This window comes from Chrysemys picta, chromosome 12 (genome assembly GCF_011386835.1).
Source record: "Chrysemys picta bellii isolate R12L10 chromosome 12, ASM1138683v2, whole genome shotgun sequence".
Lineage (NCBI taxonomy): Eukaryota > Metazoa > Chordata > Testudines > Emydidae > Chrysemys > Chrysemys picta.
Window position 1 is genome coordinate 38,847,346 of NC_088802.1, and position 71,644 is coordinate 38,918,989.

The 71,644-nt window shown below is 46.0% G+C and overlaps 2 protein-coding genes across 4 annotated transcripts in view; one reads left to right on the forward strand and one right to left on the reverse strand.

Moving 5' to 3' along the window:
• Nucleotides 1-4,685, forward strand: part of OGFOD3 (2-oxoglutarate and iron dependent oxygenase domain containing 3) — a 103,001-nt gene extending 98,316 nt beyond the window's left edge. For all 3 annotated transcript variants that reach the window (XM_065562708.1, XM_065562707.1, XM_065562705.1), the window contains one exon: nt 2,170-4,685. In XM_065562708.1, the coding sequence (XP_065418780.1) occupies nt 2,170-2,306 (137 nt within the window). In that variant the 3' untranslated portion in view covers nt 2,307-4,685. The remainder of the gene's footprint in view (nt 1-2,169) is intronic.
• Nucleotides 4,686-22,227: 17,542 nt separating this feature from the next.
• LOC101934140 (urotensin-2 receptor-like) lies at nt 22,228-44,731 on the reverse strand. The gene is made up of 2 exons (XM_042841186.2): nt 43,295-44,731; nt 22,228-24,875 (listed from the first exon to the last, which is right to left on the reverse strand). The coding sequence occupies exon 1, from the start codon at nt 44,435-44,437 to the stop codon at nt 43,346-43,348; it is 1,092 nt and encodes a 363-aa protein (XP_042697120.2). The 5' UTR covers nt 44,438-44,731; the 3' UTR covers nt 22,228-24,875; nt 43,295-43,345.
• Nucleotides 44,732-71,644: the final 26,913 nt, after the last annotated feature.

The window sequence follows — 71,644 nt, forward strand, 5'->3', positions numbered from 1 at the left end:
TGAGTAGGAAAACATAGGATTCGGATAGGACAGGTGTGCAAAGAAAAATACTACATGCTGCGTCAGCTTGAGTTAGGGCTGGTCTACACTACCATGGTAAATCGATCTAACTTACGCAACTTCAGTTACATGATTAACATAACTGAAGTCGACGTAGTTAGATCCACTTACCGCGGTGGCTACATCTCCCGTCGACTTCCCTTACACTTCTCGGGGAGGTGGAGGACACAAATCAATGGGAGAGTGCTCTCCCATCGATTTAGCGTGTCTTCACCAGACCCGCTCACTCAACACTTGCTGGATTGATTGCAGCAGTGTCAATCTATTGGTAAGTGTAGACATGCCTTTAGTTACTTAACAAGCAAAATCAGTACTTGGTCCTTCTAGTGAAGGCAGGGGGCTGGACTCGATGACCTTTCAAGGTCCCTTCCAGTTCTAGGAGATAGGATTTTGTTTTTAATGGAGATATCCTGTTAAATAAATAAATTCCTACGTTGTTCATTGGCAATTTGGAGCAGTGAAAGATTGTGCAAGTGTTAGTGTTCCCTTCTTCTTGATGCTTCACTTTGAGCATTTCACCTTATTTTGATAGCATTTTAAGTCTATGTAAGCAGGTCATTCATCTGATTTTAAACTGGATAGTCCTCTTTTTGGGTGGTTTGTCCCCTAGCCAGTACTGAGACAAAAACGGACATGCCACTTTGAAAAGTGTGCCTCTCTGCCCCTCAGTGTGTGAGGTCATGTGGGCAGGCCAGCACACTCTTCAAAATGGTGATCTCTATGTGGCGTGACCTCATACGCATCCTACGTGCGAGGTCACAGCAGTGGGGGTTAGCCCATGCCACTCCTGGAAGTACCAGAATGTTCGGTATTCTGGGAATGCATGAATGGCCATACTAAGTCTATGGTACTTTAAAAAACATGCTGAAACCCTCTGGAACGGTCCTACTGGAAAAGTCGTCGGTGGTAAAGCACTTACCTACAGGACTAGAGCCATTTGCTCATCACGAAGCAACCACCAAACCCATTCCTTTGTGGAATTGCTTTCTTTCTAAGGAAAGAGCAATTGGAACTGCATTGGGATATAGAACTTTCTGATCTAGCTGAAAAATGAATGTTCTGACAGTGCACAAAGCGATTGCAAATACCTGAACAATGGCTTGTGCCCTTTCACAGCTGCTTATAAAGTCTACTCTGGCTTTTTCCAGGTTGGGAAATTACCTTATGAGATGGATTTGTGATGTTTGATAGTGAGAAATTTTGGTAAGTTACTGGCTTTTTTAAGAGCCTCCGTTGCAAGCCAGTGATAGCATTTGAGAACTTAGATAATCAGCAGTGAGAAAAAGAATCAAGCTAAAAACTTCTGCTTTTCACTGTCTTTTATAGTTATATGACTTTAGTCCTTGTAAAAACACCCAACAAATGAGAGCTAGGTTCTTGCAATTAGGTGCAGCCCATAGTGGGAAATATGGAGCCACTTGCCCTAGTGGAGCAATGAGAGAGAAACTGCCTCAGGAAGGCAGTTACTTACCCCATTTTGTGGAGTGCAACTTACTTATCCCCACCATGTGTGGCAGGTGAAGTTTGCTGGCCTGTGCTTGAGGGATGGAGCCATGACATACACACTCTATCCCCTTAGGGCACCATGTGGAACAATCCGAATTTGCCCCGAAGATGCAGACACTGTAATACTGTCTGGCCCTGATGAGCCAAGCACTTTTCCAAAGGAGGTTGCTCATGCTCTTCCCCTTTCCTCCGTAGAATTAGAGACCAGCGTGAAAAATCAAACCTGAGTCCCATTCCTGGCAGTTCAGTACACAAGTGCTATATCTTTATCAGGGCAAATTAGAAGTGGCTTCATACTTTCCTTGGCCTCTACTCACTCTTTATCAAGCTCTAGGGCTCAGCTGAACCCCGTGTCTTCATCATTTTAGCAGAAAGGATTGATGCACCTTTTAATCAGCTTCGTAAACTGTCTCAATGTAGCCCATGGTTGTAATACCCATTTGTCTTCCTGGTGATAAAGTCCTGAGTTTTCTGATAACTAGAGAGCAATTAAGCCTAAAGAAATAGCAGCTGGGCCAAGACACAGCAACATCACACAGAGAGCCACTAGTCAACGGTGTGGTATAGGCCCTGTCACCAATCTCCTACTTTTGTCTCTTACAGGTCGGGTTTCCTTTTTCACCTCTGGGTCGGAGAACCTTCATCGAGTGGAAAAGGTTCACTGGGGCACTCGTTATGCCATTACCATCTCCTTCACTTGCAATCCCGACCACGGCATTGAGGATCCAGTCTTAACGTAATCCGTCCTGGGAGAGAATGTGAGGTCGAATGGAATGATAGGAGAAGCCCTGTGAGGGGAGAAAATGGAGATAATTTCCTGTGTAAATTCCCAATCAATTAAAATTTCCCTACCTGTATTTAATATAATGTAACATCATTTTCACACATCTTCCTCCATAAGTGTTGCAAACAGTGCCTTAAGGACCATATTTAATTCAACATTCTGTTAAAAAAGGGTTTTGTTTTTTTATTCATCCAATTGAGGAAACAAGACCTTTTTTATTTTAGGTTACTTTGCTTTGAGGAATGCAGAGAAAACATATTGAACCAAGTTCTGCTGGGCCCTATGCCATTGTTAGCTGGTGTAATAGACCAGAATTTGGCCCTTTAAATCTTGTCATCTCCATCCTGTCACAACACCTAAGATAGAACAAGAAGGACATTATCCTCCTGTTGGCCAGCCTTTGTTCTTCTTGCAACCGATTCTCTTAGTCATGGGCATTATTTGCAAACACACACGTGGTTTTGTCTACTGGAACTTACTTGAACTGTTCTTTAGATTACTACAGGTATTTAAAGCTAAACATGGGGGGCAGGGAAGGGGTGCAGGTGAGGAGTATTTAGTATCAAATAAAATTAGGAAACTAAATTGTCTGTTTGGTGAGTCAATAGCCTAGGGCTTCAAAAGAGCAATCTCAGTAGTGCAACAGGGATGGCCAAAGTGCTAACAGGATGTGTCATATTGGTCTTGGCTCTGATCAGGAAGAAGCATTTGATGTACTTGGCCCTGGGGTAGTTCTTTTTTTCCCAGCTGCATCTCCATAGTGACCATGAAGGTAGTTGCACTCAGCTCTTTGTGTGAATTGTTTTGTTTGAGCATTTTAAATGTTTAATTCTTTAAATATAATTAAAGGAAATTTCAAAATGAAAAATAGTTTAAACTTCCAAAATGTTTAGATTTTTTAAATTTGAAACAAAACATTTTGATTTTTTTCTTCAGATTTTTTTTTTAGGATATTCCACCCAAGACAATTCTGTGACATTAATAAATTCACAAAATGTTTTGAGACCCCAAAGCTGCATTTTTCACTGAACATGTTTGTCTAAAAGTTTTGTTCAGCTCTATTTTTATTGGCTTTAATTGGCAATAAAGCACTTCAGGCATTTGATATTTGGTTGAAGGGCGCTCTGATTTTGTTGTCATGCTTCACAACACTCAACTGCAGTCATGGAACAGCTCTTAACTTTCTGGCTCAAATAATGAATCAAGTTGTTCAGAAGTTTCTGAACAATTTGCTTTGGCCTAGTGTGAAGATTTTCCCTTAACCATGGATGCTCATCTATGGTATGTCTACTGGAATAATGTATTTCAAGGACTTCAGAAAACCGTGGGTTGTGCCATAAATATAGAACTAGTAGCAAAACAAATGACTAATCTTGTAAATTACTTTGCTTTATTGTGGTAATTAAGGGATTTGCAGATTAGCATTTTGATCATTTAATTGTAGGAGAAACAAGAAGTTTCCTTAGATACTGAGTTCTGATGAAAGTCTTCTATTGACAGTATAGTGTGAATTTGCGTCACTTCTGTAGAAGTCTGTTGTAATTGGCTTATAGGAAACTGCGTTGTGATTGCCTGCATTTCACATGCCTTTTTCCCTTTTTTTCTTTTTTAATCCACTTATGACATTAGATATATTTAAATATTGGAGGATTCAACTGCAGCTCAGTAATAAAAGGTGGCTTTTCTCATTGGTTCCATTGGTAGAGTTATCAGCTGACATGCCTGCAAGGCGAGTCTGCAATGAGTTTTTCAGTTATCAGCACACCAAGACAGACTCTTTCCATGTGAAAGAGGAAAACTTGTCATAGTGGCTGGATCTAAAGAAATAAAAATATTAAAGTTAGTTGGATAGCATGTCTAAAGGCCTGATCGAAAACCGGTTGATGTCCATGGAAAGGCTCCTAGTGACTTCAGGGACCTTTAGATCAGGCCTTAATTGTACACATATGCAAGAACAGGATTAACAGCAGCAGATTCCTTGAGTTAGTTTTGTTATTAAAGCTATCGTGTCATTTCAACTTAATTCTTCAGGTTTTTTAGTGAGTTACAAAAGAATCTTCACTGCAATTTGCCACCTTAAAGTGTTTATTGGTTATTTCTGTGTTTCACACAGGCTGAATTGTTTTGAAAATAGCACATCTTTCAGAACCATCTTCTAAAAAGCACTTGTTTTAATGCACCAGAGATTAACATAAATTTGTTATACAGTTGCGGGGGAGGAATCTTAAGCAGTTCCCCGTTCAGGTTTTTCATACTTCAAAGACTGCCTACAGGACACTTTGCATCTCCTTCATACTGTGAATTCTGACTGACATTAAAACATATCTAAGAACAAGTTGTGTATGTGTTTACATTTATAATGAGATTTCAACCTTAATATTGATGTTCTCAGCAAGATGATCAAGTCTGTCAAATACCAGTCTACTTACGTGCTGTAGTTTGAAAGAGAATCAATATATTTTAAAAAGAAGAAAGAGGCATAGTGATTTAAACCTCTCTTTTAGAGTCCCAGTACCAATCAAGATTGTTTATACTGAAGCTCTTACATTTTGTCTACTAAAAGTAATATCCATAGAGAAGAAATTAGAACTGGAAATGCAGTATAAGCTAGAAGATTCTGATTACTGCCTCTAGGTACGAAAAATAAAAGAATAACCAGAGAAAGGTTTCAATGTATAGACCCATAGACTGTAAGGCCAGGAGGGACCATCATGATCATCTAGTCTGACCTCCTGCACATCACAGGCCACAGAACCTCACCTCTCACCCCACTTCTGTAATAGACCCCTAACCTCTGGCTGAGTTACTGACATCCTCAAATCATGAGTTAAAGATTCTAAAATTTTCTCTTGTTCAAACTAGCAAGCAACCTGTGCCCCGTGCTGCAGAGGAAGGCCAAAAAACTCCAGGGTCTCTGCCAATCTGACCTGGGGGAAAATTCTTTCCTGACCCCAAATAAAGCGATCAGTTAGACTCTGAGCATCTCAGCGAGACCTACCAGCCAAACATCAGGGAAAGAATTCACTGTAGTAACACAGAGCCCTGCCCAATCTAGTGTTCCATCTCCAGTCGTTGGTGATATTTGCTACTAGGAGTCGCAGAGCTAATTACATGTGGAGCTCAGATGTCTCAGGCAGTATTGGCATTAGTACTTAAACATACTGTCAAGGAAACTAACATACTGTAGCTTACTGTGTCTCCACTCCTTCTTTGTTTATAGTTTTCAGTATCTTAGTTTCTTTCCCCAATAACTTTGCCTTTTTCCAGGAGATAAAAATGACTTTGTTTTCATTGGAACTGAAGTTATGGTGCCATATTTGCAGTCACCCACAAACACAGTTATTCTTAAATACCTAATTATGTGATCTTTTTAAAAGTGTGGATGGGAAGACTTCTCTCAACAGTCCCATTCTTCCTTTCCTCTCGCAGACTCTGGGAATAGCAGTGGAAATGGTTGCTGGAAATTAGGATCTAACTGAGGCATTACTAAGGTTTGCCTGGTACTCAAACACTCAGGTGTCAGAGATATAATTGTGAGTGCATCCAAAGTACATTTATTTATACTCAGCTATCAAAACTTCTTTAGAAAGCTTTAGAGCAAATAATAGCCATTACATTTTCTAAACAAAATGACCATTTAATATAATATCTTGTATATTTACTGCTTTCATCCAGAGAGATGAGTGATTTGCTCTATGAACCACAGATACATCTGACAGCTGCTGTTCATCGTAGTCTGATTCCGAGACAGGCTCATCTGTGCATGCTGAAGCTAATTATCTGAAAATAATGACAACAGGGAGGAAATCCAGCTAATTGATTCACATCATGAAGTGGTATGGGAGCTTCAGGTAAGTGCCTATATGCTCCTGCCAAATATCTATGAACACTTATAAATTGCCTTATCTTCCATTTCCTAAACTCTCCTATTGATCTGACAATTAATTTCCCTGTCTTTCTACTTCTTGTTAAACCTGTAACAAGATACCCAGAACTGTAAGATTCTTTGTGCGACCAGCTCCCTATTAACTGACAGCCGTTCAGTCCTGAAGTGCCTACCCCCATGTGATGTTAGTGCATGGGCACACTCACTTGTGTCCATCACAGCTGGCCATCTTCCATGTGGTGATGCTAGAGGTCTGTCTTTAAGGTTCCAGGACTGGCCCAAGAACGATGACAAGATTAGTTTCTTTTCCCTGGCCTATACTTAGGGCCCTACCAAATTCATGGTCAATTTTGGTCAGTTTCACAGTCATAGGATTTTAAAAATCATAAATTTCATGATTTCAGCTACACCTCTACCCCGATATATCGTGACCCGATATAACACGAATTCGGATATAACATGGTAAAGCAGTGCTCTGGGGGGGCGGGGCTGCGCACTCCGGCGGATCAAAGCAAGTTCGATATAACGCGGTTTCACCTATAACGCAGTAAGATTTTTTGGCTCCCGAGGACAGCGTTATATCAGGGTAGAGGTGTATTTAAATCTAAAATTTCATGGTGTAATTGTAGGGGTCCTGACCCAAAAAGGAGTTTGGGTGGGGGGGGTCAGAAGGCTATAGTAAGGGGTGTTGCGGTACTGCTATCCTGTGCTGCTGCTGGTGGCGGTGCTGCCTTTGGAGCTGGGCAGCTGGAGAGCGGCAGCTGCTGGCTGGGATCCCAGCTCTGAAGGCAGAGCCGCCACTAGCAGCAGCGCAGAAGTAAGGGTGGCATGGTATGGTATTGCCACCCTTACTTCTGCACTGCTGCTGGTAGGCACTGCCTTCAGAGCTGGGCACCCAGCCAACAGCTGCTGCTGTGTGGCTGCCCAGCTCTGAAGGCAGCACAAAAATAAGAGTGAGCCCCCTAAAATAACCTTCCACCCCCTTCCAACTCCCTTTTGGGTCAGGACCCCCAATTTGAGAAACGCTGGTCTCCCCCATGAAATCTGTATAGTATAGGATAAAAGCACACAAAAGACCAGATTTCACAGGAGGAGATCAGATTTCACGGTCCGTGATGCATTTTTCATGGCCATGAATTTGGTAGGGCCCTACCTATACTCCTAAATGTCTCTTCATTAAATCCTGCTTACTGAATCTCCACTAGTCGTTTGCTTGCTCCTCCAAAAAGTGCCTAAATTATGACACCCCTCAAACATTAGTCAAGCAGCACATATTACAACCTACCTCTTACTTATTTGCATACACAGTATGAATATACATTAACTGAAATGTTTTATGATAATTTTGTATAACTTTCATACAGAAATAAGTCCCAGTTCCACTGTGGGACCACTCGTACTGAAAATGTTTGCAGGATCAAGTCCTTAAATTTACACACATTCGTAATGAAAATGTAGGAACATTATGACAAATAAGAGTTTGACTCTTGCGCAGCTGATTGAGACCACATGAGCAGCTTCCTGACACATCGAAGACCTTAATTAGCATCTTGACTCATCACCATAACTCTTATTGACACCACTGGACATTCCGTGGGCAGAGTGAAGGCCATATATATGCCGCTAAGTTTGTAATTTAGGGCCCAATATGGCTTCCATTGACTTCAGTGCGATCAAGATTGATCCTTTTAATATGGAACCCCCAAAACTAAATGGGGCTAGTTGTGAGTGATGGTGCCTACTTGTGAAATTAATTCCCATTTTAAGACAGTACCATTCATTTACTAAATGTACATGGTCTGTGAAACAACTGGAGGGAGGGACAGCTTTTTAAAAAGTTATCTAGTTTATTTTTATAGATTTTATTCTGATCCTGTGTCATTGTGAGGTCTTAGTTGGCTCTGCACCTACCTTTAAAAAGGGAATTCTGGTCTAACTATGCCATTACTGCATTTCCTTCGCCAGTCTCCAGCATCTAAGGACATCAAGCTGTGCTCTTCCTCCACAGGACTCTCTCTCACTCCATCCTTTGTATCAATTATTGAACTGTGCAATCATTGCAATCTCGTTGCACACCACTTATTTTCCCAATCATACTCAAAGAAGTTTGCGTTTTTAATATACTAGCAATATTGTCTGAACCCACTCAGCCAATGTAACCCATTAATCCTCTTTGAAAGGGTTTTATACTAGTTGAGGGAAAGATTACTGAGTGTCGCGCCACTTTTTTATTTTAACACGGTTTTTCATTCTTCACCATGGTGTGCTTTTTAGCTAGCTTCCTTCAGTTTTCCAGCTACCTCATTATTTTCCTTCCATTACGAGTATTGACCGTCCCTCAACGAACATCCTTTGTTTCAGACCTAAGTTCACTTCCATCTTGCACTGGCCTGTTATTTCATGTTTTGTCATGGAGATAGTGATAAAGGGGAGATCATTTTTACCTGCTGTTACATTATCTTACATCTTTTAACTGTAATTTATGGGCATCAAATACTGAGTCGAAACAAATTATGGTCATGTTCACAACTTTCTGGGCTCTCTGGGCATAGTCAGCTTCACAGTTAAGTGTTACTAATGCACTTCTGAATTAAATAGACTTCACACTCTGCATTTCAAGCAGAGGACCCTTTGGTATCAGTGTAGTAAGAGCCTGTGCCCCAAATCACAGCATGCCTTTGTGACAGAGATACTCTGTTACTAGACCAAAAGGAAAAATAATAGTGTTGGATGTGATGGTGGAAATTATTAAATGCAGGAAGCATCTGGTTTGCCTTTTTCTGTTCTCTTATTGCTCATGCAAAGAAGTTGGAGAGGCATGATTTGGCCCTGTCACATGTTCATCCAGGTGTTGTATGTAGTTTTTTTTTTTTTAATTATTTTAACCAGTTTCCCTAGGTGCCGGGATGCCACACCTAGATACCTTTTCATGTTCTCTGTATGTATAAATATCTTCTGTCTGTGTGTTCCACTCTATGCATCTGGAGAAGTGGGCTGTAGCCCATGAAAGCTTATGCTGAAATAAATTTGTTAGTCTCTAAGGTGCCACAAGTACTCCTGTTCTTTTTGCGGATACAGACTAACACGGCTGCTACTTTGACATCTAGATAGTTTCCTCTCCCTCTGTCCACAGACTCTCCAGTGTGGATTCACACCCTCATAGGAGCCTTTCCCAGCATATTCCTTTGGCTGCTGGCCCTTTAAATGGGGGTGAGGGGGGAGAACAGCACACAAATAACAGAAGCCCTAAAATGGCCATTTTGCATCTCATTGCTGCAGCTTCTTCCTTAGTAGCAGATGAGTAATTTTTTAGCTCCTATTTGTTTCCCAAGACAATCATTCCTCAGAAGGTGGCACATCCTAAGAGTCCCCATTGTGTATTATTGCTCTAGATATGAATCACTGAGTAGGAGTATGAAAAGTTAAACAGCATTCCACAAAGGATCCAGCATTTGCAGACACTGCAAAGAAAGGAGATCACCTTTCAGTTTGTTTAGTGAAGTCCCTGCAGTTCTCAATTCAAAGGAGATGAAAAAAAGCTACTGTATTCAGAGTATTTCTAGTCTGTTTCTGTTGCTTTGTATACTACAGTGAGATCCATCAAAAATCTAGAGCATAACTGCCAACTATGAATTTCTTGGATTTTCTGCTTACTTTTCAGTGGAGCAATAAGAAGAAAAATTCCCTGGGATGCCTGACTCCCAGAAAAGAATTATAACAGAGAATCTTGTCTGTTGCCTATTAGAGAGAGATGACAGCAACCAATAATGCGAGCAAGAGTAATAAATTACTAGGCAGAAAGCAGCAAAAGGAAACTCACCCAGTCTCAAGGTTCCATATCATTGTCTAACTCTACAAGTCCATTTTTGTCATCAGCTTTACTGTTAGTAAAAGAGAAAACTAATGCAAGTAATCAGAAATAGCTGTATCCCAGGCAGCTAGGTTCTCTTCTTTCAAATCCTTTCACAAAACTTCTTCCACAAGACCCACAACTCAATATCATCTATCTAATCTATCCATCCCACACTCAAATAGGTGTGGTAGGTGAGCACTTTAACTTGTTACAGTGAACATGCCAAGCTCAATGCTAAGCTACCTGGGGAAAATGCTGGTGTGTGTCTATTAGTTTTTGTTGTTTTATTTTTAAATTAAACTTTCCTCTGGATCTGCTGCTGCATCTTATATCTCAGTTGTGTTGTCTTAGGTGTTAAGCTCCTAGGGGGGAGAGTCTAAAAACAGACTACAAGAGCGAAACACGAGCATGTAATATATACACGCTGACTGCCCCACTAAACTCTTTTAGGTGCTCACAGGATAAACATTTTCTGATTGAGGGTTCGGTGGGTATTTTTGGTGTGATAGAAAAAAGTCTACAAGAATAATCTTGTTCCTTAGTATAACATTTTACAGTCTTTGGACACTATGGATAAATAATTTCATGGGTCCTAGTCCTCAGTGTTCTTCACGGAGGTATTTGTCCCAAACACCTTTATCTACTTGCTCATGCCCTCACAATAACCTGAGCTCTGGCCCTCTCCCCAGTCCTCTTCCCTTCCTAACTGCCCATATAGCCTGTCTGAATGGCAGAGGAGTCTAGCTACAGACAGGAAGCCTCAAGCTCCCCACTTGCCATGCCTCTGTCGAAGCCATAGGATAACGTATGGGAATTCAGAGTAACAGCCGTGTTAGTCTGTATCCGCAAAAAGAAGAACAGGAATACTTGGGAATTGCTCCTCAGTGCTTCACTTGCATCAAACTGAAGACCGTACAACCTTCTTATAAGCATGTGGTGCTCAATCTGTGATGAACGCACCCAGAGGTATTACATTTATTAGTGCCAAGAGCTTCACAGTCTAATATCTTCCTTGTAGCTAAATGCTGCCCTTGAACTTGATATTTTTATCTCAAGAACTGGAACTTGGGGCCTCTCAGCTTTGTTTTCTAAATGCATTTTGGCTCCTGTAAATGGTTTGTGATCCAATGAATCCCTGTGTGCTGCAGACATTATCACTTTCAAGGCAAGTTAAACATGTTTCGGAGCCTTTGCTGGGATATTTATCTAGGCCTCAAAGTCAGCAATTAAAACTTCTTCCTCTGCTAATCTTCCCTGAATTAGACACTCCTTACCATTAAGCACGCACAGAGGGGCTATAATCAAAAAGCATTTCCCATGTCTGAATCCTGCAGGGAGGTAACTTAATGACACACAGTTCTAAGCTAATTTTTAACTTGAGTCAGGCCAGCCTTGCGATTTGCAGGGGCCTGAGCAAAGGCAGATGCGAAGATGCCAGTGGGGGACTGGGCTCAGACCCCGAGTTGCTTTTTGACTTTGTGCTCTATTCCCTTTGCCAGAATGGGCAAAAAGGGCTAGGAGTGTGGACCAACTTCTGAATAGGGTCACTGAGCCTTATTTCCTCCAACCTCACTCTCAGAAGTCGGGGAATGGGCCGCAGCTGCAGTTGTGAGCAAGTGGGAAGAGTCACCTGGCCTTGGACATGTACCTGTGTAGGGAATCTGCCTTCCTCCCAGCTCCACACAGTTGAAATCAGTAGGCTGCTCATGCTGAAGTCTTGTTGAGAAGACCTATAAAGCGGCTGCCAGCCCAAATTAGCCCAAGTCTGATGTCCTTAAGGGCATGCTGCAAAGCACATCTTTCTTTCCCAGGGATTTGACAGTGGGACAGAATTGGGAGGAATGCTTAAGGTTTGTACTGTCCCTGGGTTGCTAGTTAGGAGTACAGTGCATTGAGCTCTGGAGTATTTTTCAGTTATGTCAGGATCTTAGAACATGAGGTAGATACCCTTTTTGGCTGTATAAATCTAAGATAACTTTGCTCATGTAGCTTTCTTTGTGGGGTTATGAGTTTCTGAAATACAATATAAGTTCTAGCAGGCCTGGCTCGTGTAACGTGAGCGTCACCAAGCTACTGCCATAGAGGCAGGCAATGTTATTTTCTCTGGACAGAGAGAAAAGTGGGGCAGGACCACAAGCTTGCCTAATCTTATCCTACCTCAGCCTATGCCTCTTCCAAACCCATTGGGCTGACGTTTGCCAATACAAATGAGAATTGTTCTGAGGTGATGTGCAGGGAAAGTGATGATTTTGAGTGGCAAAAAAAAAAAAAGTTAAATTTTCTAGTGTGAGACTTTAGTACTTAAAACAAAGCAAAACTGAAGTTGGTCTTAAATGAAAAAAGGCAATTAGGTCAACATGTCCAACTTGAAGTTAAGCACCCTATTTAGGCACTCAAATAAGTGGCAAGTAACTTCCACGGGAATTGTGGGTCCTCAGTATCTCTCCTAAAAAAACCCCCAAAACAGTGGCCTGATTTTTTTTTTGTATCTAATTTGAGGGCTCCCTCAACTTGGTGGCTAACTTAGTCCTTCATCTAGACAAGGGGTGGCCAACCTGAGCCTGAAAGAGAGCCAGAAGTTACCCATGTACCTTGCCAAAGAGCCACACTAATATGTCAGCAGCCCCACATCAACTCCCCCCACTCCAACCTGCAGCGCCTCCTGCCCACCAGCAGCACCACCAATCAGTGCATCCCACTCCCTCCCCATGCCTCCCGCCCGCCAAGATCAGCTGTTACACGGTGCACAGGAGGCTCTGGTGTGTGTGTGGGGGAGAGCGAGGGCATGGCAGGCTTGGGGAAAGGGGTGGAGTGGGGGCAGGGCCTGGGACAGAGCAGGGGGTTGAGCACTGAGCACTTCCCGGCACATTGGAAAGTTAGCATCTATAGCTCCAGCCATGGAGTCAGAGCCTATGCAAGGAGCCGCATATTAACTTACGAAGAGCCGCAGGTTGGCCACCCCTGATCTAGACTAATCCTTTTAACATTTCGGAGGGGGGGGGAGGTTTCATACTTCCAAGATTACTAGAGAGGGAAGCCATCTAGTGCACTTCTATCAGATTATGTACCCATCCCGGGCAAGTGCAGAATATGATGTCTCCCCCACCCTCCTTACAGGGGACTTGCTAGATCTTGATCTTTTCATTAGATAGTTAATGTAAGCAGAGCACTCAATGTTTATACATGGGGCCAGGGCTCTGCCAGTTTGTTTGCTCCCTCCTTGTGAGCAGGCAGTATATTGACACAAGAATTACAACTACACATTCCATTTAGGAAACAAAGCAATGCTTATGTTTTTAAACTGGCTGGTCACCACATAGAGAACACCCAGAGGGAGGAAGTTTAGGTTTTAGCAGATGGCTTTGATAGGGGGCTCTAATTTGTTGAACTTGGGAACATGTTTAGCAGGTGGAAGTTTGATTGCCAGGTTCTCCACAGATCTGCAGTCCTACAGAAAACAGGATCACGTGATAGAGGGGAAATGAATGGGGATGTTTCTTAGGAAGAAGGAGAGGGTGTTGTGTTGGGCCTTTTGTACAGGAGGGGCAGATAGAAGGAGATGCAGGATTGTTAGGAAGCTGACAAAAAGTTGTACTCCTTGTGGGGAGGCAGGAGGAAGGTTTCAAGGGAGGTCGGAAGCTGCGGGGGTGTCAAAAGAGGAAGAATTAGCTGTTGAAGGAGGCTTGTGGTGCTTTGGGGGCCAGGGAAATAGAAGAACATGAATACCACCATCAGTGATATTTACATAGGATATGTATTACTCCATAGTGCTGTAAGGTCTAAACCTTTCAGTACCTGTTCATGCCCTGTTCGGCTTTACAGATCAGCAGTTAGTGCTAATGTCTGAAATGGTGTCAACGGCAGGTGAGGAGGAAGGTGAGATTTGCTATTGGCCCGGAAACAGAGCAAGATGCAGGATCCCTTTGCCTGAAGGGCCTGAGTAAGGTGTTCAGTGAATGACTCAGTCAGTTTAGAGGAAGTTCAAATCAATTTGCAGAGCTCCTTTGGCCACTTTGCTTATTACAGCGAAGCCCCTCAGGCAAACTCTGTGCAGCTTCCCAGCCAAGTAGCAGCAAGACAGTAACGAAGCAAGCACAGGAGAGCCAGAGACTTCATGCTGCCTTCATGCATTGAAGAGCTTTGGCAGGGACACAACTGGATCTAGACAATTGTAGGAGCAGGGTGCTAACCACCACCTTGAAAATCCAGCATCCAAGGGATTCTGATCAATGCTTAGGTGCCACAGAGGCGGGAGCACTATAAAAACCATCAGGAAAGCCTGAAAAGAGCAAGTCCAAGTTGTTCTCTTTGTATTGATTAAAAAGGAATCCAGGGTAGTATCTAAATTGAAGTGATTAAAAAATCCCTCAACTAGCCTTTTGTATAAACCAAATAGCAAACTGAGCCTTACAAGGTAGCCTGCAAGGCTGTTTTTCAAAAGAGTTTTATGCACCAAAAATAAAAAAGGAAAGTTTAAAAAGCCATGCTTTCAAAAACATTTCCTGTAAGGAGCTGGTCTCATTAACTGCTCTCAGCAGGATTCAGAGAAGGATTGGCCATTGATTTGAATGGGAATAACACCCAGAGTTACAGTAGTAATGATTAAATCAAACCAAGAAAGCCAGGGCTAGATCATCAGCAGGTGTAAATTGGCATAGTTCCATTGAAGTCAGCCAACCTCTATGAAAATCTGCATAGAGTACCAGGACTTGAGACAACATCACTCAGCATACAAGATCTATATAGGATTATAGCATAAAGTTATTTGACTAGCTTACTGCAGCTATATTATATATCGTGTATACTACATGCAAAGTACAGAATAAGTTCCATTTATGTATTCCAGGAAATACGCTTATTGCTAGCCCATATGCAGTTTGAAACTTTAGAGTGATGTATTTAATATTCCCCTTTAAGGGGTTTCATGTTGTTTCTCTTCCTGAAGTCATGGTTCTCTTGAAGAGATGTTTTGCGTAGTTCTTCTTCGAGTGGTTCTATTTTTATTCAAGTAGATTACTCATGGAGCTCCTTCTTCTCCTCAGCAGCCCGGACACAGATTGGATGAGGCACATTAATTTGCAGCACTTTGGTGAAACATTCAATTAAGAACTGCAGTGGAGTATTTTACTATTTCTCTTTCCAGATTGTTTCCTCTGCCTGTTTCAATGTTACAATCCTCAAGAGGGTTGAATTCTATTCCATTCAGAAATTTTGTAACCACGGGTAACTGTTGAGCTGACATGACTGTGCTTTGCTATAGGGATGCTGTCAAGGTTGTCATGTTTTCAAATCAACTTGCTTTGGCAGTTCTTTCATTTCACAGCATTTATCTTAAGATTTTTGTTCTTGGAGAAGTTGGAGTTTAAAGCGAAAAACACCCAATATATTGTGAATCTACATAAATAGTGCACGTGGGCTTTCCCTTCACACGTGTGTCCCGATTTCTTTAGACACACGCACTCTCCAGTTTAAAAGAGGAACATCAGAAGAAGTCTAAAATAAACAAGTCACCCTCTCTTGGTCAGGAGTATGGCTTAGTGTGGACTGATCCACCTTTGTATTTCAGACGTCCAAGATCAGAAGATCGGAGTAGTTTGAGATCAGCCCCAGTCTCTTGTCAATTGCAGGATCCATTTTGATCTTTTCTCTTGGAAGTTCAAAACAGTCTTTCACCCTCAAAATACAAAGGTGATGAATCTGCAGATGGAGGGTGAAGGACTTTGGTGGCATTGGTTCTATTTTTTTTTTTTTTTTTTTGCTCCTAGACATCTCCAATTGACCTCCACCTCAGAGTGAGAATAGCTGTATTAATCTGACTAGAAATAAACTGGCTGGCAGCCATTACTAAGAGTTGTAAACAAGCACCTCCTTCTAAAGGGTTTTACTCATAAGGAAGTTTTCAGAGGAGGGCACAGTCTGCATTATCTTCCGTTGAAGGGGGAGCTGCCTTCACACTCATCCTCCCACCCAGGAAAAAAACAACATTTTATCCATGTATTTTCCTTAGGGGCAGGAATCTGACTGGGAGCCACAAGGCAAACAGGCTTTGCTGGGGGCTTTCAAGACTCATCTCCACTCAGAGCCAATGTGGGTATGTAGCAGGGCAGTTACCCTGCTCTGGAGAGAAAAAGGCTAGGCTGCTTGGGGCCACGTCCCAATCAGGCCACAGCTGGCCCTATAAAAGGGCTGTGAGCCAAGGGCTAAGGCAGTCTCTCTAGCTGTAGAGAGAGAAGGACCTGGCTGCCTGGGAGAGAAGGGGACCTGAGTAAAGTAGTGCTGGAGAAAGGCAAGAGGAGTTGGGGAGTTCCAGCCTGGCAACTCCCCAGGCTGCAGGCCCTGTGTAAGGCCTACAGAGGACTGGGGCTGCAGAGGTGTAGCCTGGGGTTAGGCAAAGGCAGCAGGTCCCAAACCCCCCTTGCCCATGATGAGTTGTTTACAGACTGCAGTCTGCCCCAGTGAGCGGGGGCTAGATGAGGACTGGCAGTAGCCACTGAGGCAAAGTGGGGATAGAGGGTTGGGGGTTCCCTTGGGAGGGGAGACCCAGATTGTGGGGTACTGCTGGGGGTAGAGCCCTGAGGTAGAGGGGCACTGGGGTCCGGGAGGGACATGGGGGCCAACGGCAGGCGAGACACCAGCCAGGAGGAGGCACTCCGTATGCTGGAGAGCTAATTCCCAAGATGACCAGCAGGAGTGCCGCACTGGTGAGTCGTCGCTTGGCTAGAGGGTGCCTCAGTGAATCTGGTTGGAAGTTCTACGGGGATGACAGAGCTGTCTCTTCACAGTACCCCATAAAGTGTCTTGAGGGCCAAATGGAAGTGGTTCCATAGCCTGCCCAAACCTTGCTGTTAAAAAGCTGCACCAGGGGTGGAGTTCCCACTTTGCTCAGGCTCAGAAGCTAGTGGCTCTCTCCTACTGAACAAGACCCTACTGGGAGTTGCAGGTGAGAATCTGGTCCTCGCTTACATTCAGCCACTGGTATATACACCAATCCTGGTACTGCGGGCTTCTTGCTAGTGCTCTAGGTTTCACATGTAGGAGCCTCTATGCTGAGCACACCTCATTTTGTGGTGCATGCTCTGACAGTCTCATCTTATAAATCACTTAGCATCCTCAGCTTATATTGACATCCGTGGAAGATGGAGACCGTCATGGGCAAACTTGAGTTTTGAGCAGCTCAAGCACCATGTTGGGTTGGAGCATTCATAACTGAATGGGAGGGAGGGAGGAAGGTCTTGGATGGTACTATCAAAGTCTTAGTCCTAGAAGTTTGGGGTCTGTTGCTCTGACTACAGAAGTTATATGGTGGATCATGCAAATGCTATTCTGAGTCTGAACACACATTCTTATCATGCAAAAAGGAGTACTTGTGGCACCTTAGAGACTAACAAATTTATTAGAGCATAAGCTTTCGTGGACTACAGCCCACTTCTTCGGATGCATATAGAAGTGGGCTGTAGTCCACGAAAGCTTATGCTCTAATAAATTTGTTAGTCTCTAAGGTGCCACAAGTACTCCTGTTCTTTTTGCGGATACAGACTAACACGGCTGCTACTCTGAAACCTGTCACTATTTTTACCATGATGCACCTTAGCCCTCTGAGATTTTTTTTTTTTTTTTTTTTTTTGCATAGTGTATCTATAGAAAGTAGATTTGATGTAGAATGTTGCAAACAAAGTTTCAGGCAGGCAGAGTATTTTGGATTTGCAATCTGTAGTAGAGAGAGAGCCTGCTAGTTAGTTAAGTGCTTAAAGCCACTGGCATGTTAACATTCTCTTCATTGCTAAGAAATTGTGTGCAGTGTCAGCTGTCCTTTTGGATTCTTTTTGCTTTACACATTGCTGCCTCTGTGGAGTTAGTAATACAGTGCAATTTAAGGGGACTTCACTGTCATGAAAGGAAGAAGTTTGAGAAACTTTTTGAAGAATCCAGAAATTAAATCCTTTCAGTTAATAACCTGAGTGAGTTTTTTCTTAAATATTTGCAGATACTTTGGTGTGGTGGCATTTAAATCTCAATGTAATAACATCTTTATTATCAAACGTTAGGACGTTGCAAACCCCAACCATTAAAATAATCATGATTTTAAAGCCAAATGATAAGTTTAGGGTTCTTTTTATTTCCCTTTTGGTTTGAGCCTTTGGGTTCGTGTTTGAGCTTTTTTCTACAAGCAGGAGGGGTAGATTTTTATTTTAAAAGTCAAGATTCTCGCATCACCTCACATCAGTGTTACAATTCTGGAGTTAACTGCACATCTGCCCTATCTGTGATCTGCTCAGGGGCTCCCCTTTAAGTCTCAGGCCTTCAGCTATCACCTTGCTATGGGATGGAACTCCTCTCCCTCCAGACCAAGAATTTAGACTTGCAGTCCTCCCTGCCATTCACTTGAACTATCCCAGCAGGTCTGACCTTAGTCCAACACCTGTGGTTTGCTGTCTCTTACAGGCAATAACAGGGTTACCAATGCCCAGCCAGGGTCCACAGAACATTTATGTTAGGAAAAAACATAAAACAATAAACAGCCTATACACATGCATACTAGGTGTCACCCACCTCTGCAGATCCCAAGCCTTCAAACCCTTGCGGCAGGGTTTTGTCCTCTTGGTTACAATCTTATGTCCATTTTTGGATCAAAATGAGGGACCCATAGTCAGTCCAGACTTTCTCTTTATACCCCAAACTCTTTCTTTGTCTCCTGGGCCTCTTGAATCCAGTCTGACTCAGTCTGTGCAATTCCTCCACGGGGTGGCACTTCTCTGGAGTTGTTTACCTGTGCCAGGATCTGCAGTGATTACTCCCACACAAATGCTAATTTTAATCCTTGGTGGGGAATCTGAGGAACCCCTGCCGCTGCCAGGGCGTTAGAAAACAGTCCCTAGCTCAGAGAACATTTATAGATACAAAAGTTTGACTAATCCTGGTGGCACATCAATAGTCTTTTGAAATGTCCATGCTTCCAGTCTCGCCAGTGTCACCTCCGGGAGCTGGGCCTTTAAGAAAAACCCACAGCAAGTATTGTGAGATTTGTAGTAAAGTCATGGGTTGGCAACAGAGAAGGGAAGGACCAATCTAAAGAGATTTGTCCTCTCCTAAGAGATTAATCCTCAGCACCTTTCTCTACCAGCCCATACCCCACCCCACATAATCAGCCCTGGCTGCTACTCCTTCCTTTCACTCCCTGTAGCTTGTCTGGATGCTGGAAGAGCCCTGATTACTAGGCAGAAAGCCTCCTGCTCCATCCCTGCCTTGCCTTTGCCACTGGTAGCATTCCCTGTGTGGTGCAACTCTGGACTCCAAGGGGGAACAGAACCTGGGTGTGAATGGAGGGGGGGCAAAGGGGGTGTGAGGGGAGCTACTGAGACTCAGCAAGCAGTAGGGGGTAGCTCCAGGCTGGCAAGGGGCATCTCAGCAGTTCCTACTGCGGCTGGTGCCCCGTGCTCTCTTTCCGCCCCCTCCCCTGGTAGCTGGCATCCAGTGCACTGATGCTCCCCTGTCCCCTAGGTGCTGGGGCCCTGTCCCCCACCCTTCCCCAACAGCTAGCACATGTGCTCTGCCCCTCCCCCAGGCCAGGTGTCTCCAGGACCCACAGTGGCTGAAAGGCAGGGAGAGTAGAGATGTTGCTACCTGCTCCCTGGTGGCCAGCGCCAATTGCTCCAGAATCTCTCTAGATCCCACAGCCTGCCTTCACCTCCACCCCCGCTCCCCCACGCACATATGTGCAGAGGCAGAAACAGAGCCAAATCCTACTCTCGCCTTTGTGGAATATTGTGGAGGCAGAAGACATTTTTTGGGGGGGGACACAATAGGTGCCCCCCAAATATTTCTATTGTGGGGGTATTAGCCTCCTTCCCCCCTGATTCCACTGCCCCCGCTGGACTCCATGCTAGAACTTCTGTGCTCGCAGCCTCTGTTGCATATTGCCTCAGGGAAGCAAGAGGTTTCAAGAGCAGTGGGGAACAGTTACAATGCACTGCAGGCAAGAATCACAGTATGGGCCCTGAACCTAGAAACCCATCCTCTCCTTTCAGTACAGCCCCAACTAGCAGACTCCCCTAAGCTCCTGGGAGTCCCCTGAAGACATCCTCCTGGTGTGAAACTAGTTCCCTAAGCATTCATTATTTGTAAACTATAGAGAGATGTCAGTGTGTTGGATTAGCTCAGCAATAATAAAGAGTGCAAAAATCTATAAAGCCTTTCCCTGTGATCTAGCTCACAGGCCTCTGTTAGTCTCCTACTTCACTCATTCTGCCTGGAGTTTATTTTCTCACCATATAATAATTCCGTAAAACAAGGCTTCAGGTGCATATGTGGCTCTGAAGGCCTCTCATGGAAGATACTTCAGGAGGATGATGGGAAATAATTTTAGACTCTGAATCTTACTTTAAAAATTATTTCCCAAGAAGAAAATTAAGTGCTGTTAGGTAGCTGAAGGATAAAATGACCCCATGTGATCTGTTGCAATGCAACAGCACCTGATTCTCACTACGTACTCCATAACAGAAGTTTGTTTGCACACATCCTTATAGCTGTAGCCACTAGCAATGCATATACTTAACTGTTGTGCAAGTAAGAGTTAATTGCATCAGAGTCTGAGGGACAAGAATGATAGGTCTGGTCCCATCTCTAGCTTCTATTAGGCTATCTAGTGTCCATCCTCCTGTTAGGATAGGATTGTTCAACAGAGTATGAGCCAGATCCTCAGCTGGTATAAATCAACGTTGCTCCACGGAACTCAGTGAAGCGATGCCAGTGGAGGAGCTGGCCGTATATATCTTCTACCGGTTTATCCAGATTGATGTTTCCTTCATATTTAACAAGGCATCTGGGAAGGGATGCGTGAGGAAAAGGGTGACTGTATTTAGGGGTTATAGGCTTAGTGGAAAGTTGACCAGAGATCACTGGCTTGTGCAAACAGCATAGTATGATAGCTATACTGTGCCATTTACAAATACAAAAATATAGGTAAATGCCTAGAGCCAGAGCTAGGTACTTTAATTATATATATACATATATATAGCTAAATAACTTATTAAAAGCCTAAGTGTTCTCTACTGCATCCTAGTAGTTCTAGATACAGTACACTGTATGCTTCCTTGTAGTACCATGCTAAACTCTAGACACTCTTCTTGATGTTTTTGCCTTTCAGTTATGTCCTTGTATCAGCCCCAAATTACACATCTTTAACTCCTTCAAGCTTTTCTCATAAGTCATTTTGTCCTCCAGCAAGCAATACTCCATTAATGGATCAGCGTGTCTTTCTAATTCCAAAATGTAGAGATGTCATAAATGAGGGAAGCCCCCTGGACTCTGGTTGTACTATTGCTGGCCAGGTAACCAGGCTCATGTTTCTTGCCCAATCTAGATGCTTTTCACACTTGCTCCTTAAGGTACCTGGTAATTCTCTGGTGTTAAAGGAAAACTCCATCAAAATAGGAGAGATTCAAACTGCTTCATGTAATTACAAAAAAGAGAAAAATCCCAGGTAAGACTATAAGGGCTGGACACGCTGGTTCACTAAGGCCAGGTAAATAGTGCAGAGTGGACTTAAAGCAGCCAAACCTGTGCAGGGGAACTCTGCAGAGCTACCTCCAACACCAGCTGTCACCCTCCTCCTGGCATAAGGGGAAGGAAGGGGTGTTGGGGTTGTGAGCTGGTCAGGGGAAGGTGGGAGCAGAGTCCTGCTATGCTGACTCCATCCAAGCAGAGCTCAGATGTAATGAAGAATTAGGGCCTAAGCATCTTAAAATATGAATTAAAAATCAGTCAAACAGGAAGGGGCCATCTTGAAAATTTAAAGCGGCAGAATAGATTAAGAATATTATTTCCCAGTTGAAAGGCTTGGAAATCAGGGACTCTGAAAGCTGTGTAGTAAGGTAAGCTCTGTTTTGGACAAGTACATTTAGTCATGATTAAACCAAATGTCCTCCCCCCACACACACTGTTTTCCAAATTATTTAATAACAGACCAATTAAAATGAGTTTAGCATGTAATTACTATCTATTCCAGATACTGCTGTTGCCAGTTGCAGCTTTCTAAACCGCCAGCTGTTAACATGCTGAAAAATAAAGTCCATCATGCAGGGTGGATTTGTTTGAAATCAAGGCCATTTAAATCACCAAGTGGATTTATTTAAGCAATTACATAGCTTAATATTTTCAGATACTTATTAATTGTACATTTTTTTGTATGTTAGAAAATGGTGAATGATATATTGCTCATTTACTAGATAATTAACTTTTATTCATGATTTCTGTTAAGCTTCAATAGGATAGTAAACAGAATTGAATTAAACACACAAAACAGCATATACATTTATTTTTATTAACTAAAACCCTTAATATAATACATGACCTGTTGTGCATATTTATAAAACTCTAACTAAAAAGTTAAAGGGTTTTCTCCTGATTGCTTTTCTGCATAAAAACCAATCTTTAACTCAAAACTTTTGACAGAAGCTCATGGACTCAGAATATTTATTTTTTATTTAAGATGTTTTAAGAGATTATAAATTTAGGCCTTAACAAATTTTATATTAAATTCAGATTTTATTTTAAACAGGTTTATGTTTAAAATTATATAAATTTCTTCTTTTTAAAAAACAAAATAAAACCAATTTAAATAAAAAATCTTTGTTTTTTTTGTTTTTGTTTTGATTTTTCAAAAACTCACTTATTTTATCCACTGCCCTCATGCCTAAGTCAAATAGCTGATAATTGAAAAAACCCCAAACCACCCCACCACACATTTTAAGAAGCAAACATAAAGAAAGGTAAAATCTAGAGAACTAGAATGGGGTAAAACTTCCACTAAAGATTTAACACCTCTCAAATAAGATCAGTGTCCAGAACTCAATGTTTTAAAGAGTATTATAAACTTTATAGCAAAAAAATGAAACTTTCTAATATTTTTCAACAGTGAAGCTGATTTTTTTCAGCTCTACTTTGCATCACAAGAAATCTTTATATAGCACCGTCCAGAAAGCCTCATTAAGCCTGCAAACAAACAAAGAAACAAAAAAAAAATACAACCCCCCACATTAACAGTCCTACTCACTGAAATAGAAATAGGGGAACTCCATAACAGAGCCCTGCATCAAATTTTAGAGCCTAGGTGCCAAACACCCTCCCTTGGAGATGTATTTACATGGCCTATTCAGGCTCTGCAGAATCTAAGCTTTTGTTTGAAAAAGGGAAAAATTAAAGCGATTATCTATATTAGAAAGTCACATCAGTGTAACAATAGGGATTCTAGATACACTATATCTTGATGCATTTAGATGAGTTTAGATTCAGTCTTTTACCAACATTTTAGCTAAATCAAAATATGTGAGGTTTAAACCAGTTTAAATGCATCAGCATTAAGGATTTGCACCAGTGTAACCTGCATAAATTTAAATAGAATTATGCTGGTGCAGCTTGTCTCATGTAGAATAGCCCTAAGACTCTAGCTCATGTGCTTGCAAAGATACTTGGTTAAATCAATGAAGTGTTATCTTCTGGTGTCTGCATGCCGTCTGAAAGAATAGCTGGGAGAGGTGTAAAATTTCCCTGGTCCCTAAAAATGTCACTGGGGGGGGGGTAACTCTAATGTCTGATGATGACATTAAATATCAATAAACAGTTTAATTGCCCATAATTTTAGCAGATGAATGAGGAGTGGGGTAGGACTGGAGTCCATGGAGGAAGCTAGGAGCTGCTGTTGAGATGGAAACACTGCGGGAAGAAAGGAGGATGAGAAACAGAGGTCAGAAATAGCAACGTCCTGAAGAGAAGCTAATATTCCCACCGAATGATATGGTACGTGACAATAAGGAACTGAACAAGTAGTAAATAACTAAAAGTTCAATTACTACAAAGGCCATATATAATCCTTCCCCTTTGTGGAGCCCTCCCTTTGACATCAGGGGGAGTTCCAATTGCTGTGCATTGAAGAGTGTCCATGGTCCAGAATTTATACCCCAGCCAAAGCCTACAGTGAGATGGGGAATTCAGTCTTCTACACAAATAGTTTGAACCCCATGCTTTAGAGCTTTTCAAGATAGGGGTCCCAATTAGGATGTAAGAGGAAAGAGAAACTAGACATTTCCTATTAAGAGCAGAGTCTTTCCCAATACTATTTCCATGCTTTCTTGTTTTTAAAAAAATGACTATTGTCTTCAACTAGGAGCAAGTAGGAGCTTTGATGTTCTTCTCGAATCAGAGGTAGTGAGTTGCTGCTGTGTATCTCCTCCTGCTCTTTTCATGCCTTTGCCCTGTCAGTAATGCAGTTTTTTCAAGAATCTCTGTTTTGTTTCCCCACTAAATTCTTTTAAGACATCCAATACCACTGCTGGGGCTTAACATTCATAACAGCTCAGATGGTTCATATATTACGCCTTCCTTGTATGCAATACAAAAGCAATAGTCCGATCATGAAAAGAGTAGCGGGTATGAGGAAAAACTGCTGATCGGCTGCATTCTGAATGGAGCAAAGGATGCTGTCAGTGCAGGTGCCCTTTCTTAATGCCCTTACATTTCCAGTTGCATTATGATTCATTCTGACAGTGGAACGTCACACCAAGAAGTAAAAACATCTGGGGCTTGACTCATGCCAGTTAGTTGGACTGGACAGGGGGCTGTATTTCTTCTGACGTTCCCAGTTTAAAAATCTCAGGGCTGAACTTCAATTTTGTAGGCTGTTTGCATGAAGGGGTATCTCTTTCTGCTAACAACCATCCACCATGCTGGGCTAGGCTGTCAGTCCTGCTTAGAACACACATCCAGTGTTCAGCTTTGAATTCCAGGTATTTCTGAGGAAAATAAAAGCACCAGTTGTTTTATACCCTTAGATACCCAGTAACAGGGATAGTAGAGATACACTACCTGGAAATATAGACAAGTAGAGCTGCTGGATTGGGTCTGGCTGAGTGAGGGTGACCAGATAGCAAGTGTAAAAAAATTGGGACGGGGTGGGGGGGTAATAGGTGCCTATATAAGATAAAGTCCCCAAAATTGGGACTGTCCCTATAAAATTGGGACATCTGGTCACCCTAGGCTGAGTGCATGTTCTAGCAATGGGAGTAACTGTGTCTTCTCTTCAAGTTCCTTTCATGATACCGTTTCCCTCATCTCATGGCAGTTAGAGCACTACAAGCAAGTACCTTTACAGACATATTAAATCTGTTGGACAGTTAAAGCTTTTGGCCTCAGATCTTAAATGTCTGAGTTGAAATTTTGGCTCCATTAAAGTCAATGGGAATCTTGCCATTGCTTCCTGGTCCCACGGGAGTGTAGTGAGTATGAGTCAATAGGAATTTAAAATGGGTACACACACTGGCTAAGCTATAGCCCAACCCTCCGCACAGCCATATTTTCCCTAATATAGTCTTGGAAATTAAAACAAAAACAAAACAAGAGCAGAGCTTCCTAGAACTTAGGACGAGTAAGGGGCAGAATTCTCAATGAAATCCACTATGGATAATCTATTCACCCAGTCATTGCTTAGCTATGTGGAAATACCCTAGCACAGTACGATGATTAGTGCAGCTGGTGGAGTTACTTGAAGACACAGTATCTAGCAGAATGTAAGTAAAGAACAGGGATAACAAGAACAATCCTGACTGAGATGGCCATAAGCATTGTGGCCTCCCAGAGAAATTAAAAATCTGCATACCCTGGCAGAGATGCCCTATGCCAACTTCCACCAATAATCACTTAAGACACTATCTTGTCATATTACATGTGCATGCTCAACATACAAAGGAATGTCATATGCAAGAGTCAAAACTTGCAAGTTTCTCCGCTTTCTTGCTTTCTGTGGGGCAGTTTCCAATGGTGATTTGTGATGGAATGGCCACTTCCAGATAGCGTGTCCAACAGGAGTGAATAGCCGCAGGGTTATTGTTGGACCAGCTCCTTCATTGAAAAGAGAGTGACAAACACAGTGTGAAAGCATCAGGCAGGATTAACTGGCCTTGCTGGCAAGAGAGGGAACAGTGTGCCATGCTAGCTAGAAATAATGAAAGCAGGCGTGCGTTACAGATTTGCTGCTGTGGCAGCCCAGCTACCTTCTCCCTCTCCTTGCAAAAGGCATGCAGACCCAGCCTTACTACCAAGATTGCCAAAGGTGAGAGAGGTTTGCTGGTTTAAAGGTTGATCTAATTGCATCGGGCTAAATCCTGTTCTAGCCCCAGTTACGATCAGAGTACTGTGTATTCTCGGGCTGTGGAATTTGCCATAGAATCATGCTCCGGAACCACAGCTTTCATTTTTTAAAGAAAGTTTCAAGCACTCATGATTGTGATAACCTTGAAAGCAGTGTGTAAACTGCTGCAGTGCTGTCTCCCCAAGTCTGCAGACAGCCTAAAGCAATAGCTCAAAGGGCTGCTGTGGTCTATCCGTCTTAACCAGCAGTAAACGCAGAAACCTGAACATGAAAAGTTAAATGCCAACGTTCATCCTCTGGCTTCTGTGATTCATTTGTATCATATCAGTACAAAAATCTTTGACATATTGAAAACAGAAGTTTGAGGACAGCATCAAAATAAATGTAATGTAAAACCCCCCACTGTTCTGCACTGATTCTATTTTCATATTTAATTAAATCTTTTAATGTAACGTAGGCTTTTGCAGAGACAAGGTGGGTGAGGTAATATCTTTTATTGGATCACTCTGTTGCAGTCTGCGCTGCTGGAGTGCTACACAATCTAGGGGCTTTGCTGCAGAATTTAAGTGCAACTTGCTATGGAGTGCATGGGGCCTTTCTGATAAAATGGCATGAACGCAGGGCCGGCGCTTCCATTTAGGTGACCTAGGCAGTCGCCTAGGGCACCAGGATTTGGAGGGGGGGTGGCATTTTGCCGCCCTGGGCGGCAATTCGGCGGCGGGGGGCCCTTCCCCACTCTGGGTCTTCGGTGGCAATTCTGCAGCGGGTCCTTCACTCGCTCCGGGACCCGCGGCCGAAGTGCCCCGAAGACCGGGCACGCGGAAGGACCCCTGCCTAGGGCGCCAAAAACCCTGGTGCCGCTCCTGCATGAACATCCTGGCTATTTTGTGATACAGCTTGTGATACATGCATTGGGCTGTTTTCTGGGTCTCTTCAAGGTGACCTGCCGAAGGAGGCATTCTTTGTCATGTCCTAGACCTGCTTTAAATCCAGTGACAACCACCAACAGGCAAGTGGAAACTCAATGAGACACTGGTGTGCAGGGAGGCTAGCTGGGTACCGCATGGAGGGGGACTTGGCTATCCTAGGTGTGTGTTGGTTTTTTTTTTTTTTTTTTTTTTCCCCCTTTTCTCAGTAGAGGTTTGGGTTAGCCTGAGATTGTATCAGTTCTCCCTGACAGACTAGGCCAACTCCTGGAACCAAAGTGTGCATGGGGAGGTGAGAGAAAAGGAATTGTTTGGTTTCCCCCCAAAACCGACTGTCATCAAAATGAAAGAGCAACTTAACCCCGAAGAGCCCACTCAAAACTGTTCAAGGAGGCACTAAATTCAGCAGCCAGAATGACAGTCTGCACTCAGATCCCCAGGAGTCTCTCAAAGCAAGAGCAGAGCAGGGAGCCTGTGGGATGCAGCAGATGTTCCAGCGGCTGCTTATCCTCCGTTAGGGGTGGGGAGGGTAGTGTTACTCTCCAGGAAGACCTGAGGTGAAGATTGAAGGAGGTGCTTTGAAAGTAGAGAGACATTTCCTGTGTAGCTAAAGTGTCACTTGGAAAGAGAAGACACCAAAGCAAAGCAATTCAGCTGATATCTCCTCTGCTTTCTTACTCTGAAAGGTTCTGAGCTTGCCTGGAGGGGCAAAGCTTTCTCAAGAGATGTAATTTTTCTAAAAAGTGTCAGTGAAATAACCACAGGAAACTCTGCTCCTCTAGTAACCGATGAGGTCCCTGGGGATTATCTTTGCTTTGCAAACCCACCCCTCTTTCCCCCTCCCCCCATGCTCAGAGATCCAGCCATTAGAGCAGGCAGCAGGGTTCTGAGTGAGGCAGTACATAGAATCAGAGAAGTGTAGGATTGGAAGGGACCTCGAGAGGTCATATGGTCCAGGCCCCTGCACTCAAGGCAGGACTAAGTATTCTCTAGACCAGGCGTTCTCAAACTTCATTGCACCATGACCCCCTTTGGCCAATAAAAATTACTATGCGACCCTAGGAGGGGGGACTGAAGCCTGAGCCAGCCCAAGCCCCTGGTGGCGGGAGGGCCAAAGCCAAAGCCCAAGGGTTTCAGCCCCAGGCAGGGGGTGTGTAACCTGAGTCCCGATGCCCACGGCTGAAGCCTGCGGGCTCTGGTCCTGGGCCCTAGCAAGACTAAGACAGCCCTGGCAACCTCATTAAATTGGGGTCAAGACTCACTTTGAGGTCCCGACCCACAGTTTGAGAACTGCTGATCTAGACCATTCCTGACAGGTGATTGTCTAACCTGCTCTAAAATATGTCCAATGACAGAGATTCCACAACCTGCTTAGGGTGGAAGAAATGCATTTCCATACTAAGCAGTTTATCAGGAGGATGGCTAAAGACATATGTTGACAATTCTACATCGCAGGCCCAGCTCCAGCATTTCTGCCGCCCCAAGCAAAAAAAAAAAAAACCGCGATCGCGATCAATTGGAGAAAAAAAAAAAAAAGCCGCGATCGGTGGCGGCAGTTCAGCGGCAGGTCCTTCACTCCTAGAGGGAGTGAGGGACCTGCCGCCCCCAAATTGCCGCAGGTGCCGCCCCTCTCCCTTGGCCGCCCCAAGCACCTGCTTGTTAAGCTGGTGCCTGGAGCCGGCCCTGCTACATCGTATGTAAATTTCATGCAAAAAATGAAAAAGGAAATTTTAAGTTGAAATTTCTGGCATTTATTGGCCAAGATTGCACAGACCTTGCATTCAATTCAAAGGCATCTCTCTGTCTGCCACATCTGGTCAGTTTCAAAATTTCAGGGAATATTCTAGGCTTCAATGGTTAGATCCCTATTGATTTTGGGGAAAATCAGAGACCCAAAAAGGGGAAAATGGGGGACACATGCATCTCTCTGTCTTGGTACAAAGCTCCCATCATTCTCGACCTGGGAGACAGGTGATCCAAAACAGGCTGAAACAGCTGGTGCCGGGAGTCAAGGAACCAAGACTCGATCTTCCCTCTACACTTCCTATTGCAGGTTCTTACCCTGGGAGATGTTCCAGAAACTGTACTGATGTTATGGAACTGAGAAATATTTTTAGCAGCAAAATTATGTCAAGCCTGCCAAGCATAGCTGTCATATTCCTTGTGGACTGAATTATATTCTTAGCTGAGTAGCTGCCATTAATTTAAAAGTGGTATATAAACTTTTCTGATGCACAAATGTTTCCTCCTTCAGTCCATTAATAGCTAACGGAAACATGAGCTATCCCTAAAGCCTTGGTTCTTCTGTACTTAGCACTTTGTCCTTTTGTACTGAGCACCTTTCATCCAAGGATCTCAAAGCACTTTACAGACATGAATTAAGTCTTAAAGCTCTCCTGTAAACCAGGGAAGTATTAATCTTCCCCATTTTATATATGGGTAAACAGAGAGACACAGAGAGGTTAAGGGACTTGCCCTAGGTTACCCAGTAAGTGAGTGGCAGAGCTTGAAACAGAAACCAGGAGTCCTGACCTTCTAGCCCTCTGTTCTAGCCATTTAAAAAAAAAAGTCTCTTTTTAGCTCAGATATTGTAAGGCTATCAGCTAGCTTATTCTAAACCTACATAATTACATAGCACCCCAGTGCTCGAATTGTCAGGAGGGCTGGCCTCTGGGCCCCTGTGTCAGGTGATGTAAAGATAGATACAGCAGAGAGATACAGCCAAGTATAGTGCAAGCTCCCCCACAGCAGTACCTCTTGCAGTACCTCTGTTGCTCTTGTACAGTTTTTCTAAGGCAATCTTGTCTGAGAGTCCTTCGGTGATGGCTGTCCCCTGAAGGGAGAATGCAATTGATACTGAATTGTTTGATGGGGGGCACACACAAACTATGGATGTGGCCAAGATCCCACACATGTTACACAAAACCTAAATCAGATTTGAAGACAAGGGCCAAGTTCGGCTTTCACTAAGGCTATGTCTACGCTACCCAGCTTTTAGTGACATGTCTGTCTCACTGCAGCCATGCTGCTAAAAGTCGTGCAGTGTAGCCGCTGTTAAAAAGCTTCCACCCCCCATAAGCGGTGTTTGCGTTGTCGGCAGGAGTGACAACGCACTGTTCACACTGGCACTTGTTGTGGCAAAAGTTTTGTCTTTCGGGGTATGTGTTTTTAAACTCCTCTGAAAGACGAAAGTTTTGTTGTTCAATTGCGAGGGTAAACATAGCCTACGGCTGTCTAAACTAGAGAGCTTACAGCAGTGCCGCTGTAAGATCTCTCATGTAGGTGCTCTATGCTGATGGGAGAAAGCTCTCCCATTGACATAACTAATTCCCCGCCCCCCACAACGAGCGGTGGTAGCTGTCTCCCACCGACACAGCGCTGTGCACACTAGCACTTGTGCTGGAGTAACTTATGTCTCTCAGGGGGGTGGAATATTTACATCACTGAGCAACATCAGTTTTGCCAAGAGAAGTTGTAGCATAGACACAGCTTATGCTAGAGTGAAGCTGCAGAAACTCTTGTGAAGTCACTCAGGATTTGTGACAGGGTAAACTGAGAGCAAACTTCACCCCCAACACTTAAAGGTTAAATAAATCCACTGCACAAGCTCACAGGGTCTTGACCTGGTCGAGGTGCGGAGAGGGAAGTTTTCAGAGGCACAGGTGTCCCAATTGCCCTCTTCTCTCCCCTCAGGCACTTTACAAATAGTTAACCCACTTGCCCCTTCTTCACCCCTCTACATTTTTGGATGACGTTATATTCAATCAAACCTGCAAAGTAATTACTCTAGAGAAAACTTGGTTAGGATATAGTTTGCAGCTGCAGTCCTGATGGTTCTCAACTGTGAAATTAACAGTTCCAAATTAAAAAAGAGGGTGAATTACAATGAGTTTGCTGGAAGTCACTGTCAGAACATGTCCCCGAAGCTGTGACTCAGAAGGTCCCAGAGGGCTCTGGTGCAAGAATAGGTTAGAGGCCCTCTTCCTGATTCTGCAATCCACCCTCTTCCAGCACCCCCATAGCCCCAGCTCCCTCATGACCCACTACAACCCTCCAGCTCCCTCCATGGCCCCCCTTGCTCCCCTCCAGTTCTTCCTCAACTCCCTTCCAGCCTCCTTCAGTCCAACCCTAGCTCCCCCATCCCTGATCTAATCCCCCCTCCAGCCCCTTTTAGCTCACTGCCTGCCCCACACTTCCCTCTCCAGGGCCGCACAAGCCCTCCCCCAGCTCCCCTCCAACCCTCCTCTCCCAGCGCTGATCCAGAGCCCCTGAGCTCCACTCTGACCCCTTTTCCCCCCACCCTCAACAACTCCAATTCAGCTCCCCTACCCCCACCTCCCCAGCTCAGATCTCGCCTCCCAGCTCTCCCTCCCCCAGTGTTCCAAGTTGTCAGTTCCTCTCCACTGCCACCTCCCCCCCTGCAAAGTGGCTGATGTTTTTACATTGCACTCCATGGGGGGGAGGAGGGGAGTAAGGGGAGCATCTCCAGCCTGCTCCCAACCCCCAACATTGCGATGCCCCCATGCCTTCTCTGCATGTCCTTGCCAGCTGCTCACATCTGAGGCCCAGCGTTGCCCCAGCTGGAGGGGACCCACCTCTCAACTGCCCCCTTCCCCAGGGGCCAGTGCACCCCACTCTCCCCCGGAGGCCTGTCTCCTTTGCTATAAGGCATGGCTTGGCTCAACTTCTGCTGGGCTGGTGGCAGCACAAATGGGGATATCTATGTGTGGCTAGATCCAAGTGTCCTACACAGCTAGAAGCCTCTTTCCGCATCAGAACAGACAGCCCATCACCCCAGTTTCTGGATACCTGCATTCTGTCCAATGAAGGTAGTCTGTATCTACCAACTGGTTACATCTCCAGGCAGTAGGTATCTAGGTTCCTGGATGTATGGGTCCTATCCACTGTACTAGTTAGGGGTGCAATCCCCTTATCTCCAGACAGAGCACGGCAACCGCCTTGTCTCTCTGGACTCCTGGGTTCTAAATTGAAATAGTACTCTGGTTAGGTCCCTATAGTCTTGTGGTCCCTAGCCAGTGATTGCACCACTGTAGTTACACCACTTGTGGCTTTCTCCAGTACTCCAGGCTTATAGAGAGACAGTTTAGTTGTAGTATCTTTGCTTGGATGAATCACAATTGTTTTGAATCAGAAATACAGGCGCTGACTTTGAGATGCCAATCCGGATGCACGCAGAAAGCCTCGTTGCACCCTAGAGCCTGAACAACGAGCTGTGATCAAACAGCTAGCAAAGTGGAGTTTGCTTTGCAACTTTGGGAACACCATGTTAATTATAAGTCACAACAGCTGCCAACGGCAGCTAATATTGGAGGCCAGTTAATAAAACCCATGTATAGGACACCGATGGGTGGTTTTATTCTGCTGAAATTAGTTATTTGGGGTGAGATCCACAACGGTGCTAAGGAGCCTAAGCCCCTGGTTTAAGTGTGTGAGTCCTAGTTTTGATGCCACTATGATCCACAAAACTCCTCTCAAACCTTGTAGGTGCCTAAACACACTTGGTACCTAAGTGTTTAGGGTAAAAGTTCCCTCAGCACCTATGTTTCTGCCTCTGGGCCTGTCTTGCTGCCTCCCGCTAAGTGTACAGATGCCTATCTCCCACCTAAACCCCAGAGCAGCAGCAGCACTACCCACCTTATAACTTTTAGCCCAGTGGTTAGAGCACTCACTTGGGATGTGAGACCCCCAGATTCATTTCCCCCTTCTCCCAGAGGGGAACAAAGATTTGAACAGGGGTCTTCCACCTATCCAGTGAGTGCTCTGAGCACTGGGATATTCTGACGTGGGAGTCCCACGGTCTCTCCTGTTTGTTCCAGTGTAGGTAAATAATGAAAGAGCGATTGGAGTAAGGGGAATAGATCTTGGCTTTCCCAGCTCGGTGCCCTCACCACTGGACTAGGGAGTCATTCTCACTCTCTCTGGGGCCCTATGGCTTTGAAGTAATGGAGAAGATGGTGGCCTAGAAAGTTGGTTTGTGAGATGGTTAATTTCTATTAAAATTCCTTTTTGGGTCCCAATAAGAGACCGAGAAATACAGAACAGGGACTGACATATTTTCACCTTGGGGTACCACACTGGAGATGTTTTCCTTGGCAGAGGGAAAGGCTGCAGCATTGGCTAGTACCTGTGAGGCTCCATATTGAGTCAGGTGAAGGGGGATGATTGGCCAAAACCTATTAGGAGTGGGCTTAAGGGACTATACAGATGGTCTCACACAGGTGCCAATTTCAGGTGGAGATTCAGTTTAGCTGGGAAGCCTGCTCCAGGAGAAGCTCCTTCCAATTGGAGGGTTTAGCATAGCCCAGGAGCGCCCTTCAGCTGGGGAGTGTGACATAACTCAGGAGTCTTCTTGAGCCCAGAGTTTAGTTCAGCTCAGAGCAAGCTCTTGGCAGGAGCTTCAGGAGTTTACTTCAGTCCTGAGAGCCCATTCCAGTTTCAGAAGCTTCCTTTGGGTTAAGGGTTCAGTCTGACTAGAACCTAAAGCACTTAGGTACTTATATTCCCCCCACTTCCATAGTGTCAGAGCCCCTCACCATCTGTAATGGATTTATCCTCACACATACCCTATGAGGCTGAACATGCCTCCATTTTACAGGCAGGGAGCCTACATTCACAAAAGTGGGTGTGACGCTGGTTCATTCTTAGGTGTGACGCTGGTTTTCTGTGCGCCTAGAAAATCACCGTGTGAGTCACCAAGCCTCTGTTAGGTGCCTAGGCTCCTGCACAATGAATGGGGAGAAACAGGCACCTTAGATTGTGGTTCACAAAAGCCTGTGAGCACACCGAGTGGATCGGGGCCCACACGTGACTTTTGCAGCCAAGCATCTATCTTCCCCCAGATTGTGAATCCCAAGCAGAGACAGGCACCTCCTTGCAGCCCAGATTTAGGCACAAAAGGCACTAAAAGGGCCAGGGCTTAGCATACGTATCTCCTGTCGGCATTCCCCATTGGCTGGTTTAGACGGCTCCCCACAAAGCATGCTGTTTTTTTCTAAAGTACCTATTCTAAAGTACCTCCCTGTCCCCATTCATTGTATACGAGCTTAGGGACCTAACTCAGGCTTTGTGGGTCACGGTGTTGTTCCGGTGACTTTCTGGGTGCTGCAGCACTGAGCAGCACAAGACCCACATCTCTTTTGTGGAGCTGGGCCTCAGTGACTCACCCAAGGTCACACGGGCCCTAACTGGGGGGCCATTCGTCCTCACTGTTAGCTTTCAGTTAGAACCCTTCTTGCCTTTAAAGGAGGATGTGTAAAGGGGACTTTATGAAGATGCCACTAGAATTTTGTAAATTAAACCAGCATTGGTGCACCCAGTCCCTTCCCTCCCCTCCCAAAAAATCCCCAAACACCCAAATCAGACACCAATGTTATGTGGCAAATTAAAATGTTAGCTCCCTCTGCTGCACCAGCTATGCCAAACACTAGTTAGTCCCATGCAGGATGACCAGACGTCCCATCCTGATATTAGGGGCTTTATCTTATATAGGCAGCTATACCCTCCCCCTGCTCTCCCCACAAAAGTGTCCCGATTTTTCACACTTGCTATCTGGTCACCTACTCCCAGAGCCCTGCTCCTTTCTCTGGAGGTTGCCAGTGAGGCTGGTGCACATAATCACAAGCCTGGAGCCAGTTTGGATTCTGCTCAGTTAGAAACATGAGGGAGACAAATTAGGCTTTGAAAATAAGATCTCTCTCCTTAATAGCTTTCTTCTCCATGTGACACCATGAAAGGAATATTACAAAAGAAAGCAATATTATTATGACCTCATTAACTACAGCCAGGCACCTTTTAGAACTGGTGTGGGCAAACTATAGCCTGGGGGCTGCATCTGGCCCTTCAGATGTTTTAATCCGGTCCTTAAACTCCTGCCAGGGAGCGCGGTCCAGGGCTTGCCCGGCTCCGCGCATGCCATGGCTCCACGCGGCTCCTGGAAGCAGCGGCATATCCCCTCTCCATCTCTTATGTATGGGCAGCCATGGGGGCTCTGCATGCTGCCCCGCCCCAAGCGCCGCCCCCCTCAGCTCCCAATGGCTGGCAACTGCAGCCAATGAGAGCTGCAGGGGCAGTGCCTGGGATGGGGCGGTGCGCAGAGCTGCCTGGCCGCGCCTCCGCATAGGAACCGGAGGGGGGACACACTGCTGCTTCTGGGAGCTGCTTGAGGTAAGTGCTACTTGGAGCCTGCACCCCTGACCCTCTCCAGCGCCCCAATCCCCTGCCCCAGCCCTGATCCCCCTCCAAACCCCTCGGTCCCAGCCTGGAGCACCCGCCTGCACCTCCAACCCCTCATCCCCACCCCAGAGCCCACACACCCACCTGGAGCCTGCACCCCTTCCCGCACCCCAACCTCCTGCCCCAGCCCTGATCCCCCTCCTGCCCTCCGAACCCCTTGGCCCCACCCTCCTGCACCCCAGAGCCTGCACCGCCAGCCAGAGCCCTCACCCCCCCCAACCCCCTGCTCCAGCCCAGAGCCCCCTCCCGCACCCTGAACTCCTCATTTCTGGCCCCACCCCAGGGCCTGCACCGCAACTCCCAATTTTGTGAGCATACATGGCCTACCATACAATTTCCATGCCCAGATGTGGCCCTCGGGCCAAAAAGTTTGCCCACCCCAGTTTTAGAAGCTGAAGTGGGCAGTGAATTTTTGCCTCGGGTCATCCATACTAGGAGACAACACTGCTCTCCAGAAATACAATAGAAGGCACATTTAGCTGGATGTCAGTAGAGCAGCACAACGGTTAGGAAATAACTGTCCTGGGGTGATATTCTCTAGCCCCTGTCATTCCAAACCCACGTGGACCTCTGATGAAATTATGAGCTATTTCCTACATCCTCTTTCTTTTGAAGGAAACATTTGTAAAATAGCCTAACTTGATTGCGTATTTAACACTGACAGCGGGGAGGGGTTTTTTGTTGTGTCGTTTTGGGTGAGGAAAAGATACACATTCCAAAGAAACTGACAATGATTAAAGAAATGGCTTCCCAAGATTCTTGGGAGCTGGGACATCATGGATGGGATACTGTAGGTTGTGTGCATCATGTTTTTTTGAACTGCTTATCATATTGCTTATTATCTATTTACTTACTATGAATAGCAGAGAGGGCTGCTTTGCTTTAGGATTGACAAGAATCGAAATGACCAGATGCAGGAATATCCAACTGCTAGAGGGCTGGGATGTGAAGTGGCTTTTATGCCTTCTCCTCTGGTCTTGCTGCTGGTGAGGAAATTGAGCATAAATTCCTGGTTCTGTATGGAAAGGAAGATCCAAGAATTGTTCATCTTGCTAGTGCCTCAGGCTGGTCCTGCCTCCCCCTTGTTATTAATTTAAGGGCCCACTATCTAGAAAGGCTACATGTTCTTAGAATCACTCCTGTTATTGTTCCTCTTTTTATGTTCAATGACATATTAATGAAAACTGATGTTAAAACATGACTTAGGAAAACCTAAATCATTTGATCCAAATATTAATCTCTGAATCAAACATCCTGCAAACTCCCTGCCACATGTGCCAGCTTTGAAGTATCACCGAAGTCATTAAAAATGGACAGCAGGCCCTTCAATTATTTATTGGGAGCTTATTTTAAAAGGTGGAAGAGCCAGGAACAAACGGAAGTGTCAGCAGCAACTCAGCGAGGTTCAAAGGAGCTCATCTGCTCCTGGGAAAACAGAAATATTTTCACCAGTCCCACAGAAGAAGACTGTTCTTTTTTCAGACCGAAGATAGAAAATCTACGGTGTCTGCAACAAAGAAACTAGCTGAGATGAACGAAGGGGAAAACTTTGGGGGGAACTGCGTTGACTAGTGGTCCTTTTCATGGTTATTATTTTACTATAAACAGATAATGAGTCTGGAAAAGTTTTCTCATGATGAAATTATTGATTTTGCTGAGAAATAGGCACAGTGTTTTGTAGTCGCAAACTCTGGCCAAACAACAACAAAATGCTGTACTACCTAAAACTGCTACTTCCCACTTCTCTGAAAAACTAACTGAGACCTGGGACCTGTAAGTTTACTTCAGACAAACCAAAGCACTGTCTCAGTGGAGTTTGACCTGCATCAGGGAACCATTTTTAAAAATACAGGGTTAAAAGTAGTTTCTGGTTTTGCCTAGTCAGACTAAAAAAGAGCAACCCATGTAAAATTGTTTTCAAATGTTAGAAAGAAAGTTTTCTAGGCAAGGAGTTACATTTTCCTTTCAGTTACAAGCTAATTGACATCAAGGGAGTTACTTCTGATTTACAACTGGTTGCTAACTTTTGTGATTTTTATCATGAGTCTTATCATATCTGGGGTTTTTCTTAAAGCCTCAGCTCCCGGATTCATGTTATTGTGTGAGAATCTCAGCTTTCTTTTTTCTTCTTTCTTTTTTTAAAATTAGATTTCTAGCCCTTGTGGTTGTAGAAAAAAGCTTGAAAGCATGAAGCGAGTGCATCCTAAAAGCACAGAAACCTGGAGGCCACAAAAAGGACTTAAAATCTCATCACTGAATCCTATCTCAGGATCTTTGGGGCCTGACTCATGATTTTTCCAAGCTTGAGGTTGGCAATACTACAACTTAGTCTAAAAAACAACTTGCTAATACTGTTATAAAAGAGTTTTGTCTGGTCCATATTCACTAAATTTACCATGTTTAACCCTCTTTAGCAGAAACTATTCCAACCCTGTGTGGATTAATGGGGTCCTATCACAAGTCCAACTCCAGTGTGAATTGAGGCCAAAATTGCAGACAACTTGCTGCATCCCCCCACACCCTCAATGTATCCTTTGGGTCCTACCTGTTCACTATTTAGCTATCCCTAATGGCTAGGGAAGCTTGTTTGTCCACTTGGGTGTCCTATTGACCATCTGCTCAGGTCTGCCATAATTAAAGCCAGCACTAAAAGCCCATATGCCTCTGGGCCTTAAGGACTATTTCAGCCTCAATTAAGGCTTTGCTACTAGGGGAGGAGTTGGTTAGACCCATTCCAAAAGCCCTATGTGCTAGCACCTTAATTAATTGGGGGTGGGGAGTGTTAAAAGGAAGATGTATGAAGTCTTAAACCATTTTTGGAAAGGGTACTAATTCCTAGTTTCCAAAAGTAACAGACACCTCAGTTAAAACAGCAGGAATGGCTAGGATCAGTCAGATACAGCCCCAAGGAGCTGGTGTGAAATGTCCCCTCTAAGAGGATTTCTATTTTTGAACAGGATCAGAGCTCCCAAGCTTTGGTAGTTTAGCTACTCCAAGGAAACAGTGAGAGAGGGGGTTGGTTACATACATACTCACCTTTTTAGTAGAATTCTGTTCACTGGGAATAAGAGAAATTCCTGGGAAGTCACATTTGCACAGGACTACAAGTCAAGCTGTGGTTGTAGAGGGCAGTAAGAAGGTACATTTAATGGCATAATACTTGCCTGCAATGCTGCTAGCACGTTGCCGTTGAATGGCACAATGATAGTCACTGCTGGAGTCTGGTCCCTGGCCACTTTTACTTGTTACACAGGGCTCTCTTCCACCTATCCACTTAGTCTGCATTGTCTGCCTCTCTGTCAGTGCCCTGAACTTGCACCTCCAGAAGCAGCCTCTCCTGTGGCTCAGTGTGAAGAAGACATTATTGCTTTTGGAGGACAGGCTTTTGCAGCCACATGCTTTGGTGAATGTGAGTGATTATAGTGGGATCTTATGTGGAGGAGTCCCCCAGGGATGTGTCAGAGCCTACCAGCTAACTGCAGGTGGATGGTGATGGTTTAGGGGTGGGACTAGATTGAAGCAAACACTGTAGCACCAGCAGTGCAATGTCAGAACTTCTATCTTCCCTTCTAAGACAATTCCTTTAGTCTTTTATTGCTGCTCTTCTCTGAAATGCCTTTGATTTGTCCAGTGTTCTGGAAATATGACATTCAGGGAGTACTCTAACTGCACTGTCATCAATGTCATACAAACTGGGTCTAACCCTTTCTGGGGCTGTTACATCATGTGATACAATTACCCTTTCTTCTTTACCTAGGCTAAAGCATAGGCACTCATACCATGGTATTGAAGAACCTAAATAGAATAGAACATCAGAAGACTAGCCTCAGATAGTAAGACTAGCATTCCAAATGGGAAATACCTGGCTAGGCAGCAGTGCTGCAGAAAAGGATCTGGGGCTTATAGCAGATCACAAATTGGATGAGTCAACAGTGTAATGCTGTTGTGAAAAAGACAAATGTCATTCTGGGCCATTTAACAGGAGTGTTGTATCTTCTCGGCACTGGTGAGGCCTCAGCTGGAATACTATGCCCAGTTTTGGGCACTGCACTTTAAAAAAAGATATGAACAAATTGGAGTGAGTCCAAAGGAGAGCAACAAAAATGATAAGAGGTTTAGAAAACCTGGCCTATGAGGAAAGGTGGATAGTACTGGGCATGTTTAATCTAGAGAAGAGAAGGCTGAGGTGTACATGATAATAGTCTTCAAATATGTCAATGGCTGTTATAAAGAGAATGGGGATCATTTGTTCTCCAGGTCCACTGAGAGTAGGACAAGAAGTAATGAGCCTAATCTGCAGGAAGGGAGATTTCAGATAAATATTAGGAAAAACTAACTGTAAAGTTAGTTAAGCACTGGAACAGATTACCTCAGATGGTTGTGGAATCCCTGTCACTGGAGATTTTTAAGACTAGGTCGTTAGACACGCATCTGTCAGAGATGGTCGAGGTATATTTAATCTTGCCTCAGGGTGGGGAAAGGTCTCTAGATGACCTCTTGAAGTGCCTTCAGTCCTACATTTCTATAATGTACTTTATTCATCTATAACGACTGATTTAACTTCTTCCTAACTTCGTAATTCTACTTTCCATTGATTAAACAACAACATTTTCTCATGGGACCATCTTGTTACATAAGTGGCCTTTAAGGGCCTGTTCCTGCGAGGTGCCAAGCAATGGAAGTCACAAATACTCAATACTTCACAAGAACAGGCTCCAGTCAGTGTGGTTTTTTTTTCACTGTGTGGTCATGAGGAAACATCCCCTTTGTTCAGATATGAGCAAGCTGCAAGGACAACATCTGCAATCTATACGGCCTGGTTCTCCTCTCACCTTCATATTGTTCTGTTCCTTGAGAGCAGCATTCCACCCTCTACCAGCATGAGAAATAGACACTCAGATCTTCCCACACCTCCTTTCAGAATGAAACTTAACCTTGTTTCTTTTTAACGGGTGTTGTTTGTCGTGAAGACAGGCCCAGAAATGTGAAAAAAAGGAAAGGAAACAATTTGTTACAAATGATGAATCAAACGGTGGGTTAGTTCCAAAAAAGGCAAGTACTTCAAATGTTGTAAAAGTACCACACGTTGTGTGTCCTAACAATGCCCTGTGTCGTGGTACCCAGAAACCTCGGGGATAAGCACGTTAGATCAATGTAAATCTACCTAAAGCTTATGCTTCAGGGTTTCAGCAGGCCAGTGTCCAGGATAAGTAAGGGATTCCCCCACTCCCCGGCCCCATGTATTCTGAGAGGGTTTTTTAAATCTCCTTTCTCTGAAGCATCAGGGATGACCACGGCTGGAGATGGTGGAGGGGGACAGAGGGAGGTTGGGCCAGGGCACTGTGGTGGTGCTGAGCATTCTTTCTCTCTCACTCAGGGGCGTGACTGGCTGCTTGTTGCTCACATGCTCAGAGTGTAACTGATCCCCATATGTGGGCTTGGGAAGGAATTTTCCCCCAGGTCAGATTGGCATAGGGTGACCAGATATCCCGATTTTATAGGGACAGTCCCGATTTTGGGGTCTTTTTCTTATATAGGCTCCTATTACCCCCCACCCCATCCTGATTTTTCACACTTGCTGTCTGGTCACCCTAGATTGGCAGTCACCTTGGGGTTTTTTTTCCGGTTGTTTGGGGTTTTTCCCCTTCTTCTGCAGCGTATGGGTCACTTATCAGGATTATCTGAGTATATCTCAATGATTTCCCTGCCACGGCAGGGGCCTTAGACACTGGTGGACCTTGATCCCTTCTGTTCTCTGGGTGGTGCCGGTGGCCTGTGATTTACACGAGGTCAGACTAGAGTGGTCCCTTCTGGCCTTAAACACTATATGATTCTATGCCACTTTAGCTAGCTAGCTAGTCCACACGATACGGTAACAGTACAGGTTGAAGCAGTGTGTCCGTGTCTTAGAGGAAGTGGTAGTGTTAGAGGAGTACAAGTACCACCTGATGGGAGTTAACTTTTTTTATTATTAAAAGCAAAGCAAATGCTGCATCTCTATTAATGAGTGCATGACATATGGTGCAGTAGCCTTGTTTCCTTGGTATTCATCTCCAGTATGTACCTGGCTTTCTCCTTTTGTCTACCAAAAAGTACTGGACAAGTCTAACGTCTAAAACCCAGAATGTATTGGTGTTGAATTCTCTGGTCGCACTCCGTGGCTGCGCTGAGCTACCCTGTGCCTCTGGTCCAACACAAAGCTGTCCTAAACCCAGCTTAAATGGCCTCAGCAGGGATCACCCTAGTAGAAAGAAACCCTTCAGTAGCAGAGAGTTGATGTAGTGGCTCCTCTGCTACACCTCTCTGTGGCTGGACTGGGGTGGTTGGGGGACAGGGAAGATGGCTATGGCTTCCGGGGGCCCTGACAATCGCCATCTGCTATAACAGTTCCTGGGATCACTGGCAGCTGGCATAATTTAGAGCAACCCCCACAGCGCTGTAAATTATCCCAGGGGAGTGACCCAAGATATGGGGAAAAGAAACATGGCTTAAAGCTATCTTTGTCCCCACTCCTACACTCCATGTTACACTGGGAGCAGACCTGCTGAGAGAAATTTGGGGCCCTGGCATATCATGTTTTCTGGGATCTCAACCTCTCCCATTTCATCCCAGTTAGACATTTTGGGGGTGACCTGTGATTGGGGTCCTGGTACAGTTGTCCCCCCTTTCTCAGCCTCTCATCAGCCCTGACTGTGGCAGCCAAGGATCAGGGTCTTTGGCTCTCATAATTACAAACCCTTGTGCTGAGTGAAGAAGCCATCAGTCGACTGAGAGGAAAACCACTGATGAACCATTTCTTCTTAATAATCTTGTCTGAATTGAGGTTTTACCCTTTTTTAAAAAAAGGCTTCAAGCATATTTTTGAAATTGGTGTGCTGGAGGTTTGCTGTTAGATGTTAGATGGAAGAACAATAATGAGTAGTTTATACTGAGCCAAAGTGACTTCACTGGAGTTACACCAGTAATTAATTTGGCTTATTATTGTCCATTTCTAACCTAATCATCCCTTTTCTCCCTAGAAAATGCAGTAGAAAGGCTCAAGGCAGCAGAGCAATTTCTAGTTTTTGAATCACACAATCAGGAAACAATACCAGCATGGTATTTAATTAATTAAGTTCCTCATCTTGCTCTTAAAAGAGACTGGTGCAGACTGCAAGGAGATTCTGGCATGAACGGTTGTTCTAATGCATGTCCCCCACAACTGTGTTGCCAACTGTCACAGTTTTATCATGAGTCTCACAATATTCATGGTTTGTTTGTTTTTTAAAGCCCCAGCTCCTGGAGTCAGGTATTTAGAGAATCCCAGCTTTCTTTAAAAAAAAAAAAAGTTTCTAGCCCTTATGATTACAGAGAAAAGATTGAAAATCCGATCCCTAAGGAAGAAAACAAAACCCAACAGCAGCAACAACCAGGAGACCAATAAAAAGAACCCCAAATGTCTTCTTATTCAATTTCACCTGATTTGTAAGACAATCTCATGATGCCAGAGGGCTTGGCCCATGAGTTTGTCATGCCTGGGGTTGGCCATACTGCCACAATGAATGTACCCATACAGCCTTTCCCCACTTCTGTGAAGAGTTTGATCAAAGTGCAGAACACTCTATAAAAGAGGAGTTCAAGTCTAAGATGAAATGGGAAAGGGTCTTTAAAACTTTCCTGAGACACATTCTGAACAGTTAACAGTACTATGTACAGGACAAGTGAGATTTCATACGGCCAGGTTTCTAGTCCTGGAGCATGGGCACCAGTACCCAGAACCAAAGTAAACCAAACGTGGAGTAGGAGCTAGAGAAAGTTTGGAAGGAGTTTGCCCAAGATGTAAAGGAAGTACCCCGAGAGACAGTTCCCAGCGGTACCTTGGCTTTGTGGGCCTCTTAAGCCTTACCTTGGACAGACATTCCTCTGGTTCCCACCTGGCTGGAGCCCCTCGCCCTCCTCACTTGTCCTTCAGCGCTGCCATGCCCAGGGACTCCGAGCCGTAGTCATACTGGTTGCTGGAGGACGTGGCCCTTCCCCAGGAGCACTGCAGGTTGGAGCTCCGCTTGCGGAAGGAGGAGGTGAAGCGGTAGAAGCTGCGGTGCCTGTTGCGCAGGTACTCCCGGTAGTTCTTGGTGAGCAGGGTGTAGAGGAAGGGGTTGATGCAGCTGTTGCTGTAGGTCAGGCAGGTCACCAGGTAGTTAATGCACTTTTGGGTCTGCGAAGTCAGATGCAGGGAGCTGTGGTAGAGGCGCACCAGCTGCCAGACCCAGAAGGGCAGGAAGCAAGCCCAGAAGACCAGCACGATGCTGAAGACCATGATCAGCACCTTCTGCCTGGGGGACCTCTTGCCCTCCTTGTGGGGCGGGTTCCTCTGGGACTCCAGGTAGGTCCTGGCCAGGCGCGTGTACAGGTAGCCGATGATCACCCCCGGGGCCATGATGCTGGTGCTGAACAGCACGGTCAGGTAGGTCCTGTAGGCGTCGGCGCTCCACGTCGGGGCGCACATCCGCTTCACCTTGCCCCCGGCCTGGCCCGCCTCGGTCAGCGTGACCATCAGCATCATGGGCAGGGTGAGCAGCAGGGAGACGGACCACACGGCCCCGGCCGTGGCTTTGCGGTAGCCCCGGGAGCGCTTGAGGCTGTCCAGGGGCCGGGTGACGGCCAGGTAGCGCTCGGCGCACATGAGGGTGAGGGTGAAGATGCTGGCGTGCATGGTGAGCAGGTCCAGGCTGAGCAGGACGCGGCAGCCCAGGTCCCCGAAGTACCAGTCCTGCGCCAGGTAGGTGCAGACGATGAAGGGGATGGTGGAGAGGTAGAGCAGGTCGGCCAGCGCCAGGCTGATGATGGAGCTGTACATGGGGGCGGCGCAGCGCGCGGACTGGCACATCACCGCCAGGGTGTACAGGTTCCCCGCCACCCCGGCCACGCACATGCAGGACAGCACCGTGCCGAAGGCGGAGGTGATGAGCAGCTCGCTGCCGCCGCCGCCCGAGCCCGCCGCCCGGCCGGACGCGTTGCCTGCCCCGCCGGCGGTGAGGTTGGGCTCCATGGGGGCTCAGGGCAGGCGGCCTCCGGCTGCAGGGCGCCCGGCGGCGGGCATCGCCCGGGCTGCTGCGCCCTGCCTGGCGCGCTCCCCGGCTCAGCTGCTCAGCCGGGACAGGAGCCGCCCCCGAGCCCCTTCCAGCGCCCAGCGGGGCCCTTCCCGCGGTGCCCGCTGCAGCCCGGGGGCGAGTCCCAGCCGGCCAAGCCACTCGGCGAGGGGCAGGGCTCTGGCTCCGGCCCCCAGCCGCCGCCGGGGCTCCGCGCCTTGGGGACGGGCGGGCGGCGAGTGGCTCTGGGTTGCGAACGCTGCCGGGAGCAGCCGCGGCGGGGGGGCGGGGGGATGTGGCCGTCGGACGCTCGGCTCGTGATGGGGGTGAGCTGGGTGCGTGTGTCTGGGCGTGCCCGGGTCACTCCGGGCGTGGGCTGGCCCCGGGCTCCGCCAGAACCGGGCAGCTGCTGCTTCATTCACACCCATCCCAGGACCCACGGGGAGGGCCCCTCCCCAGCTGCAGCCCCGGGGCCGAGTGAAGGCGAAACTAGGGACCCACGAACGCGCCCCACCCATCCCGGCTCATCCCGGGGCCTGGGGGAGGCAGGAACGTTGCTGAGGGGCAGCGGGTCAGACCTCAGTGGTTTGGATCCCTGCAATGGGCAGAGCCCGGGGCACAGATAGCCGGCTGCATCCTCTTCTGGCCATGGGAATGAGGCCACCAGGAGCCGAGTGACAAATCCTGGGCAATAATTAATAGAGTGTTTTACAAACCCGGCTCCTGTTCCTGCCCCTCTGTGGTGGGCAAAGGAGCGGCTGGAGTGGCGGGGTGAGCATGACCCCTCCTGGTGAGAAGCCATCTGAGGTTCGTAGGCCTGCCCCCTACGTAGGCTGTTGGGAGAGGGTTTCGGACAGGGCATGCCCTGCCAACTGGGAACTGAACATTAGAGCAGCCCCTCTGGAGGGGGAAAGGGGTGACAACATGGCAAGGGGTTTAGAAAACCTGATCTGTGTGGGCATGTGCAGTAGTCTTGAGGGGAGACCTAACAAGACTTCAAATCAACAACAAAGGAGAGTTAGCTAGATTGAGATGTTAAGGAACTCTTCTTAGTTATAAGGACAGTTAAACAGTGGAGCAACTCACCTGGCTGGTTGGCTCATTGGAGGTTGTTAAGAAGAGGTTGGAAAAACACCTGTCAGCCATGGTCTAGGTTTCCTTGCCCCTGCCTCAGTGTGGGAGGCTGCACTAGAATAGATGACTCCTGGAAGTACCTTCCAGCCCTGTGATTCTGTAAGTTACGCTGGAGCTGGACCAGGTTGAGAATGAGATAGGCATAATCACTTCCCTGGCTGCTGTCCTGCCCTGCCGTGCCCTTCCCCCCTACACCAAGTTGATCTTCTTGGCACAAGGGAGAATCAGGGTCTTACGTATTTAGTTTCACAAAGACGCCCACCAGGAAAGGAAGGATCATTAATCGCCTTGTGAAGGCACATAGGAGCTAGAACTAGGGGTGTTGCTGTACCCTCTGGCTTGAAATGGTTTCCCTCAGATACAGCAGGGGTGGGCAAACTTTTTGGCCTGAGGGCCACACTGGGGTATGGAAATTGTATGGCGGGCCATGAATGCCCACAAAATTGGGGGTAGGGGTGCGGGAGTAGGTGAGGGCTCCAGCTGGGGGTGTGGGCTCTGGGGTGGGGCTGAGGATGAGGGGCTCGAGGTGAAGGAGGGTGCTCCAGGCTGGGACCAAAGGGTTCAGAGGGTGGGAGGGGGATCAGGGATGGGGCAGGCTGTTGGGACATGGGGGGGGGGGAACGAGGGGTCTGGCTGTGTGTGCAGGATCTGGGGTGGGGCTGGGGATGAGGGGTTTGGGGTACAAGAGGGGGCTCTGGGCTGGGATTGAGGGGTTCAGCGGGTGGGCAGGGGATCAAGGCTGGGGCAGAGGATTGGGGCACGGGGGGGAGGGGCTCAGGGGTGCAAGCTCTGGGCAGCACTTACCTCAAGCAGCTCCTGGAAGCATGTCCCCCCTCTGGCTCCAACATAGAGGTGCAGCCAGGCGGCTCTGCACATGCTACCCTGTCCGCAGGCACCACCCCAGCAGTTCCCATTGGCTGGGAGCCATGGCCAGCCATACTGTGTACTATGTAGGAGCCAGAAGGGGGTCATGCTGGCTGCTTCCTGGGAGCCGCGTGGAGTGGGGCAAGCCCCTGACCCCGCTCCCTGGCTAGAGCGCCGGAGCGGGGCAAGCCCCTGACCCTGCTCCCTGGCGGGAGCTGAGGGCCAGATTAAAAGGTCTGATGGGCTGCATGTGGCCCACGTGCCATAGTTTGCCCACTCCTGATATACAGGGTTTACAGTTTGGTTCAATGGCTCTCAGCACTGCCACTATACAAGTTGTTCCAGCACCCCTGTGCAGGCACGACTTTACCCCTGGGGGAATTCTTCATCACTGCATGTGTGCAGAATTCATGGCCCTCACAGATTTCTTTGCTTCCCTGCAGAAAAATTACTTCTGATGGGGAAACTGCAAGAGCGGTCATGCGCCCCTCTCCGGCAATGCAGACAGGTCGGTTTGGGCACCCAGTAAATCACTGTCAAGGGGTAGGGCTGGGCAGTTGTGCAAGTGAGAGAGAGATACTCTGTCTCTCTCGCTCACTATTGCAGCACACTCGGTGTGGAGGGGCAGGGCTTTTGGGGTGTTTCTGAGGATGTAGGCATGGGGCAGGCTCTGTCCCTTAGGGCAAAGTAGAATGTAGCAGCCTGCCTGCTTAGTGAATTGTTCCCATTGTTCTTAGTGAATTCCCCCCAGGAATATAAAACAGGGGTAAAAATGTTAAGGCTCCTTTACATTGCCAGAGTGGTGTAAAGGAGCCTTATTGTAAAGGCCATAATAGGTATTATAAACGCTTCTGGTGCTTTAGGGATTAAAACTGGTCTAAATTTTTGGACTGAAAAAAATTCATCAAAATGTGTTTCATGAACTGTTCGCTACTGACCTTTCTGGAGATGGTCAGTAGCCAATATAAATTGTGAGTTTGAGTCCCCAGCCCTCACTTGCTCTTCAGTTGCCTATGATGTAACACTGAGCATATGGCTGCATATATTTGTTGACTAATAACTATAAGTAAAGGGTCAATACTAGCTACACTACTATTAGACAAAGGGGGGTTGGGGATTTCCTCCAATGCTCCCCACTCCCATTCTCCATCCATTGTACTGTAGTTTAAATAAATTACCAAAATAATTGAAACCAGTGTGATAATATTGTATTATTTTGACAAATAAAATATGCAGAATTTTAAAATATTGTATGCAGAATTTTTATTTTTTTGGCGCAGAATTCCCCCAGGAGTAATGACTTGCCCAAGATCATACTGTGAGTCAGTGGGCATAGCCTGACCTAGCTCTATGCATTCATCATCCTGGCACAACTGAACTGCTAAAGCCACATGGCTGTGATTGGTCAACACCATCCTGAGCTAGAAAGAGTAGCAGTGGAAGCAGAGAAGTTAGCTCTAAAGATATCACATGAAACGACAAAGACAATGGTGACATCTAAGTCCCTATAAGTCTGGGATCCTCCCACCCCATAGTGTCCTAGAGCCCAGGCTCCAGCCTGAGTCGGGAAGTCTACACAGCAATGAAACAGCCCCGCACCTGAGCCCCGGGTTTTTTTGTTTTGTTTTTTGTGTTGTGTAGACCTATCCTAAGAGGTTTTCTGCCTTTGAATTGAACTGCTAAAGGGGATTGCTGTGTGTTAGCTATACTATGCATATGACGAACGAGGCAGTAATCTGCCAAATTTACAGCATCATCGGAGTGATACCTGATATTATCAACATGATGAGATGAAGAAAACTTGAGTTTTCAGGACGTGTGTGTTGGATGATCAGAGTATTGCCAATGTATGTGTCGCAGGTTCTGATGTCAGGGGCTGGGGGTGGGGCCAGGGGGCGGGAAACCTGTGGTGACATGAAGTGGCTGGCTGGACAAGATGCAGTCTGACGTGCTTCTCAAGGCTGTGTAATGCAAAGCATGGAGGAAGATTGCTGGCCAGTGACTCATGTGTGTTGTGTTTATTGTTCATTGTGACTTGACTCTATAGTGGTTTGCACTATGAGATTGTGTACACAGCGGTGTAATGCAGCCTATGGGAGTGTGAATGGTAGAGTGTGCTAATGTGTTGAGTTCTACCTGCTCCGTGATGACATATTAACATAGTCCAGTTTGAAACAGAATTACATCAGCATGAACTAGGTACCTTTAGTTCGCACCAGCAGGGTCTACACACAGGGCAGTAGGAGCACAACTCATGAGCGCATTCTGCAGTTCACACTCCTGTAATCTGCACTGCGCCACTGTGTAGACAAGCCCTATGAGAGAATGTATATGTGCATGTAGTCTGGGTATAGCTGCCCTCACCCACGGTGGCACAAAGAAGTTTCATGAGTGTAATCCCCAGAGCGCTTCCCAGAAAGCAGCCCAGCGGGACATTGTTCCATATTATGCAGGTGTATGGGTGCATAGAAGTGAAATCTTAATAATATTTAGCACTCACTTTTAAAGGACTTTGCAAAGGTGAGTAAGAAGTAAACCAAGGCACTGAGGGGCAAAATGATTGGCTGTGCCTATGGGGATACATGGGTCGGTAGTAATTAACATCTTGGTCCAGGTTGTGGAGCGGTGGAAATCCACAGAAGCTGAGTAGCTTAAACCTTTTATCCCTCTATTGCTCAAAGAAATAAATGATTAAGACATGGACTTCAATATGTAAGACTTCTACATGTGAGATTGACTATGCCACCAGCAAAGGCGTATACTTCCATAACCCCCCCCAAAAAAGAGTGACAGCAAGATTTAGACCAAGATATGGATCATTCATGGGCTTTTCCTTGCCTATTTTATTGCCATTTTCCTCTTCTTTCCAGCATTTCCTTCTTTGGCAAGTGCCAACTCAATGCTTTACCTTAAGTCTGCCAAATGAATTGAAGCAGATCACCCCATGAACAGCAACAGAGAGAAACAGAGACAGAGGTAGCACTTATGTTTCTCAGCTACTACGTATCTAGCATTCTGGGCATGTTCAGAGACAGACCTTGACAGCGATGTCCAGGCTTCAAGAGCAGGGACTGTACTGAGGAGGCTGAAAGAGCATACCGATTTTGTTTTAAATGTCTGGTGGTTTAAATCTTGTTTGTTCGCTATCTGCTTTCAATATCAAGGGAGTATTCTAGCTAAATTGAAATCTGAGCTTTAACGTGACAGCTGATTCATCTTGCTACTCTCAACTACCTAAAGGAATGAATGAGGTTTATAAGAAAAACCTATAAAATGATTTTGAAAATAGAGATGGGCAAGGGTGTAGTTTTGTTCTGCAAAACCAGTGGAGGTCTGGTTCCCTGGTTTAAAGACTGGTGTGGGTTTGGGCCATCCATATTTAAAGGAGAGATTTTCCAAAGGCAAAAATGGGAATTAGGCCCCCAATTCCCACTGACTTCCAGTGGGAACTGGATGCCTCTCTGACCTTTGTGCTTTTGAAAACCTCCCCGTATCTCCAGCCTGTTGAGATGATACCCTTGTTTGTTTATGCTATTTGACCACAACTGAAAATGTTTTAGTGAAAGCCCCCGGCTCAGTTTTGTAGCTTACTACAAAGTGGCAAAATTCCCATTGACTTCAATGTGACCAGGATTTGGCCCTGTGAAAATATTCGATGGAATTCTCATCTGTAATTTACTACACAGTTTGACAAGAAGCCGCAGCATCAGGCTGTGCTGCTGTAACCACAAATATGTGTCTGTGTCTTCACAGCTATACAAACTTTTAAACTACCTTGAATAAAGTGGCTGGGATAAATGTGATTTGAATCCTGCTGGGGGAGAGCGAGATTCTTCAATACAGTTCGGCTGGACAGGGATTAGCTTTAACTGGTTCAGCTTTGGTATTAAAGGAGTTTAGAGCCAGGTACTGAGACTGAAATTCTTTCCACCATAAAGTCTGAATCCACCCCATGCATCCACCCTGTGCAAGGCTACATGCCATCCTGGCAGCTCAGCTGAGCAGCTGGGAATTCAATAGACTGTTTATAAGGCCAAACGCTGGTTGCACTGAAGTTAATAGGAGTTTTGCCACAGACCCCAGGGAGATCAGGATTTGGCATAACTAGATTCGTCTTGAATAGTAGGTTGCATAAAACTTTTGCGATCCTTTTTGTTTTGAACCTGTTGTCTTTGCTTTGGCACCATTCTTCATTTTAACGGCCAGCACAGATGGCCAAACTAGGAGAGAATAGCTATTCATTCCTGTGCCATGTTATCTGTTTTTTTGGGTGATCAGACATGATGGTAAAGACCAGCATCGTGACACGCTTTCCCTCTCTTGCCCCCACATTCGCTTTTCTTTTCACATGCTAGGGAGATCAGAGACCGCAGCGCAGGATGTGTTAACGACCCAGCAGCAACATTTAGTTATAAAAAGAGAACTTGAAAATGTGGTTAATAAGCTTCTGCTTTCTAGATATATTTTTGATTCAGGGGAAGAATATTTAATTGAACAACGCTGAGCACTAATGAATCCCCAAGACACTTGTTCTGGGAAACATGTGGGAGACCTCACACAGATCGCAGGGCATTCCCGTTAAGCTTTTATAAAGAGCAGTTTGCTCTCTGCAGTCATTCCGCAGCAGAGGAATACCTGGTCCTTGGAAAAACATGCATGTCTTCTCGCATGGGTTCAACTCCTGCACTCCAGTGGGAGTTGATGGTACACAGCACTTTGCAGGAGTGGGCCCACCATGTCTGAGGCTGGGTCTACACTACCCGCCTGAATCGGCGGGTAGAAATCGACCTCTCAGGGATCGATTTATCGGGACGCGACAATCGATCCCCTAATCGACGCTCTTACTCCACCAGCGGAGGTGGGAGTAAGCGCCGTCGACGGGAAGCCGCAGAGGTCGATTTTGCCGCCGTCCTCACAGCGGGGTAAGTCGGCTGCGATACGTCGAATTCAGCTACGCTATTCACGTAGCTGAATTTGCGTATCTTAAATCGACTCCCCCCTGTAGTGTAGATGTAGCCTGAGAGACACTTGACTAATCAGTGTAAGGAGTGGGACTATGAGGGAGAGAGAAATGAAGAAGGTTTGTACTTGTTGCTTTAAACAAGGCACAAATTAAGGGACATACTTTTAACAGTCAGAGTCATTAACTATTGGAACAAGCTACCAAGGCAAGTGGCAGATTTTCTGTCTCTTGAAATCTTTAAATTAGGACTGTGGATGGCTTTCTGGAAGATGTGTTTGACTAAAGGATAAGTTATTGGGCTCAATACAGGAATAACTGGGTGAAATTCTGTAGGCTGTGTTATACAGGAGTCAGACCTAATGGTCTCTTCTGACTTTAAATCTAAGAAATCCCACACATTTTATTTGTAATTTCTTAAAATAATAAAATATAGAATATTAGTAATATCTATTAATTTATGATTTTAATTTATTTATTAACCTCCCCCTCCTGAGGTACTTGGGTCATGCACAAAAATACAGTGCAGTTAAAACCACCTTAAACTATAACTTGACCTTCCATTTTATTGATCCTCTGTTTTGAGAGGTAATGGTTTTTTTCAGGTACTTAGAGCCTACTTATTAGAACTTCCTAACTAACTAATCTATTCATTAGGAAAAGAGTAGCAGTGGGGTACATACTGGGAAAGGAATGAGCAGTTATGTCACAGGTCATTTTTGTAACAACATCGGATTACTCAGCTAATAGCTGCTACTTCATTATCTACTGGCGGAAGGCGAGTGTGTGTAATTTGGGAAGCTGAAGGCCATAGCATTTGTAAATTGGAAACAGGCTTTGATTCCTCCATTCAGGTTTGACAGGCTTCACAGCTAGAAAAGAGGAATCCCTCCTGGGTTGTGGCTTGAATGCCATGGCCATTTTTTAAGTAGGATCCTGTTGGTTTTGATTCCTATTTAGGATGAATTACATGCCTAGGATAAGGGGCTGTGTCATTTGTCATCCCCTCCTCCCCACACACACTTTACATTTCAGTGTCCCATGTTTATTTAAGCCCTGCAGCACACCATCCAGCCTTCTGAACAAGGAGGATTGGATGGGATTTCTTTCAGATCCAGCAAAGTTGTTCCCTTATCTGCTCAGCTGAACATGCTGCTGTAGCTACAGGCTTCCTGTCTCAGCAGGGGCAGTGACATATCTTGACTCAAGGTTTATCAAGCCTGAATCTTCCACCTGGCAGTACATAGCTCCCACCAGGCACCACAGGCTAAGGACCTTATAATTCTGCTTTGCTGAAGAGATCATCTTGCAGGATTTTCATGCCTAGGTTTCAGAAAGGCAGGACTCTACAAGCTCTAAAGGAGCAGTGGGTGGAAGGACTAATCCCCGCCCCCATTCGTATCCTTGTGTCATCTCAGAGCTTAAAGGCTGATTTTTGGATCCATCTGTCAGTTTCTGATTTAACAGGAAGTGAACGTGCAAATCACCACACAAAATACCTGGGAAATTAAAAGTGCTCAGTTTGTGCTGAGAGCTCAGACAGCTCTCAGCACAACGGCAGGGCAAGCGTCGAAGGCATTCGAGACATCTTCAGAGATGTCCAGAGACTGAGCTGGTGACGTCCCTGAGCATACCCTGCCAGCTGAGGCTCCCCAGATCCATTTCTCAGCCCTGAGCCTGTAGGCTCAAGACTTAAAATAATTAACCTTGTAAGTGTTTTGTAGCTTTAAAGTAGAAATAGATGAGAATAAGGTCAGATTCTCAGCTGGTGCAAACTGGTGTAGCTCTGTTGAAGTCCAAGGAGCTACACTGAAGTACACCAGCTGTGTATCTGGCCTATAGAGTATACTACCATATGTAGAGCACGTCAATCCTTAGAGCTGAGCACAGCACTTACAGCTGTATATAGTCTGACTCAGACCACATGGGGCAATAAGTACTATGGCTTAGTCGTAGGTGTTTGTAGGATCTTGTCCTTGTATTGGAGCGACTGAAAACAGATCTCACCCACTGCCATTGATGGAGAGTATAGCTTTCATGCCCTTTTGGGCAGAGGTTATAGTGATGTGAAGAATTTCAAAGAATAGAGCCAGCCTGTGAAAGGACTGATGTTCTTAGGGTTAAGGCACTGGACTGAGACTCAGGAGATCTGGGTTTGATTGTACTTCTGCCATGGGCTCTCTATCAGACCTTGGGCGAGTCACTTGATCTCTCTACCTCAGTTCCCAAGGGGTAAAATGGGGATGAAAATATTTCCTTTATCTGACTTGTCTATTTAGATTGTGCAAGGGGACTCACTCTATCTGCCTAGCAGGATGGGGACCTAATTTCATTCAGGCCCTTAGGCACAACTGTGATACTACTAATAGTAATAACCTCAAGCCATTTCCTGTAGAGGCACCACACACCTCGCCCATGCCATTACAGCGAGATTTGGAAAACCCCTTCTAGATTCAGGACCATACATTGAAAGGCATTGATCAACCTCCTTTGCCACCCAAGCTGGTGCAAGCTGGCTGTTGGAGAGGTTTTCTGTTACACAGTACATCAGTATATAGAGAGCAATCTGTGCCAAACCGTTAACAGGTCTCTGCTCCAAACTGTGTGAATTGCAGCGCCAGGCAAAGAAGCAGGTTTGAGCTGGGAACTTGAACTCCCCGGCGTTCTGGAAGCAGAATATCTTGGGTAGACATTGCTGCTTTTGCTGCATGATCCATCTTTGCTCAAGTGAACAAAACAATCTAGGAAACAGTCGCCAGAATCTGCACCCACACATTTCTCTTCCACTGAGGAACAAACTCACTCCGGAGTGTGAACTCTTCTCTGACCATTTGGAAGCTGGGTCAGTACTCTTACTGCCCTTTGTAACCTAATCCTGCATTATTAAAGGGCTTCAAGTTACAGGCAAGGCAACTGCCCCTGCTGGTTTCCACCTTCCCTTGCTAGAGGCACATCCCTGTTTGAGTAGAACAGGGATGTCTCTTTCACAGTCTTTACTCCGTCTTTGTAGGAGTTGTTAATTGTTGCAAAGTTAAGGTAAATACATTTAATATGTGTGAGGAGTGAAAGGGATTTCCTCTTGTTAAATAAATGGTTCCCGGTCAAGCCTCACCTGAAGACCTGATTCAAAGTCCATTGAAATCTGTGGGAATCTTTCCTTTGACTTCAGTGAGTTTCAGATCAACCCATGCTTCAGAAACAATGAACTCATTGGGCCAACTCTGGAAATCACAAAGCAGTAATAATAGCTCTTGGGTAGCGTGTTGTATCTTGAAATCTCAGTGTAAAACACCATCAAACCTCACAACACTCCTGTGAGGTAGAGGGTGTGTATAAATCCAACCTTCTCACCTGCTGCTATAGTATTTATATCACTTTCATCATCTGCTTCTTTCTCTTTTACACTTCTCTCCTCATCTCAAGTGGCATCATGGAGACACACAGTGAGGGGAAAAGAAGAAAGAGAACATGAAACAACCCGCTCCAGTGAGAGAGGATTCCAAAAGCTGCCAAAATCCTTCAAAAAGCCAGACTTTCATCTGTTTTCTTGCCTCTTCTGCTTGGGCGTTTGCAGTCTCTGGAGATCCCCGGAACAGTTTGTGATATTTCTGTTCTGATGTCTCTGCGTTGTAATTATTCAGTGTCATGGGTTTGAATCTGTCACTCTCAGAGGTTTCTGCCAACGGGGATTTCTGCCCAGGAAAAGCTGCAGCTAAGGGGTCTTGGCACTTGAATAAACATCAGCAAGTAAAATAAATTAATCATAATCATCAACTTTTGGGCCACTCACTTATGCAGCTGCAGCTCAACTGGAGTCAGTAGAGTTAGGATCATTAATACCAACCATGAATTTGACTTAATGTCTAGAGTTGAGTCAAACTTGTTTAGAAAAGCCCAGGCACCAGGCTAAACAGGACAAAATGGGTTATTTACTCCGTGTGCGCCCCTTACATCTATATTTTTGCAACTGTGTGACCAATGGGTCGATGGAATTGATGCACTGTTAGATGCTTCTTTTGAGCCTAGGTGGGGTTGTTACCAGAGTTCCCTAGATAAAGGGATCCATATAAGAGTCTGCACACAATGCATAGAGCTGCTACATTATGTCACCATCTACTGAATGGGAGCAGATGTCTTTCCACATGCCTCCTTGCCAGCCATGACATGGGGTTCTATGGAAGAACTGGTTCTGGCAAGGATGAATTGAAGCAAAGTGAAAGATGCAGTGATGAAGAAGTTGGGTTTTTTTAAATGCAACTCTCTAAAGGATTAGAGAAATTCAATAAGAAAACCAGTGTCAGGAGACTGGATGGCTTGAGAGATAGGTGTTATAATATACAGCCTTTCCCCTTTAGGTTACAGATGACCAGAGTCTTAACCAAGCCACACTTCAGCCTTGCAGGTGCCAGGATGAGACTAGATTAGATGATTTTCATGTTAAAATACTGATGCTTTTATTATTGCAAACAGCTTGGAGCACAAGCCCAGAGAGTTTGTCTATAACATAGAATATTTGATTTTTTCCCCCCATTAGTATCGTGGTGTTCTCCTTTCCTGGCAGCTAGTGCAGAGCCTCTAGGTACATGTCGTGCAAGAAAGAGAACATCAAAATCTGCCATGCCGTATAATCAGGTCACATTGCAATGCGAAAGTCTGGCATATTGCTCCATAAAGCTTTGGGGGCATAAAACTTCATTCCTCACGTCTCAGGATAAATTCATGCCCTCCCCGCAACTTGTTTGGCATAGTCATTTGTATTTCTTCTTGTGATGTCTACTGCTTTGCTTTCCTTTGATTTAAAGTGTATTTAGGGACTGTCAAATGAGCCTGTTTTATAGCTCTGGAGGGCTAAGTCCTCTGTTCTTCTGCAGAAGTGCTGGTGCAAGCTTTCCCCACCAGTGTGCCTGTCTAGCCTGATGCCCAGGGCTTATTTCTAAGGCACAGGAGAGCAGTTCATTTACTCTGGGCCATTCAGACCTTGGCCTTCCTTTCCTAGTCTCAGTAAGGGCCCTCCTATAGTTTGTCTCCCATCACATAGACCAGCTGTCATAGTAAGGGGGAATGGTGGATTGCTCCCTCCACTTCAAGAAATTAACTATACAATAGTAAAACAAATCCTGCCTAACAGAATACCACAACCCTCCTCTCGCTCCGTCCAAACCTGCCCAATGCCTGGGGAAAGGAGCATGGCAGGTACTTAAGCATGTCACTTGGTTATGGGAGATTCTTTGGCGGAAAAACCCTTCCAGTAGGAAACAGAGATGTTATGCAGACTATCAGTTGGTAACAGTTTTCAATCCTCATTGATATGGGTGCAATTTGAGCAGCTGGCTTAGAAATGAGAGACACCAGGGCTTTTATTTTGTTGAAAATATTTATTTATGGGCCCAGCATCCTTCACCATAACATGTGAGCACCTCACAGATGGGAAGGAATTGAGCCTCCCAACACCCCTGGAGAGTAGGTACATGTTATCCCCAGTTACCCTCAGCCAATGATTGGTGACTTCACCTCCTTGTGTCTCCATCCATGAAACACAATGAGATAGTGCTTACCTCCATCCCTACCTGGAGTGCTGTGCAATAAGGCCTAGACCCACAAAGGTGCCACTAATACCTTTGTGAATCTGAGCCTAAGTGTTTAAGTTTGGCATTAAGTCAGTTACTCTTGTGTAACAGAGCAGGATTTGGCTTATTATCTTATAGCAAATAACACACAAAGGTTAGATGTTTCTGCGGACTAAGAAGGGATGAGGAGAGGACAGATGGTCTTGTGGTTCAGACATGGGAGTCGGGTGGTCTGATTTCTAATCATAGGTTGGCCACATGCTTTCTCTGTGACCTTGGGCAAATTACTTAATTTCGGTGTTCCTCAGTTTCCATTTGTAAAATCGGGACCATTCTTACCTCAAAGGGGTGCTATAAGGCTTATAGTTTGTCGTGGATGAAAGGAACTATATGAGAAGTCAAACCCCATCAGCTGTATAAGAGTTCTCTAGCTGTTCTTTCTGTTTGGATATGAACTGGATCACATCCCCAAACTGCTTCTCTGTGGGAAGTTAATTAGCATTCTTGGAACCATGTAATGCTTAGGCATTTAATCAGTAGTAATCATTCAGGACAGCCCTGTTAGCTAGAGCACAACATATCTGATGGGCTTTTATTCAACAGATACATTCCAGAGATGTTTTTGTTCGTCACAGGAGCAGTAGCTTTTATAGGATAAGGAGCAAGGAATGAGAAATATACTCTCTCTCTATAAGAAAAATTGTTTCTAAACATCATCAAGGCAAATCTCAAAGGGATGTAGCCTCCTCACAGATCGAGTGCCATGCAGATCAATCTCTAGCTACATCTTTAAGATGGTCTAGCAGGATGTTCAATCTATGACCATCATTGTCTTATCTTACAGTGCCACTGAAGCTTTGGCACCCATGTTATTGCTGGGCATGTAGCAGCATTAAGAAATATGCTTAGTAGTTCTTTGGTCTTCTATCCTAATAATATGTCAGTACCTAGAAAGCTGCTGAAACTGAACCATTGCTAATGGATTGATGGGTAGGTTCAGTTAGTTACAAATATCTTCATTGCTGATCTTGTCCTGCCACTTAGCATGGAGCAGCTGATGAAGATGACAAAAATGGAAAATGCCAATCTGCCACAATTTGGCTTACCTCACCACTCATGGTTCACTGCCATACAACAGAGTCGATATAACCATAGTTCAATAGATCTGCAGCTTTGTGTCTTAATCTTAATGTCTCCACAGAGGCTACTGAGGGGCCCCGCCCAGCACATGTGGTGGCTGCTGTTATAGAAAAAAGATGTTTCTAAACAAACGGCTTTTTAAAGTTTGCCATGAGGTGTCAGCAGCTCTTTAACTTTAGAGACACTTGTACAGAGAATGAACGTTCCTTCAGCGAGGAATTTGTCTATAGAACACGTTTCTTTCTGTTCTGGAATGAATAGGAGAAGTTAAAGGTAAATTTCACTCTGTCAAGCAGCTCCTAGGAAGAAAACACCTGGTACAATGCAGATGAATAGCCTATTGAAAGCTTTTTGTTCTTTTATGCAGGAAAAGGAGTGAGCTGAATAAAGGGCTGGGGGAGGATTGTTCAGAGGCGATGAAGCACTAGAAGAGGAGGTACTAAAATGGGGGAGAAAATGCCATTTCTTCTTAGCTCTGGTTGTATTGCAAACCCAGCCTTTCCATCCCCACTGAGCTCAGCTGTAAAATGTAATGGCGGCTCAGTGCAGCTCAATATCTCTAAATCAAAGAGCTGTACCAACTTCTACCTTGTAGGTCTCAAAGCCTGGGGTACTGGGAGCCATCTTAGCACCAGATTTTTAAAGAACTAGTGCAGTGGGCTTCATGATAGCACAGCAGACAAGTGACCCAATCTCTGAAGACACTTACATGGATTGTTGGGTGTGGGGCCTACTGGCTAGCCCCATGGAGTGTAGGGAGTGGCCCCCTAATGGCCCCTGGAGATGGCTGGGTGCTGCAGTGATAAAAGGGCGCTAGGCCCTCCCTAGTAAATAGATTAAGGGCAAGCATGTATGCGAAGCCTGGGGCCTGCTGGAGAGAGGGGATAGGGTAGGCTGGGTGTGGGTGGGTGGGTGGGTGGGGAGAGAGGGCCTGACCTAAGTTTTTTCTTTAGAGTTGGGGTGGGGGTCTCTGCTGAGGTGCAGGGAGAGGTCTGGGGTCTTTACTCCATTTCCCTCAGTGCCTAGGCTGGGGAGAAACAGGGACATTTTAACTCCTCTGCTTACAACAGCATGGGGGAGAGCTGGTAGCTAGGAAGAAACTTTATTTCCCAAGCCCCAATGGCCTGGAGAAGCAGCAATAGGGGCCAGTGTTTTCTCCCATCCTTCCAACTAGGGGCCATATCATAAGAACATAAGAACGGCCATACTGGGTCAGACAAAAGGTCCCTCAAGCCCAGTATCCTGTCTACCGACAGTGACCAATTGCAGATGTCCCAAAGGTAATGAACAGACAGGTTATCATCAAATGATCCATGCCCTGTCACCCAATCCCAGTTTCTGACAAACAGACGCTAGGGACACCATTCCTGCCCATCCTGGCTAATAGCCATTGATGGACCTATCTTCCATGAATCTATCTAGCTCCCTTTTGAACTCCTTATCAACTCTTCTCTTTCACGGCCTATGGAGATGAGCCATTGGCTGCATCTATCTTCCCTCCCTGTGATGGGGCTCTACCCCACACTGGCAGAAAAGGGAGTAAAAGCAGCCCTAGGGAGGCTGTGCAGGAGGCAGCCAATCACAGAAGGGCTTATAGGAGCAGCCAATCAGGGCTGGGCTGGCCCATATAAGAAGGGCTGCAGAACAGAGCAGACTCAGTCACTCCCTGGAGTTTAAGGAAGGAGGAGGACTGGCTGCCTTGCAGCAGACAGCAGCAAGCACACTGGGCAGAGCAGTGCTGTAGGCAGAGACCCAGGGGAGTTAAAGGCAGTTCCTGGAAGGTTGCAGGGATTTGCAGACTGAGGCCCTGATGCAAGGGCAAAGAGGGTGCTGGACAGCGGCGGCTCCAGGCACCAGTGCTCCAAGCGCATGCCTGGGGCGGCAAGCCGCGGGGGGTGCCCTGCTGGTCGCTGTGAGGGCAGCAGGCAGGCTGCCTTCGGCAGCTTGCCTGCGGGAGGTCCGCCAGTCCCCGCGGATTCGGCGGCAATTCAGCGGCGGGTACGTTCAGCGGCGGGTACGCTGAAGCCGCAGGACCGGCGGATCTCCGCAGGCGCGCTGCCAAAGGCAGCCTGCCTGCCGTGCTTGGGGTGGCAAAAAAGCTAGAGCTGCCCCTGGTGCTGGAGCCACTGAAAGGGTATGTGGGGAGGGGGTAGGAATGCGGTGCTTACCTGGGGCTCCAAGGCGAGGCTGGCTGGGGGGCCTCTGTGTACTGCTGCCCCCAGGCACCACCTCCGCAGCTTCCCATTGGCTGCAGGGGCGCTTGGGGTGGGGGCAGCGCGTGGAGGCACTGCCCCGCCCTGCCCCAGGGCCGCAGGGAGGGGCTGGCAGCCACGTGGAGCGAGCATGCAGGAAGCCGCTCAGCTCCGCTGTGCTGCCGGTGGTGGGCAGGGCCCCAGGCTGTTTTAAATTGCCTGGGGGATTTGTGGAGGGAGGGGAGTGCCTGGGGGCGGCAGGCGGGGTCAAGGGAGAGACCTGGCCCCCAAAATTGCTGGAGCCCTGCGGCCACATTGGGGAGGTTCTCGGGCCGCAGATGGCCTGCAGGCTGGGACTTTGAGACCCCTGGTATAGAGGAAGGGCTACGAGCCTGGACTATGGAGGAGGAGGGGGAGTAGCTGGTGGAATTCAATGCTTACCCAGTTCCCTTAGCTCTAGGCTGGCCCACTGGTCTTGAGCGGAATATCAGTTGAACGATTACTGAAGGGCTCTGAGATCCGTTCCATCTGGAGGTTGTATGGTTTCATTTACTTAGTCCTGACTCTCATTTAACAACTAAACCACACTCCCCCCCCCCCAGTGGCTTCTGGGAGGTGTAGTTCCATTGGATGACCACTCTGTATTGAGCAGACACCAACAGGGAGGATTATATGAGAACAGTTGCATCTCCAGGTCAAGTGATGAAACACTGACTAATGTCGTTGGCACATATCCCAGCATTTTGTTTGTTGATTGAAGGTGTTACGTCCATGTGATCCTGAGGTGCCACAGTGCAGTTACTCTGCCAAGATTCAGACACCTCTGAAGTCTCAATTAAATATCAATTGAGCATCAAACATTTGTTTCACATACAGTTACTGTAAGAGAGACGTAGCTCAGGGAGAGCCACAGCAATGCATGTCGTCAACTGTCGGGTTTAAAGCTGGATGGAGTCAATAATAGTTTGCTCACTAGTTCTATAATGCAAATAAGTGACACTTTACATGGTTTCTAAATACACTTAACATGCAATCTGTCACTGAGGAAATCTCTGATAGTCAAACATTCTGTCTAGCCATTACTCTGAGTCTAGTATTCCCTTCTACTATAATGCATGTAGTTTATTGTGCTGTGTGTGACACATTTGGGACACCTGGAATCTCCAGAGGCTATTGCATCATGTTATATTTTCCTTTATGAACTAGGGATTATATACTGGCCCTATGGGGGCGTTACAGGAGTTTTCTACAGGAACTAAAATCATTGGGGGGTAATTCATGCAGATCCCTTGAGTAACCCTGCGTGCCCCTCAATGCCAACTGGCAAAGGGCCCACCATACTGTAACCCACATCAGGTCTGACAACCTCTTTGCCTGAACACACTTATGTTGGGCATGCTCTGTATCTAAAAGTGTCATGTATGGTATCATATGTTAACTGGTGGCACACTGGTCCTGAAAATCATTATGTGACGTCTGTACAGACTGTATACCAAAGGTGATAGAGGTGTGCTGGATATATGGTCTTAAAATATGTTTGGGAGGCCGAGCCCTAGACAAAGGAATATGTATTTGCTTGTCTGCCTGGCTTGGTTACAGGTAGAGAACAATGAAAGTATATTTACATATAAGATGAACAAAGCCATTGAGTTAAACTAGTGGGGGAGAAAACCATTTAAAAATCATGGGGCGGGGGACACAGAATCTGCACCCCAGGAAGCCTTTCTGGGTCTTGAGGCAGATACAACACTTTGAATGATAGAAGGAGAGCAAAAAGACATTTTAGTTGTCCATCATAGAGGGGATGGATAGGGCACAGCACCCTTTGAGCCTATGAAACCTGGGTCCTCTTTACCTGAAAGGCAAGAGATGCTGGTAACTTGATGTAAGTAAGAAAACTGCTCAGGCAAAGATTGTAGGTTGCTAAAATTAAATTTTAGTCACTGGAAAGTGTTTTTTGTTTGTGACCATAGCTCTTTTTTATTCTTGTTTACTGTCACTTAAATCTATGTTCTTCGTTAATAAACTTGTTTTATTACAGACCATCTCAAGACTGTGTGATTGATTGATTGGTGATCCCTCAATTTAAGGATGATCTCTACCATGGATTTACATATGGGTCCTGGAACTGCAAATCCGCCCGCAGTAGGTACAGACATTTTGTGGCAGGCCAGTGGCTTGCTGGGAGAAAATTATTTCTGTTCATTGATACCTACAGGAAATTCTGAAAGCTGACTGACAAACTTATTCCTAATTGCAAAACCGACATCGTGAATGCTCCTGTCCTCTGCAGATTTTTCTTTCCAGAAAAAGGTGTAGCCTCCACCTGCTTCTCTCAGTTGATCTTCATCTGGGCACCTTGTCTCACTCAGGGCAGAGGCGTCGATGTTATACCTTGCAAGTTCCCTGGCGATGATAGCAGTTCTTCTTTCCGGACGTACGTTATCTTTGTTATCCGTCAGGGTGTGAACATTCCATGTAGCAAAAGTCGCTGTCTTTTTATAGCTTCGACGCAGGCAGGCAGAGTGATCCCACTGGACGTGATAATCTAGCCAGGAGTGTATGAGACAGCCTCGGTTTCAGGTTGTGAGGGAGGAGGGATAGCTCAGTGGTTTGAGCATTGGCTTGCTAAACCCAGGGTTGTGAGTTCAATCCTTGAGGGGGCAATTTGGGGATTGGTCCTGCTTTGAGCAGCGGGTTGGACTAGATGACCTCCTGAAGTCCCTTCCAACCCTGATATTCTATGAATGACTACTTATGTTATTGCTGTGTCAGTCTCAGGATATTATACAGACAACGTGGGTGACGGAAAATCTTTTATTGGACCAACTTCTGCTGGTGAGAGAGACAAGCTCTGAGGAAGAGCTCTGTGTAAGTGAAAATCTTGTCTCTCTCACCAGCAGAAGTTGGTCCAATAAAAGATATTCCTTCACTCACCTTGTTTCTCTATTTATATTATTATGGATCAGAGAATTATTCGCTACTGAGGATATTTTTACAACTTCCGCTAGGGAATATACAACAGCTACAGTCATGCATGCTATTTAATTACCAACCGATCATTTTGAAAAAACGAGGCATGAATCTATACTGCTAGCACTGGAGGAGTAATATCATTTGATTATTAAGTACAGATCAGCTGTGTTTTACTGTGCAGCTTCACTCCTATGGAGCTTCTCTGAACGCAGAGTGCAGCGTATTTAGAAAGGATTTAAAGCGTTGCCTGTTGGTATTACACAGCCAGTGAGTTTACTGAGTGACAGTCATTACATTGTATCTCCCCAGCTTTGCACTATCACACATCAATGCTTCCAGCTGTTAGCGCTGAGCGGGGCTGTGTTTCAGCCATTCAAAAATGGGCAGATTCATTGTTTTACCCTGCGAGGTAGCTGGTTTACTCATGCTTAATCCTCCAGATATATCACCTGATACCTAACCTCTTTTGCTTGCATAATGGGAGGTTTTATGCCTGTGACAGGGCAGTTTACATTCTTTATCTGCAGGCTTCAGAAATACTGTGAAAGGAAATCAAAGCTCACATGGAGGCAAGAGCTCTTGATGTTTCAGATTTTAGAACTGTTCAAAGTTTCTGTTGCCAGGAAGGGAAACAAGCTTTCGTTCAGTTTGTCTTTTGTATTAGTCTTTTCTGTAACTTAAGAGCTATGGTAGAGGCCAGACAAGGGCTTTGAGGAAGACTAAGCCAAGTTAAACTATCAGAACATGCTGGCAGCTCCCTCATGTAACCATAATGGCAAAGACTCTAGTGTCTAATCAAATTGGGACAGCAAAATAAAGACGTCATCATAACCTATGCAATAATCATACCTGTGCAGCAGTATTACAGTTTGTATTCCCTGAAGGCTAAAGCCCCCAGAAGCCTGACAGCCAGTAAAGGACAGCAGTGACACATACAGACTTGTGGAAGTACAGACAGACAACAGTGTAATTATAGGTGGTAATTGATTCAGCCATTCCTGAGTACAAACTTAGGGAATTATACGATTTGTACTTGTTTTAAAGATTCTTACAACTTAGGGTTACCATACGTCCGGATTTCCCCGGACATGTCCTCCTTTTGTGTGCTAAAATAGCGTCCGGGGGAATTTGTAAAGCACTCACAATGTCCGGGATTAGCAGAGAGTGGCTGGGAGGGCTGCAGGGAAGTCCCGGGCTGGACTCAGGAGCAGCTGTAGAGGAGCCGGATCCGCCCTGCATTCTGAGCCAGCAGCTCCCTTGCAGCCCAGTCCAGCAACACTGTGCAGGCCAGACCGGTTTTGTTGTGCAGGGCCAGACCGGGTTTTGTTGTGCAGGGGAGCTCAGCCACGTGTCCGGCTCGGCTGCACAGAGCCCAACACTCTGTTCTGAGCAGCAGGGTAAGGAGGTCAGGGGCAGGAAGGTTCTGGAGGTGGAGGTCAAGAAACGGGGGGGCTTTTTGGGGGGAGTGGAGAAAGTTTTGGGCAGTCAGGGTACAGGTAGGGGTAGGGTCCTGGGGGGCAGTTGGGGGGGGGGTCTTAGGAGGGGGCAGTTAGGGGACAAGGAGCGGGGGGGGTAGGGGGCTGGGAGTTCTGGGGGGAGCTGTCAGGGGGCAGGAGTGGAGAGAGGGATCGGAGCAGTCAGGGGACAGGGAGCAGAGGGGTTTAGATGGGTTGGAGTTCTGGGGGGGCTGTCAGGGGGCAGGAGTGCGGAGAGGGATCGGAGCAGTCAGGGGACAGGGAGCAGAGGGGTTTAGATGGGTTGGGAGTTCTGGGGGGGGGCTGTCAGTGGGTGGGGAGTGGTTGGATGGGGCGTGGGAGTCCCAGGGGTCTGTCTGGGGGTGGGGTGTGGATAAAGGTTGGGGCAGTCAGGGGACAAGAGGCAGGGAGGCTTAGATAGTCCTGGGGGGCAGTTAGGGGCAGGGGTCCCAGGAGGGGGTAGTCAGGGGACAAGGAACGGGGGGAGGGTTGGGAGGTCAGGGGGGGGCGGGAAGTGGGAGGGGCAGGGGCGGGGCTAGGGCGGGGCTCCTCCCGTCCTCTTTTTTGCTCGCTGAAATATGGTAACCCTATTACAACTGTTCTGTAGAGTTGCTCTAGTGCCTCCAGGCTTTGGAGTAGGAAGGGAAACTTGGCAGGGGTTCACTGTGGGGCCATCTTTGAGAAAACACACCCAAATTTGGCTAAGTGATAAGTCTCTGGGGAAAAACCCCCTCAGTGTATACATGCTCAGTGGAGACTCCCTAGAGTTTTTGGCACCTAAATTCTCTGGTGGTCCTGTCTGCACTGAGCAAGTTGCTGCCTGGGGCTGCAGGGGCTGAGCTGGACTTTTCCTGCAATTGCTTCTCCTGGCTGTGGGGTGGTTGCTGTGCACCAAGCACAGGAACTGACAGTGGGGAGCCTGGCGCTCCTGCATGGTGAATGCTCCCTCCACCACCGGCTCCAGGACCAGCCCTGGATATTTTGCCACCCTTTTTTGTCACTCTTCCAAGTGGCCAAGTTAAAAAAAAAAAAAAGGTTGAGCGGCCAAGCAAGTGGGGCCTCTTCAAAAGCTGGCACCCAGGGCAACCGCCCACTGCTCAGGCCAACACACAAGCAGATAGTAAGAAGGAGCCATGCTGCTGGAATGCAGAGAGTGGGAAATTGTGGGGGGGAAGGGAAACAGGTGAGGTGAGTTACAGGAATATTTGGGGGAATGGGAATAGGAGCAAGCAGGGTGGCTCTAGGCACCAGCAAAGCAAGCATGTGCTTGGGGCAGCCTATTTGCAGGGGCGGCAGGGAGCCAGCCTGGGAGCTGAGAACCAACAGGGGGCCCTGGGAGCTGTAGTTCCTTGGTTAGCTCCCTGCCTATAGAGCCAGCTCTGGAGCAGGGAAAGAACTACATTTCCCAGCATTCCCTTGGCCACTACAACAGGAAAGGGAGAAGGAGGTAGCTGAGACCTCATGCTGCAGCCTGCTGTGAATGGAGAGCTGCACTGTGAAGGGTAGGGATACCATATTTTAACATTCAAAAAATAGGACACTCCACAGGGAGGGAGGGTAGCCCCCACCCTGCCACCATCCACTCCCTCCGACTGCCCCCCACAGAAACCTCAACCCATCCAACCCCCCTGCCCCCTGTGCCCTGGTCACCCCTTCCTGGGACCCCTGCCCCAACTGCTCCCCAGGACCCCACCCCCTATCTAAGCCCCACTGGTCCTTGTCCCCTGATTGCCCCCTCCTGAGACCCCCCCCCAACTTCCCCTCTAGGACGCCACCCCCTACCTGTCCCCTGACAAACCCCCAGGACTCCCATGCCTATCCAACTGCTGCCTGTCCCCTGACTGCCCCCCAACCCCTGACCCATCTAACCCCCCTTCTCCCTGCCCCAACTGCCCCCCCCAAACCTTCGCCCCATCCAACCCCCCAGCCCCCTTACCGTGCCACTCAGACCAGCGTGTCTGGATCCACGCGGCGCCAGACACAGTGCTGCATACATGCTGCCGTGCTCCCCCGTGGAGCCACACCCTCCCCCCCCAGCACCTGCCTTCCAGATTTGAACACCTCAAAATTCAGGAGTGCTCAAGCTCAGTTTGCGCGGCTGTTACTTCATTTCTCCCAAATCAAATATACTGATCCACTGTAACTTGCTGTAGAAAAAGTAGGATAAAATTGAGCAAGAAATGCTTCCCAGTGGTTATTAGGACTGGAATTGCTATTTTCAATAGCCAGTGCCTTTTTTTGTTTGTTTGTTTAAAAGGAAGACAGTAATATTACATTGGCAAATTCCCATAGAAAGAAAGAGTGAACAAAAGAATAATAAAGGCACCTCAGCTTTTCCTCATTTATGGAGGACAGTCTTATAATATGCATCCAGATATCCTCCAATCACACAAGCTGAAAATTGTTCCACTTTACTGCAGTTCTGTAACCACATGGGAACCAATCCTGTTTGTGTTCTGTGCACATGCAAAATTCCTGCTGAATGACCTGCCCTGGGAGCGAGTTACCAGTGACCCAGGGCTGCGGTGGGAGGGTGCAGGTGGGGGGGGGAGAGAGCCCAGGGCTGGGGCGGCAGAAGGTGTGTGGGAGGGTGTCATAACTATAAAGGGAAGGGTAATAGCTGTCCTGTGTACAGTACTATAAAAATCCCTCCTGGCCAGAGGACTCCAAAATCCTTTTCCATGTAAAGGGTTAAGAAGCTCAGGTAACCTGGCTGGCATCTGACCTAAAGGACCAATAAGGGGACAAGATACTTTCAAATCTTGGGGGGGGGGGGGGGAAGGCTGTTGTTTGTGTTCTTTGTTTGGGAGTGTGTTCGTTCTCGGGACTGAGAGGGACCAGACATCAATACAGGTTCTCCACATCTTTCTAAACAAGTCTCTCCTATTTCAAACTTGTAAGTAAATAGCCAGGCAAGGCGTGTTAGTTTTCCTTTGTTTTTCTCAACTTGTAAATGTACCTTTTACTAGAGTGTTTATCTTTGTTTGCTGTACTTTGAACCTGAGACTAGAGGGGAGTCCTCTGAGCTCTTTAAGTTTGATTACCCTGTAAGGTTAATTTCCATACTGATTTTACAGAGATGATTTTTACCTTTTTCTTTAATTAAAAACCTTCTTTTTAAGAACCTGATTGATTTTTCCTTGTTTTAGATCCAAAGGGGTTTTGGATCTTGATTCACCAGGAGGTTGGTGGGAGGAAGGAGGGGGGATGGTTAATTTCTCCCTGTTGTAGATCCCAGGGGGGGTTGGAACTGATTCACCAGGAGTTGGTGGGAGGAAGGAGGGGAATGGTTAATTTCCCCTTGTTTTAAATCCAAGGGGTTTGGATTTGTTTTCACCAGGGAATGGGTGAAGGTTTTTCAAGGCTTCCCAGGGAGGGAATCCATTGAAATGGTGGCAGCCGAACCAGAGCTAAGCTGGTAGTTAAGCTTAGAAGTTTTCATGCAGGCCCCTACATTTGTACCCTAAAGTTCAAAGTGGGGATCCAGACCTGACAGAGGGACAATGGTGGGGAGGAATGAGGGAGCCCAGAGCTGGGGCGGCGGGGGGGGGGAGAGCCCAGGGCTGGGGCAGCAAGGGGGTGCGGCGAGGAGCCCAGGGCTGGGACGGGGGGCAGCCAAAATTTTTTTTGCTTGGGGCGGCAAAAAATCTAGAGCCGGCCCTGGTGCCAAGGGGACCAGTGGGAGTATACAGGTGCAGAGGGCAAGGAGGGTAGGGGATGGAGGGTGTTGTACAGGAGCAGCCGGTGTGTGTGTGTGGCAGGGGATGGAGGGTGTTGTACAGGAGCAGCTGGTGCAGGAGCCAGGGGTGTGTGTGTGTGTGTGTGTGTGTGGTACCAGAGCAAAGCAGAGGCAGAATAGGGTACAGGGGTAGAAGGATCTCAAACCACTAGTTAACATTCCCTTCGAGAAGCTCACATTGAACCCAGGTGTCCTGAGTCTCTGCATTCCTCTGCTGTCAGCAAATAGCTGTGAAACCCACTGGTAGTGTTTCTCATTTCCCCTCCAGTTGTAGTAGTAGGATTTATTGTTTGTATTTTGTTTATTATCTTATTATTCTTTATCCTTCATTCTAAATTAATGTAGCATGTATTAAATGTATTGATGTATGATTTGACCATATCCTGCCAGCCACCCTTTTTGAATAGCAGAAAGGAATGGCCTAACAGCCATTGGTAGAGATGCATCAGCCAGAATTTCTGTGTGTCTGGACTGATTTCAAGGTAGTAACAGACCTTTGGGAGTCACCACTTTGTTATAGGCTTAGCATTTTAAAATAAGTAAAAGAATGCCATGAATGATTTTCTTCTGCAGTGCAATTTGACGTTCCTGTTCAAAATGTTCTGTGTAAAATTAATTCTGTTTTGTGTGTGAATGAGGAACGGGTGTTCAGATATAAGTGTGAAGGCCATCGCTGAACCAGATGTTCTAGGGAGCACCGGAGACGGACACAAGGGTGCTAGGAGGTTACAACATGCCCCTATTGAAATATCAGAGGAGGGCAGATTGACGACTCTAAAGATGAGACAGGCATCTATCAATGGGGACAAGATAGCTGTGATCAAAACCAGCATGGCATAACTCCCTGAGGGACTTGATGAAAGAACAAGATAAAGGATGAGAAAAACAATTTAAGAAAACAAGTGCAAAACTCATTGGTGCCAATGAAGGAAAATCACTATATAAACAGAGTGCCTTGCCATTAAACTTTGGGTTCGTCCTGCCAAGACTTCCCCGGAGCATCGTGTTGAGACCAACAGAACCTGGCTCCTACCTACCCCGATCAACCTAGCTGGTCATTAGATTGATCTGGACTCTGGATTGATAACTATAACATTGACTGGCGGGACAGAACGTGTGTGTGTGTGGTGTGATTGAATGCATATGCTAATTGTTGTATCTTCAATAAATGCGGCCTATTGCCTTTTCCCCTGAAAAAGCTCCCGTGTGATTCTTATAAGCATAACATAGTGACTGGTCCACATAGAGGATAACAATCTACTACTGCTACCCGTGACTTTGTTAGCTCTAGTGATGGTCTGTGGTGTGAAGCTAAAGATCTGAATGCTACTGTTGACTCAAGCTGGAGGTCACTATGATTCCACATGATGGAATTTCTATTTTTTTTCCAGTTTCTTGTTTTAAAAAAATAGGAAATTATGACAAATTAAAAGTATGTTAAGCTTTGAAAAAAGTCAAGCACTCAATAGTTAGAAAATGCCAGAGTTAAGGTTGCTTGTGCAACCTTAATTCAGTTCCCTTTTGTCAATGTACAATCCTTATTGCAATTCAGCCAGTACACCTTCCTCCACTGTACTCACTCGCTAGAACTTTCCTAACTCAGGTACCATCTATCATGGAACTGAATCTTATTAAGAATACACTTATTTCTGCCTAATGAGTCTCTCACACTTTTAAAGCACCTATAACCAATCCAGGTGCAAGTTACACGACAGAAGCACACCTTCCTGCAATGGAAGATGCCACTATACAGCCAAAATGTTATACTTTCCCACTCTTCTTTCACTGAGATGACAATTCGGTGCTCTATAATTTACTGCTAAACTTACGTTGCATTGAATAAATAATAGGCAGAGGTCCAATTCTGCTCTTACAATGGTCTGCAAGTGGTGTAACTCCATTCACCTTGATTTACACTGGTGCAGGCAAAAGGAGAATTAAATCTTATATCTTCAAACACTACCCCAGAAAGTATAGAAGGATCATTCTGAGAAAACAGCAAGGAAAGCATGCTGGTTTAATGCAAGGTGGGGCTAAAAGGAGATGCTGAATGATGTGCCTCTCCGAGCAAGACACTGTTAGTTTGTAAGAAGCAACGTTCTACTAAGGATAGGACACCTTTGGGGCTTTCTTCTTCCATTTAGGGAATCAGACTCTGACTTCCAGGATCTTTAGCTCAAAGTCGGGAGGCAGTGGCACCTTAAATGGATTTCAGCTCATTGGTTTTGTGAATGAAGGCAATCGGCCTGAATCATCTTCAGTGGGAAGTAATGAAGCTAAACTCAAGCAGTGTTCTGGCAGATTTCCGAAGGTGCTTGTTGGAACTCAAGCTGTGATGCAATTAGAGGACAATTTAATTCTGGAGCTCTCTGGGGGAGTTCATCAACAAGATAAGAGAGTGCCAGTAATTATTCTCATTTATCAAGACAAGACATCAGTTTACCACACATTGCTCAGTTCCCCCTTTCAAGTAATTGGAGATCGTCTATATTCTTATAAACAGGAACTGAAGGGGTAAATATTTGGTTTGGTTTTAAACTGCTAGTTCCTTTGATCATCTTGTTTACCATTAGAGAATAAGGCATTGAAGTTTCCTTTTTTATTATCAATATTAAGACTTATTGTCATGTGGTAGCTGGGAAAACAACGTCTATTAAAATTACAATTTTGGCAGCCCTGAACAGAAAACAGTCTGTACTGTTTCGAGAGTGGGCACAAATGCAGTATAATTGCAATACATGTGTCTAATTAACATTAATACAAAAATAACAGGGATGTGAACTAATTTCAGTTCATAGGCAATAATCATAATTGAAGATAGCAGGATATTGTGGATTCTTAGCAGTCAGTATGGAGGATATTAGATTGGCTGGTTAAATATTAGTAGATTTGGAAAGCTTAATATGTGGTGACCAGATAATAAAAATGCACCATATTTGCTATGTTTCACGCTGGTAGGTTTCTCCATGACACAGGAATGTCCTCCCATGTTCTAGTGAACCAGCATTCTGGAGTGCACACACAATGGATTTTGTCAGCTCACAGCAAATGTTAATCCCAGTGAACTTTCTCAAGAACTATCTCCCAGTGAATGTCTCAGGAGACTGGCAATGGAGCCTG

Excerpts from the sequence above, each read along its gene's own strand:
- LOC101934140 (XM_042841186.2), bottom strand. The coding sequence starts at position 44,437 with ATGGAGCCCAACCTCACCGCCGGCGGGGCAGGCAACGCGTCCGGCCGG.